General features: G+C 41.8%; 2 protein-coding genes across 5 annotated transcripts; both read right to left on the bottom strand.

The window, feature by feature from the left end:
* Positions 1-397: 397 nt before the first annotated feature.
* Positions 398-8,454, bottom strand: prtfdc1b (phosphoribosyl transferase domain containing 1b). The gene is made up of 9 exons (XM_079216257.1): positions 8,338-8,454; positions 7,976-8,082; positions 6,117-6,300; positions 5,721-5,786; positions 3,551-3,568; positions 1,935-2,017; positions 1,670-1,716; positions 1,450-1,526; positions 398-1,329 (listed from the first exon to the last, which is right to left on the bottom strand). Exons 1-9 carry the CDS (start codon positions 8,383-8,385, stop codon positions 1,234-1,236), a joined length of 726 nt encoding a protein of 241 aa, XP_079072383.1. The 5' UTR covers positions 8,386-8,454; the 3' UTR covers positions 398-1,233.
* A 4,396-nt stretch (positions 8,455-12,850) lies between these two features.
* pbx1a (pre-B-cell leukemia homeobox 1a) lies at positions 12,851-58,015 on the bottom strand. Of its 4 annotated transcripts, none has more exons than XM_079223851.1 (9): positions 57,815-58,015; positions 56,990-57,063; positions 22,201-22,484; positions 20,205-20,395; positions 19,779-19,914; positions 19,083-19,242; positions 18,099-18,211; positions 16,760-16,849; positions 12,851-13,588 (listed from the first exon to the last, which is right to left on the bottom strand). In XM_079223851.1, exons 1-9 carry the CDS (start codon positions 58,000-58,002, stop codon positions 13,496-13,498), a joined length of 1,329 nt encoding a protein of 442 aa, XP_079079977.1. In that variant the 5' UTR covers positions 58,003-58,015; the 3' UTR covers positions 12,851-13,495. The 4 variants fall into 4 exon arrangements, with proteins under 4 accessions (XP_079079977.1, XP_079079979.1, XP_079079978.1 ...); XM_079223853.1 differs by having other exon boundaries at positions 16,751-16,849; positions 22,201-22,445; XM_079223852.1 differs by having other exon boundaries at positions 22,201-22,445.
* Positions 58,016-60,948: the final 2,933 nt, after the last annotated feature.

The raw sequence follows: 60,948 nt of genomic DNA, 5'->3' as shown, positions 1-60,948 counted from the left end.
GTAATGTAATTATATTGGTGTGCCTCATCAAGTCAATCATTATTGCAAGCTAAATTGAGTTAGAAGGTCAAAAACTCAAATCACTGTACTAAGGGAAAAAAAACGTTTTGGTTTTATGGCACTTGTGTTCTCTGCTTAAAGACTGGGAGTCATATGTCAGGTGTGTACAAAGAGCACAGCAGCTCAACACTACGGAGTCTTTTTGTTCCTTTTTACTAGTTCTTTTGAAGTTTTCCTATTTTATCAAAGAATGGTAGCCCAATGGCTCAGGAAGCAGCTTTGGCCAGTCCTAGAACCAGAAAGATACAAACATGCACCGGTCAACAAAAGGTTTCGGAGTTTTAAGAAATCGAGGAGTCCTTTAAGGAGACACTTTTCTGCACTATTTTTGGGATTGTATAGAAATACATTATTTAAACACACCATCCAACATGATTGACAGTGACAATGACTCAGCCCTCACATCAGCCGAAGCAAAACCTCTGAGGCACACATGTTTTTTCTATCTCATGAGCTCAACCAAGACACCAAACATTTGAAAACTCATTTTGTAAGTCAACAAAACAGCATGAAAAGAATGCAGTGATGGATAACACACAATTGCTAAAAAATACTTTACTGATATGTTAAATTATAAAAGGAAATATAGAAATGACACAAGTATCCCACTTCACCTCACATACTGAATAAACAAAAAAAGGTAGTTAGCACACTTAGTTTACAAACTATGTTGTTTTCCCCGTAGCATTAAAGGCTGACTGCAAGAGAATTACCTACGGAAACACAAAAAGGCAAAGAAAATGTAAAATGCTATCACCAATTTTCTAATGAAACAACTCCCTTTCATTTTAAAAAGGTATGTTTCCTTTGTTACTTTGTCACACACTGAAAACACATTGATCACATAAAAAAAAGGTAACGATTATAAAGTTCTTTACGTCGCATACAAGAAGTTAAATATATGTGTGTTAGAGTCAAACTATCAAAGGCAAAGGAAGTACACATTTCCCAATAATAACTTCTGCAAACAGGAACAATGAAGTTGCGACAAAAATATATTTAAAAAAAAAAAATCACACTGAAGCTTGTACTTGCTTTTCTAAAATTACCAGTTAAATGTCAGTGTCTGTTGTTAAAACGGTTCGTGGAAGGAATGTTATAACAAAACGGGGCATGCTCGAGATCAAATGTCGCGATAGCAGCTGGAAGTGAGTTGCAACTCCGGGAAAATGTTCAGGCTTTCTTTTGGATGACATTCGCCTCCGTCTGCGGTCCTTCTTTTTCAATCTTGTACTTCATCTTCCCACTTTCGCTGATCACACAGATATGCTAAAAAAAAAGAAGTAGAAAGAGCAGTTAATACAAACATGTCTTTATTCGATGAGGCTAAGTTTTATGAGGAAAGGCATTATGACCTCTTCCTCTGAACAGTCGACTTTACAAACTTACATCTAGGTCTCTAAAATACTCATTGTAGTCCAAGGCATATCCAACCACAAACCGATCGGGTATCTCAAAGCCGACATCTGAAATCAAAGACAAAGTGGAGCATTAAATGCAAATATTTCCACGGTCCACTGACTCACTGACTAGCGAGCTGCCACAATTGTTTTAAGTGTGTATGAACCACTGACTCATAAACACATAAAAGGGTTGGTCAGGTACATACAGTCAGGAAGACACGCTGCGTTGTGTGGCACTCTCTTCACCAGCAATCTGGGGGAAATAAAAGCAGACAATATCACACAATATCTCTTTCTCCCTGTTGCGTAGGACAGGTTTTTAATTTTACAGCGGCAGTACCTGAAACCTGTTTCACTTAATCTGTCTTTGTCTCTCTCTTTACCTTTCTGTCTAGACTGGAAAGGCAGGGAAATAAGTGATTCACAAAGCAGGACAACTGGGCTTTAGAGTTCTTTAAAGACATAACTTACCCTGCGACTTTGATCATTTTGGGCCGGAAGGCTTCAACGTGCTTCAGGAGAGTCTCCATTGTCTTACCGGTGCCGACAATGGCCTGCAAAGAGGAAGAGGTAGAAAAACTCGATTGAGAAAGCAAGACGGTGCTAATATGTAAATGCAGATGGAAAACAGATTCATTACACGGGAAAAGAAGAAGTTGGTCACACTGTACTTGTATTCCCAAACTGTTTATGAGCATTTTCTAGAAATGACTTGACTTTAACTGGGGGGGAAAAAAAGGAAGAAAAAAAATCCAACATGTGTGGTTTAACACAAAACCGCCGCTGACCTCCTGCATCAGGAAGAGGTAAGAGTGGTGGTGTGCTTTGTCATGGAGATGTAGGTCAACAAGAAAGGGTTGTCCTGACACACTTACCATAAACATTTCTCACTTGTGACATAAGCAGGGTGAAAGCACTAGACTGTCATGTTACTCATGTAGAATCCTGTTTCTTAGCTTAAAGGACGAAGTATGAAAAGCTCATTTCAATTTTATATAAAAACGCTTTACAGATTTTCAGATGAGAAAAAGCATCTTAAAATAAACTTCAAAGGAACTTTATCTTGATTGTCATATGCAGTTCTTGCCCAATTAACTGCAGACAAGTGGAATACTTTAATCAAAAGTAAAGCGCTGACTAAAGAAATTTCTATAAAGTAGATGAACAAATCTTTAGTACCTAAACTACTTAAACCAGATTGTTTGATATGTATTTGTTTGGCCACATGGAGGCAGTGCAACAAGCTGTAAACACAACATTGACATACTGTCGCCTTTTTAAGTTGATCTGGCTGACGTGTTAGCAAGCTGTGAGCAACGTTAGCATGTATTTGAAGTCGCATCTTTGTCAACTAAATTGAAAGTTCCATATTCAGCCTCTTTAAGCTTCCTTGTCTGCCAAATGCTATGACCTGCTCGTTGCTAACTTTGACTGTTTGGTGCTGAGCAGGTAGCGTACAGGGGGCTTCGTTAGCGCGCAGATGAGAGTGGTGAAAAAAAAAAACACCAAAACCGTACATATTTGCATCGTAAAAACACCAAAACAAAGATGCCCAAATGCTCCATAGAGCTGAGGGGTGATAGTTCTCTGTGGGTTTGTCGATATGAGAAAGAAAAACAAAAAACTCCATTTCATCCATTGGTAACTGAGTGTCATGTCTAAAAGACCATAATGAATAAAGAATCAAAAAAAATACAAGACTCTTAAAAGGGATCCATTTGAATATACTATAATAAAGACACTTACTGCTATACATGTTTGAAACTATTGTTTCAAAATGTTTAATTATGCAATATCTGCACACCATAAGCAACCATGACTGTATGGCCACATGGATTTATTTCCTGTAAATGTCATTCCCTCCCTTGTGCACCTTTTCCCCAATACAGGTCGACAAGAGAACGTTTATGACCATGTTGGGAAGATATATTCACAAATATAGGTCAGCCAATTAAAAATGTTCCTCATGTCGAAAATAAAAGTTGAAACGGCTCCTCTTGACCTGGATAGCTGACCACGGCAAGAAATATAATAGGCCCACGTTTGGTGAATAGGAAAACAGAGAAGCAAAAACATGGTTAACTCACCTCCACAATCAGTACGTTCTTATGAGGTCACGTTGGCATGAGAAGAGAGGGGGAGAGAGGCAAAACAATTATTCTTGGTTAAGGACAAAAAGCAAACTGCTGCATCTGCTGATGAGCCACACACAAATTCAAAGACATCAGTCGCACAATAGGGAAATGAATGCAGCAGAAAGATGTCGGCCTCCTCCACTTTGGAAATCTCTGTCCCTGCAGTCCTCCTTTGAATGTCACACTGAAATAGCTGAGATTCTGCAAATGTTTGCCTAATCAACTGGAGACAACTGGGCACTATTTATAATAGGAGTCACAGTCCAACAGTTCAACGTAGCTCGGTCACGATGAATAAAAAAAACAAAAAAAACTTAACTGCCTACGTAACCGTATGCAGTTTACTCTACTTTTCAAACAAAGGATTCAGCCAAGCATGTAGTCATGCTTTGTCAAGGCCTCATTACTCATACAGATCTATTTACCGGTAGTGTGCAGTAAACCCTGGAGAAAGATAAAGGAATACGCTATATATTAAAAGGGGAAGCTACTGTCAGAGACACTGTCGGGAGGGATGGGCGGAACATGAAGTATGTAATATGTTCCTCGTCACACAATTAGTTCACTTCTTCCAGCAAAACGTCACAGCACTCTGTTACAAACAGGTGACTAAATTTAGCCATACATCACAGGGAGCTCAGGGATTTCACAAGCACACTTTAAATACTGTGAGCGGAGCAGCAGGCAATGATTCAAGCTTACTACCTCATATCCTCTTCATGTTTCAGGCATTTATGCTGCGCCTGGCTACGGGGCATATTAGTGTGTGAGTGTGGGCGTGTGCGTGCTCAGCTAAGAGGGGAGTGGCTGTGAGTGTTCAGATCAGCTGATTTATTTTACCTTGGAAGTATGTGTGGACGTATGGCTGCTGTAGTAGGGGTTGAGTAATTCATCCCTGCGCATGTACATGCAGATGCTGCATGCACAGATGTGTGCAGAGAAAAAGACAAGCAAGCGTGCGTGCACACTCTACAAACTAGCTCCAGGCGTGCACACTCACAGACAGGCTGTTGCATCATATTTTTATGTCTACATCGGATGAAGAAACACCTGGACAAAAGCTACACATCAGATAAAATTTGAAATCAGGCGCACCGGTTGTGCTAAAATAATGAAATTGATTAATTCAAGAGAGCGGCGTTTTAAATGCTGCTGTATCAGCTATGTGCAAATGAAAAAAATAATTGACCACTATTTTGAGACTTGATTCATCATTTCATGCCAAAAGATGAAAGGTTCTCCAGATCCAGCGACTTAAATCAAAGCACTTGCTTCTTTTCAATGTTTTATGTGACACTATAATGAGTGTCAATGTGTTTTGCGCTGTTAAATTCAAAATCAATGATTAGATGGCGTCCTTGCAGTCGCGGTATTCATGCAACCCATTTCAAAAAGGGCAAAAGCACTTCTTAACCCTTGCGTGTGTCTCCTTCACACAAAGCCAAGTCTACTTGCTATTATGTAGTAAGAACACTGACAGTGTTTCACAAAAAAAAAAAAAAATCAAAGATTAGTGAGAGGTCTCAAAAGTAACAATCATTTTGTGTGCCAGAATGTTTTGTTTTTTCCTTTCTTATTGCAACCCTTTCAATTAATCTCGTGACCACCCGCAGGTTTGGAATCAGGTTGGAAATATCACCTTTAGTAAATAGTGTACAGTACACTATCAGAGGAGTTAACAGTCAGCAAACACACACAAACACACACACACACACACATTGACTGCATGATAACAAGCAGATGAGGAGTGAGCCTGTGACAACTCGACCTCTGTCATCCTCCTGATCTGCTGCGATAGCAACTATATCCTCCCATTTTCGACTCAGATAAAAGTAGAGGAGGCCCTTAAGCAATTACATTACAAAAGTGCTATCTGATCCCTGCCGGGTTTGTCAGAAAACTGCCATCTTTGATCTCTTTATACAGAAGCACAGCAGTGTTTGCTCAGGATGGAGAGGGAGATGGCAGAGTAGAGGGAAGGCTGCCCTCTTGAGGCTGCTGTCTATCAATGCCACAGTTTGCTTCATTGAGAAAGAGCTCATGATGATGTTTCAGTGCACGGAATCAGTTCTTTATCAAGAGTCTAGCTGATTTTTAATAGATTAGAGAAGAAGAGTATTACCTTTCCAGCTAAAAATGACAAATCCTCTGCTCCGAGTATGTGAAGGTCCTCCGTGGACTGGTCATTCTGAGGAAATCAAAATACAGAAATCAAAATCGGAATTGCAGGAGAGGTCCGTTCGTATGTTGCGCTCAGGCTCCCCTAGGCCGGGCGTAACACCACATTGGCATTAAGTAGTGTGATTGCCACACTCGTGGACAGGAATCAGCAAACTTAAAATGAATGATGAATTAAAGGTCAAAGTGTATTTTAGCACAAAGCTCAATCCCATAATATCATCTGGACACTAATTTCAAAGTCTGAGCACATTGGCGGAAAAGTCCCACAAATACCCCATCGTCATAATGTTGTATGTAACACAACGGCCATTTCCCGACGGGAGCAGCGGAGGCTCACCAGGTAGCTCTTGAGTCGGATGAAGTGGACCCTCATGGGGATGGTGTGGTTGGAGTTGCGGCTGAGGGCCTTGATCCTGTCCACCAGGTCCACACAGAACTGGTAGCCTCCTTTTAGCACACACAGCACCACGATGTCGTGGTCCCCCAGGTCGCCCATGATGTTTCGAGCCAGACGTTCGGTCCTGTAAAACGACGCGAAGCGTGAACTTCTTCCGCAGCGCATTGAAAGATAAGTTGCGGTCCCGTCTCGCAGGTCTTCGGCTCACAATTGCGGGGGATTCATGTCCGGAGGCTGACTTACCAGCCAGGAGTGTCTGTCCAGCCTCCAGCATTGTGACGGCGACACTCCTGATTCTTGACTGCATGCCATCTCAAAACACTTTGAACACATTTCATTGGAATTTGGTGGAAAGTTAGACCAGAGGCAGAACAAGTGATACAGTTGTCGAGGCTGATCTTGATATCTTGAATGCAGGATGAGGCCTTTTTAAGTACAATAATAACTTTAGAGGAGAGTTATTGTGCTCATTTCCAGGTTTGTACTTGAACATGTTTTCAAGCTTTATTCTGAAAATAAAACTCTTCATCTTTCCTATACTGTGTCTGAATAAACCTTGAATATAACTTTATTCACCATCTGTCTTATATGGTCCATTTCAGTGCGTTTCAAGGGATTTGCGTTGCTCGGCAACAGCTTGAGTTCATGTTTGAGTCAGCTGATGTAATTCACATACATTACAACAAGGAAATAAACTGTTACACATTGAGAGTTTTATGTTTAAAACTGTGATATGGTATTTGTTATTGTATAGTTGGGACATCTATATACAGAAAGGCTTGTCTAAAGGCTCAGTTTCTGAATACGGGCTTTGTATGTTTCTCCCTGGATTGTTGTTTGATACTTTCACAGTATTGATATTGCACTTATATAATGAAAAAAGACATACAGATCATACTTTTGAGAATATGATACCTTTAACACAGCTGGGCAATATTTGACTTTCAATGGAATGAAATAATCATACGAATGTTTCATGTTATTGGTTTCTATACCAATGTAGGCCTGAAGAATAATTCTGATTTTAACGACAAAGATTTCATCGATTGACAGAAAAAATGTCACAACTATTCTATTAATCGACTAATTGGTTTTAGACATTTTTTATCAAGAACTTAAATTCTCAAACTTAAATGTGAAGATTGTAAGCTATTTTTGCCATACGTGACAGTAAATACATATAGTATATGAATACATTGGGGGTTTTGACTGTTGATCAGACAAACAAAACGTTAGAGGATGTTGATGTGGGAAATTACACATTTGATTTTTGAATTTTCTGGTGCTCTGCACACAAACGATGCATTAGCAGATTAATCGATAGAGGTTTCGCCCTAGTTCTGAATATTAATAGCATAAAAATGCTCTTGTTTTACGTGTGACCAGTTTTGTATCATGTTATTCATGACGGTATCATCATTTTTATTTAGCCATTGTGATATATTAGTGTGAATATTTGCATATAGATTTAAAAATTTTAAAGGCTTTGATAAAAAAAAGTATGCCATGGTTGTCTATTAAAGTTTGTATACATTTTCTAGCATTGTGTGTGTGTGTGTGTGTGTGTGTGTGTGTGTGTGTGTGTGTGTGTGTGTGTGTGTGTGTGTGTGTTCATTTCATAGATAAAACACCAAAACCTCGACAGCTAAACACCACACCACACCACGGCCTACGACATCCCCTTAAATCTCCCCAGAATCCCCTCGGATCTGTGGCTTTTCACGCGACCCCTGGAAACACCTGGGCAGCTCCAACAGTTCGATGCTCGGCGGCGGGATGTGATCGGGTCGGGGTCGTACCTGTCCATGATCACGCCGTGCGGAATGAAGACGCAGTCCAAGTCTCCGGAGTAGTGCGCTGGGTAGCTGAAGAGGTCGAGACTGTAGCCCGGCCAGCCATCGTTAATCTGGGAGGGAAAACACCACCATTGTGGATCAGAAGAACACATCAAACGAGTTGCATCAACAGATCAGTTGCCACTGATCTGTTGCCTGCTTGAGACGACGTGGCTGGAACAGGAACTACATGCATAAGGTGCGCAGAGTTTGAACTGAGTCAACCTTTTCCTGCGCCAATGGGCGCCATGAACAGCACTTGTCCCGCAATTCCCTGTACAATTCATGTGTGTGTGTGTGTGTGTTTCTCTTTCTCCTTTGATTACCAAAATGCCGCCGCTTCTTCCCTCGGATTGGACAGCAGCGTCTTGCATGTTGTTTTCCTGCCGACTCACAAACAAACAAACAAACAAGAAGAAAAGTCTCTCGAGTGAGGAAAGCGGCAGTGAAACTTTCTGAGGAGGATTTGGCACCTCGCGGAGAGAGGCGGAGCCTCGGGGAGGAGGAATGTTCCCTAACTATCAATCTGTTCGCGTCCCTCTGTGTCCTGTAATACTCCCCTGTCACCGCCAGGGGCAACATAACACGTATACTTCTCACTCTTTACCACATGGATGATTCTTTTTGTGCTCATTGTGGTCGGTAAATGCAGGCCGGCGAGAACGGGTTGGGATCCGTGTTTTAGTCAAAGTAATGCCACAACATAATAATACATAATTACAAGCAGTGGCCATGTACTCAGGATTTAAAAGTAAAGGTATAGTGCAACAATCAGCTACATGGACAGAAATGAACAGGGGTGGTAAGTAGATACAGTAAATACATACTCGAAGTACACTTCCTACTGCTTATACGTATTTCAATGTTCTGATACTTTACACTTCTACTTTACAACATGTCATTGGCAAATCCTTTTTTACTTTGTTACATTTCTTTTGGCAGCTTAAGTTACTAGTTACTTTGCAGATTAATTCTACAAAATATAATCAACACATAAATGATTATGTATTATTTTGGCTAAAGATACACCTTTATTGATCCTTTGGTGATTTGCAAGCTACTCCGCAATATAAAGTAAAGAAAAATGCAATTGTTTTTACCTACATAAAAACAATGTTGCTACTGGGAAAAATTGTTTTGCATTTTTAATAGTAATAATATATATTACTCTGAAATGAGGCATTCTGCATACTGAGCAGTTTTACTTTTTTATTCGTAATCCTAATACTTTTGTACTTTCAGTTGTACCAGAATATTTCTACACTGTGGCATTGTTTTTTTTTTTACTTAAATAAAAGATCAGAGTACTTCTTCCACCAGCGATTAACAGTCAAATTAGCCACTCTGCAGAATGAGCCCTTTCAGAGTTACTATATGTGTTATTGGAGTAATATTACTGAGTCATTCATGTACAAGCAGTATTTTAATGTCTCACTTTAGGTGGGGCTCATCATACCAATACTTACAAACAGTTGAGCAATTAAATCCATAGTAATCCATCATATTTTAGAAGCTGCCATGTTTTAGATGTAAAATCTTAATAGCTAAATAAATGTAGTTGAGTTAAAGTAGATTTGGAGTTATGCAAAGGTAATAGTTTCAGAGTTGTGCCAGTCAAACTGGTCACACAATTCCCAGCTGGCAATAATTACATGTGCAGAATACCTCATTCAACTTGTGGATGTTTTTTGAGAAAACGTTTTAACATCGCCATCTTGTGGAGAAGGACATAGCCTTCTGGCCTTTTTATACACTGCTTTTGTTCTCCTCTGTAATCTGCTGTAATCTGATTCAATATTCCCATATGTTTTGATGCATTCCCTCTCTTGAACATTCTCAAACATGGTCGCATCCTGTCTGCCGAAAACCCAGAGAAGAGCAAGACTTGATAGTCTTTAATTTAAGAAGCTCCAGATGCCACACCCAGTCTCCTATGCACAATATAATTGGTGTCTGTGTGACAGTGTGTAAATGAGTGAATTTAGGATGAACCACCCAGGAACTCATGTGGTCAGTTAGTCCAGCAGCAGCAGCGGGTCTGGGCTGTTGTGTCACTGCACATTAGAGCAGTCTGCTGGGCTCCGTTGAGAGGGGGAGACAAGGTGTCTGAGCCACCCACCCATGCTCCTCTACGGCAGCTGTAATTATAAACAGTGGTACAATGACAGCTGGGGAGGCAGATGTCAACGGCAACATTAGATTTCAATCAGCGTGCACTGTGTCACCACCCCCGAGGAACAAGGAGGTGTTAAAACTACGCCGCACCACAAAATCCCTCCAAAATTTTCCAGAGAACAGTTTTTTGTTCTCTGCATAACTTAGTTCACGATTTGAGTTTAAGATGCTGAAGCAGCCGGCTTGACGTTGTGATAATCAAGCTGATGAGCGTCTGAGCACGTATAGGGTCGAAAGCCGGAAGATGTTTTTGGATGAAGTCTTGTCACATTGCTTTTGATGCTTCTGTTGGTGAGAGCAGGCCGGCTCCTCCGCTGCCCTCCAGGCGCAGCGGAGGAGTCTGGCTTTGGCATTTCACACTCGCTCAGCAGTCAAGGCCTGTGACCAACTGCTCCCTCGTACCCTCGCCCCTGTTGTTGGGCCAATTATGAATATTCAGTTGCCGTGAAAGTAATTCTGTCAGACATGCAACTGTCCAGCCAGATAGTGTCAATGGTGTTGTTTGTAGGATTTGAATGGAGGATCTATCACGGATGTGACTGTTGTCCTCCCTCAGATTTGGGATACGACAAAAATGGTAAGATGACCTAAATATATACAAAATATGTGTATTTCCCGCTTTTGTATTCCTCTGTGCGATGGACCTCTATTGTTGTCACAAAAAAAAACTTGCACGTCAATGAGCCACATTGTTTCACTGGCTGACAAATACAATATTTAGGTTTGTGTCGGTGGTATTTGCTTTTTTCTTTTAACTACAGTGACCAGCTTCTTTTTCTTTTTTTAAATGCTTCATATTTGTGACCAGTTTTTATACATCTTCAGAAGAAACAAATAAGCTTGGGTCTGACTGCCAAAGACAGGACAAGAAAGTCCAAAAAGTATTGAGTGACAATGAACCCATTTTAGTTCATGTTTTGGTCCTGGATTTGTTGACAGTAACATAGAATGACACCAGCCTTATCCTTTAATTAAAATGAATAATGTTATCACTGCGGTCATACATTGGTGCATGTATTGCTTTAAAATAGATTGAAAATATTCCATTTCAAGATAGAAGGGGCTTTGAATAAGTTTGGTTGCTCCTTTAAGTCAAATAAGCAGAAATCCTGACAAACACTGTGTATTCTTTCTTCCTTTCTTTCTTTCTTTCTTTCTTTCTTTCTTTCTGTTAAAGTCACTGATGTCTCTCCACTGTTAAATACACTTAAATGTAATAGAGTGTGCAGGTGTTTGTCTTGTGCATGTACACTAGCACCCTAATGAAGAAGCAGGGAACACAGAGCCATATAAGGGTTGATGTCTACTGGCAGTCACTAACCTTGATTGACATCACAACAACAACAACATGACTGATCACAACAGTGACTGTGATTACCACGAGAAGCCTCATTGTGATGCTGAGCTAATCTGCTCTTGTAAACTCAACAATAAAAAGAAAAAATTCTGATGTTTAATCTCACTGTATTACATATCATTTTTAATGTGTTGAAAACCCTTTCCAACAAAGCAAGTCAAGCATAATGGTGCACATAAACACATGTTGAAAGTTCATGAGCCAATTCACCGGAGTGGGTAAGCCAAAAATAAAAGTAATAGCCTACATTAAGCATACCATAACAAATTAAAATAAAATACAAAGAAGCCACACAACATAAAAAGTGTCTATACAAGGTTAGAATGCTCAGAAAACACATTATTTGACATAATGACTTGTCCCTTCTTTAGTGCTTAATGGGTAACATTTACAATGTTCATAAATGTTTCATACTGAAAGAAAAAATCAGTATGAAAGTAGAGACAAGCATGAATTCAAATGTCTACATTTGTTTTGGGGTCAATTCTAGGGTTACTAAAGCAGCACCAGCTGAATAATATATTGACTTGAATGTTTTATATTTAAATAAACGTCCAGAAGAGGACACCATTCATAAAATATGAGGAACATAACGATATCTTTACACCAAAGTGTCCTCGTTAGAGCCGAGCAGCAGTTCAGGTGCATCCAGATGCTTGTTTCATGGCGATGATCAGCGGCTCCATGTTGAAGCATTTCTGGATCTGTGCTGTAGTTTCAGGAGCAAGGATCCACCATAAAACTCTATTAACATAATGACTTCCCTGTTTAAGTGGATTGTGGTTCATGTATTGAAAAACAAACTCGGTTACAGGCGCTCTTGACAAACTTTCTCTTCCGTAGAAAGTGATATTTCTTCTCGTATTTCTTTCACTGCAACAGCGTTATTCACTTGATTGTAGCACCAGAGCTGAATGACAGAATATGGTGATTTCAAGGAGAAGAAAAATACATAATGCAGTTTATATTTGATGAAAGAATACAGGACTTCTTTCTTCGTTTTTTGTTTTTGTTTTGGTTAAATCAGCATTTTGGCATCGTCAAAACATTTTCTTCTGTAGTGGTGGAGGTGGAAAATAATACAAAATATAATAAAGCATTTCAGTAAAATAAAATAGAAGTGTTCTCCTTGTCCAGCATAAAGCAAAAATCCAGTTTTTTTCTCACTGCATCTGTGAATCCTGCAATTCTGTGACTGTAACTCTAGCAACATTCTGCAGAACCAAAACTAACAGAGTTGTTATATCCTCCATCTTAATGAATGATGTCAAGCTTGTCCGATTTGATGACAAGTATTTATTTATTGTTTTACAGATAACATACTTCACAGGGTTACCTTAGAGGTAAAATCTCCTGACAGAACTCTGTTTTTAAACGTCGGAGACAGAGGGGAAGATGAACATACTTTTATCAAGCACACATTGTAAACAACTGAGCAATATTTAGGTCTAAATGGCGTACCATAGAACAGGTGAGAGACAACAAAATGTAAGTAAGAAGATGTGCATCTTGCTTGCAAAGACAAAAGTTTCATTTTTACAAAACAAATAATGGTCACTGACATATTTTTTCTACTTTTTTTTTAGTGGCTGAGAGGTAGAATGAAGTATTTTCACTTAAAACAATGATTTGATTCATTTACTTTATCATATCATTCCATCATGATGAGTGAAAACATTACGAGTGAATAAGTAAGCCCAGCCCTCTGAATATAATGTGAAATCTGTACAAACGTCTCCGTTGATTGTGGTAATGTTTTGATTTTTATTGTCAAACGTTTTGTTTGTATTCCAAATGTCCAACGTTATAAGCAGAGGAAATATTACTTTTTTTTCTGGTTAGGAATTCACAGTTCCTCTCCAAACTGTGGAGCAGTGAATTCCTTAGTTTAATACTGTAAATAGCAAGGTCAGTCCATGGTTTTTGTAGATGCGGTGTAGAGATGGATATATTCAGTTGGAAGTATCCGAATGAACGCTTCCGGGTCCTTCTGTGGGCGATGTCACTGACGAAGGAGTCGGAGCATCTTGCCAGCCACCATTTGTCTGTTTAGATAAGACAGGAAATAATCAGCTTCATGGTAACACTGGATGATACAATATTAGCATAAAAGGATGAAACTAAAACAAACAATGAATTGATCCCACAAGGAAGTATTGCTGTGTAGACAACACCGGATATATCGTATTCCTCTGTGCCAGCTCTGTGGTTACTGTTGTAAACTATTAACAAACACATCAGTGATGTTGGGCTGGATACTATGATTCCTCATCACCGTTAACATGGGCACAGTATTTTGACATTTTGGGAAATGCAGTTTCTGGCCAAGTTTGTCCAAAGATCCACATACCACCTGATTTTTGAAAGTTTTTGTAGGTTAACATGTTATATATATTTTTTTTTATCCATACAAAAAAACTAATGCTGACGACAATAATCCAGGAAGTCCCAAAGCCTTGAAATAGTCTGGCACATTAATCTCTGTACTCACAACTTGATGTATTTACACTGACGTTTTTGTGCAGATTAATAAAGCAAGACATAATGTATTAATTAGCCAGCGTTAAAAGGTGCTGGCAGGCAGATTTTATTACTTTTGGACAGAGCTCGGTTTCTGGTCTTTGGACTAAACTAAATGAACCCTCTCCTGGCTGGAAGTTTATGTGTAACGGACAGACCCACAGTACAGTGTGATGGAGCAACACATTATTTGTTTTATAGAATATCCGCAGTGATATTAAAATGAATGAAACAAGAAATATTGCATCACTATGATCACTTGATCATGTGTTGCATTTAATGAAAATATTCAGTATGGAGAAAAACTACTTCAAATTCATATGGAAGGGTTTGAGTCTGTATATTTAGTCTGCTATTACTGGTACTTTACAGTCACTGTTTTTAAGAGACTCTTCATTCGAAAAATCATCCCACCACTTCACTCATCTATCCCTCCAAACAGCTGACATAATGTGAGATAAACAGAAGAGATGAAACAAATACGCAGCCCTTTCATACATCTCAGAATATACCCCTGAGATGGTTGATAAAAGAATAAATTATCGCTGAAAAAAAAAGTAGCTTGTTAAAATGGAGGCCTTCTCAAATCGTGATAAAAGGTTGACTAAAGACCATTAAGGACATTAATTGCAATTTCCACGCTATTAGTGAGAGCGGTGGACGTGGTTTGGCAGCCTCTTATTTCCAAACCCTGTTATTTCGTGTAAAGACTGTCTGTCATCTTGTTCAGAAGCAAGAGGGTGAAAAAAAGAGAAAGAATGAGAAAAAAAACATTTCCAGTCTCTGAGTGAGGCAACACCCACCAGCAATTTGAGGGGTGTAATTGCTGTTCAAGGATAAAGAAGGAGAGGTGCACCACGAGAGTTCAGTCAGTAGATCTTAGATAGAAAAAAAAAATCATCTGGGCTAAATAAACGCACTTAATTCACCGGCGTTACGAAAACTGCATTCTTTTTTTTTTGGTTAAAGTCCATTTAAAAAAGTTAAAAAAAATATTAGAGACTCATATCATCATCACCAATATAATTGCTTTTATTCTTTTGTGAGTCTTCTAAAATAGTTGTTTTTATTTGGGCAGGATGACAGCCAAAAATACATTTTCCAATAAACTGTCACAATTAGTTTTAACGATAAACACTTTCTTTTTCCGAATTCATGATCGCATGATATTTTTTATTTCTCACGGTGCCTCACTTCTGATTTGTTTGTCCTGATTATTATAGTACGACCTCTTAATAACCTTGACTCGTCGATTGGTTGAACTGGTTCAATGCCCCTGGTTGTTGCAGATATCCTTAGTTTAATCATGAAATATGTTATCAAAACAACATTTCTACCACAGTTTTACCACATTCTCATGTATACATTACATCAGAATCACATCTGTTTCTCTGAAAAATAAACATCCGTCGTTCTTTGAGGAACACAGATGTTTGTTAAATAACTAAAATATTTTTTACCCACTCTCAATTTGCGACTGAATTTCCTAATACAGGAATCTGCAAATGAAATATATGTTTGTAAAACAAAAGCACAATGTAAACAAATGTGAATGCATTATTAACATACCAAATGTTGAAAATAAATCTGTCAATATATCAAAATAACTGATAATAAAAAAATATAATTGGGTTTAGAATATTTTGTTGTACAGCTTGAAATAAGAAAATGTATAATTTCTGCCTACAATATTTGCAGCATGAAGCAAACTGAATATTTTGTATCCAGAGGGTTAGAAGAGTAGTGGTATGTTTTATTAGAACAACATCCTGGCTTTTTTTAAAGTTTCACCGGATATTTATTTTTTAGAAAATTGGATGGTAAGCTCTGTAAAAAGCAGTTGTTTATTGCCTCGCCCAAATTGCTACAAACACTAGTTTGGAGGTTAGTTTTGGCTTTGCACTTATAGACAAAGTGTTTGATTTCATCAGTCAAACGCAGCAGCACAGTGTATTGAACACCTATTTCCAGTCGAGCCTGTTGTATGTTGTAACTGGCTTCATGCATCCATGTTCTTATTTTAGCACAAGGGGTGTTGCAGCCTCGGCTGTCAGTGCTGCTGTTCCTGTGGATGAATGATCTGACCAATGTGCTTGGACTGTTAGCCCAAAGCCCCGCTCTTTCTGTCCCTGTGACTGTCGTATTGATTCTGTTCAACCCCGCGCAGCCTGTCGCTATGGATCTACATGCTAACACACTGCCTCCAGTGTTGCCTGTCCGGCCCCGCCCAGCAAGGAGACCTAGAATACTGGCCCGGCCTATGACAGGCTAGTTAAAGAGTTATTTTAAGAATTAGCAACCTGTAACTTTTTTGTTACGCCAGTCGAGGGAAGTATGACTTGTCCTCTGGTGCCAACGTGAGAGAAGCACTGGGAGGGAGGATGACACCTGTGTCCTTGTTCCTGTCGACTGCAGGTGTCTCGCTAACGCTAATGGGCTCTGACAGACCAGGAGCATGTCCAGCTACTCGGCCTGGTAGCTGCCTCATTGCCTGCCACCTAGGGCAGGACTGGAGCAGGGGGGCAACTGGCTGGACAACAGCCCAACACCGGTAAACTCTGCTAAGTGGCACCTTAGCGTACGCACAGAATTACACAATACACACATTCTGCAACTGGGGGATCATTGCTGACTAAGACAGCAAAGACAACGTTGAGAACGCAACAGAGAGGAAGGAGATTGTTTACAGGTCTTACATTGATGCCCTGTGGACTGTACATCTGGCTGGCTGCGAGGCTGTCACTGTATCCTCCGGTCTGGCTGATAACATGGCGAAGAGTATCCACCTGGAACAACAGGGACACAGACAAAAGGCCTGGTCAGACAAAAGCTCTGGATAACAAAGACAGCCATGCACAAAGAAAGGTCAGTCTGATAGTAAAAGGGTACCAGAAACAGGAAAAGGTTACAAACACAGAATCAGAATGATTTGACTGCCATTACAAGCTTGATAACAGACCTTGCAAACAGACAAAATACAAGAAAAATGGCAAGAAGTAACTAATTATGAATGCATTTGTACTTGTGGGAAAACAATAAGTCAAAATCAGACATTAAATATACTGTGCAACTCATTCTTTAACATGTTGCTGAACACTACTGACAATGTTATTCAGTGCATATGCAAAGAAAAGAGAATTTTTTTAATGAACACGTTTACCCATCGTGGCTGCCAATACAAATATGGTGCAACTGAGGTCACATCTTACATTATTTTGTAACAAACGTTTTATTGGAATGGCTCCATTTGTATGTTCATCACAGATTCAGTGGGAGCTGCTTTGTTGCTTTTGGCAGAGCAGCCCATCAGGTTATGCATGACAACACACCTGCCATATGGATTTCACAACAAATAAGACTTTTCTACTCAGCAGGCCAATTTACTCAAAGTTGTACTTTGTCTTTTTCTTTTTTGTTGCTTTCTTTTAATCATACAGCCCTGAGAGCGAGGCCATTCTGACATCCTCGGAAAAAAGAATCCCCTGAAAGTTACATGAGTTTCAATAATTAAAGGCCAACCCTGAAGACTCTTTACCTCTTTTAAGGGTTGTCCTTTTGCATATTCATGAACGACCTAAAGCATTTGGAGAGCTGATCTGAATAGAAAAGGGGGGATGGAGGGGTAGATAAATTATGCCAAAAGCACTGAAACCAAATGAGAATATCACCACGGGTGGTGGTTCCTTAATCTATGGTGAGAGTTGTAACACTTAGAAACACTGTGCTGGTCATCACTGTCCACCGGGGCAAGGTCAGGGAGCTACAGTGCACCAGTGGCTATGTGAACTCTTGTCAGGAGCGCTGATGAGTGTTGCACCGTTTCCAAAACTGTCTGCAGTCGTCTACTCAACTGTGGGTTGACAATGGCTTCCACATTAATGTAAAGCCTCAGGCTAAGTGTAACCTTTGTTTCACTGTGTAGGTCAAGTCATTGGGGGGCATCTGCACTTCCAGACTGGACAGTGGTTGAACAATTTCACAGGCGATCTCAAGAGTTTGTCAGCTTTTGGTCACTAAGCTTGGCGAGGCGCCTACCTGGGATTGTATGTTGGCCCCAACCTGCCCCCCTTGGTACGAGTCCCCATTGAGGGACTGCACATTCATGAACAAGTCTCCGGAGTTTGACATGTTAAAAGAGCCAGCAGAACCTGAGAATACATAGAAGGCAGAGAAGAAGGAAGGGAGCAAGAGAGTAGGACAAAGGAAAGACAAGAGAGAGAGGAAAAGAAAAAGGAGTTAAAATGATCATGCATAAGCAAAAGAGCATTGAGTGGGTTAGTTGAGGGCAGCAGGCATCATGAAAAAGGCTTTCCCTACAAACACGCACGCTACAGACGCAGTATGTGCACATTAAAATATCACTGAACCATAATTCGGAAGGAAAAATCAACCGGCAAGAACCATGAGACAGATAATCATCATAAAACTGTTTAAGTCCAGTTAAAACAGGCCTTATGGATTGTATTGTTGTTAAATGTCCGTGCTGCGAGTGTTTCATTAAGGAAGTAACAATTGATCTGCAGGAAGACCCAAGAAATCGTCTTCGTCCTTTAATGGACCCCAGCTCCCCAGATGTAAAGGGACCATCGCGTAACTTGATTTCAACACCCGGTCCTAATCCAATACTGTTCCGAAGTCTCTATATGACAAAAGACTCCGCTTGCCCTCTGAGCAGCTTAATGGCATGCACAGGGTCAACCGGACAAGAGGCAGGAAAAATTAACGTCCACAAGACCAAGAGGTCAATAACAGAGACGGGGGGAGGGTGGGAGAGAGAGAGAATGAATGAGAGAGACGGATGACAAAGGGTGCGAAGAAATTAATCAAAAAGAACCAGAGACTGAATTTTTGAGTTGGAAATCAGGTGGGACGAATGAGAACATCACGGTGCTCTATCTCGTGCATTTGTACCCGATCTGGTATGAAAAGAAAATGTACTAATTCTTCTTTATCTGTAATCTGTAAAGCTTCTTTTGCCATAAATCAGCGGTCTATATAGCCGGCTTGTGATCAGCTCACCTGCTGAATTGGGAGTTGACGGGGAGTTCGCCTGGCTGCCTTGAGCAGACACACTGGTTGCGCTGACTGCGGTCCTCGCTGCGTACATGTTGGCCTCTTCTTGGAACTTGCCGATATTTTTCTTGTATCGGATTCTCTTGTTCCCAAACCAGTTTGATACCTGTCAAAATAGCAATGACAAAAGAAACAGTTGTTGAATTGCAACACATTTAAGCTGACAAACAAAGTCAAAGGAATACATTTGGTAGCATTTAATTTGCAGTGTTCAATATTAATACTTAATACCTAAGCCTGGATTACATAAATGGTTTCCACATGGACTTGCACTACACATGACTTATTATCAGTAAAAAAAACTAAACATTAATAATGTATTGGATCAGATCTACTATGATATTCCTCTAGTCCTGTTTTCCACCAACCTGTGTAATCACAAAAGTACAGTAAACATAAGCTGCTGCTTGGACAGAACCCAAACTGAACAGACAAGAACAAGGCTCTATGAAACATTTAAAAAGTACACATCAAAATACCATTCATAAAAGTACTGTATGAATGCTGAATGCTGATTTGCGTTTTAAATCTTAAACCCTGCAAGGCCCTAGTTGAGGGCTCAAAGTGCCACCGATTGTGATTATTTTTGAGCAAACAATTGAGAGCACAAACTAAGTAGACTGTTTAGTTTATTCTGGTTACCTGCGACACTGTGATGCTGCATTTCTTGGCCAGCTCTTCTTTGGCCTCCTCACTGGGATAGGGGTTACTGAGGTGAGAGTAAAAGTACTCGTTTAGGATCTCTGTCGCCTGTTTGTTGAAGTTCCTCCTCTTTCGTCTGGAAAGACAACAGAAAGGGGACAGATAGAATCGAGATTTATTAGAAGAAAAACAAATAGATCCGTTCTTCATTTGCACCTTCATTTAAACCAGGATAGTTTAGTGTATATGAACACTGTATATGAACACGTTAAAAAATAAAGAAGGAAATTTAACAAAGAATCCGAGTAAACACACGATAGAATTCGTCTGACCAATTGCAACAAAAATAAATAAACCTTTCTCAAAATAAAGAACACTTTGGAGCGCAATCTTTTGAAAACTAAAGGTTAGTTATGTGACACAGACCTGGCATCGAGGAAGCGCGAGCGCAGGATCATGACGGCCTCGCAGGTGCTCTGCTTCAGCTGCATCTGGATGGAGCTGAACTTGCGGTGGATGATGCTGACCATGCGCTCAATCTCTTTGGGCGAGATGGGTCGTGTGCGAGACTGCTCCCTCAGCAGGTTCATCACATGGGTGGTGAACTCATTGCACGCCTGGATGCACAGACAGACAGGATTCATAAAAAGAAGAACTATCATGGAGGCTCAACGGCTTCAGACAGAACAAAAGGTTGAAATTGGATTCTGGAGAGGCTGCACCTTCACTGGGAGGCCTTGGCCTCGTGGAAGCAGTTCTGACAGTATAACAGCGTTAGAGGTAATAAGAGGAGTCTAAATTAAAGCAGCACACCACAGTGCGCCGTTTCACGCCAAACAAATTTAGCAGTGGAGTCATACAGTGGAGGCAGCGAGACTCGCGGTGCTCTGAATATTAAAAAGACTTCTCTTCAATGGAAGAGAAAATGTGACAAGTGAGGAGAAATCTAAAATGACAGCCTGCTTTCAGTCCCGTTAACGTTCAAGAGGTTTAAACTGTCTCCCTCTCTTTTTACTCCATCTTTCCGTCTACCTTGTTCTGTCTCTGTCTGAATCAGTCACTGGATACGACTGCATTCAGAGTCAAGGTGTCTGTTGCTTGTCAACACCAGGGTTACGTCAGTCAAAGTGATGCACCGAGCAGCCGTTCTGCTTGCACACACACGCCAGACACTACTCACTCATACGCGCGCGCGGTGTACGTAGCGCGGTGACACAAAAATGCTCAGGTGTGTATTGACTGTGACAGTTAGCGATGACTAGCCTTCCTCGGAGAAGACGACAAACCCAGGACGCTTTGACTTCCGAGGGAATGACAAGACGTTACAGTCTTTGGAAAAGAGCTGGTGTGTGACTGATATAATGGCTGCTTGGCTGCTGAATATAATATCTCTGAAAGATTGGCTTGTCACGAGTTGGCCTGTGAGAGCTGATTTCAAGAGCATTATACTTAGGTAAGAATTCTCAGGATAATAACTCCTCCGTCATTTATACCAACGTATTCCTACTCAGGTTCACAGATGAAGCTTTCCCCAGCATGCATTGGACAAAGGACAAGAAAAAAAACTTGGACACAATGCCAAAACACAATATTCTTAACTTGGGGAATTTAGAGTCTTCAATTGAACTCAGCTGCGTGTTTTTTTAATACCGTATAAGGAAACACAGGAATTTCAGGGGGATACAGGGGATACATGCAAAGTGTCAATCCCTCGTTATTTTTCTTGCATTTGTTCATTTTATTTTGTTGTTATCCTGGAAGAGAACGTGTTCTGTTTGCTTCCTCCTCTCTTCAGGGAGAGGTCAGAGGTCAGGTTAACTGGAAGTGGTGTGCACCTGTGTCATGTATCACCACTACATCTTTTGTCTCCATGAAGAAGACAGTAAACATATTTGCAATTGAATTATGTCAAGTCACATATTTGTGCATGTCAACAATGTAACATATTATAAAGATTAAAATCACTGACATTTTTTTTAAAGTTTTGCCTCTGTCCATATCCACCACCAGTCGGGACGATGTCCAACTTTTTCAGTAGTTGCACATTTAAACAGAAAAGAGAAATTTAAGATTACAACACATCCTACAGTCGTCACCTGCGTAGTGGGAGGATTTTGGAAGAGGAGAAAACATTGATATAAACTTTCTTTCATGAAACAATGAATTAGAAATCACTGAGGTACAACAGAGCATCCCCCAAATATTGACTGTGAAGGGAAGATAACATTTAAAAAAGTGTTGGCTCCTACATTGGGGTTGTATTAAGGCTTAGCGGGTGAATGACGTCTAAAAATCTACATTCATGGTATGATACATGCATTGTTGTATTTACTGATAAAATACTTACACGACAATATGAATATGTGTTGCAAGAAGCTAAATAACAGAGAATAATAACTAAGAAAATCCTCTTCCTCCCCACCTGCTCGTATTTCTCCAGCTCTGTGTGGTAAATTTGTCGGATCTGAGACAGCTTGGCCCGGTAGTCAGAGTGTTCTGCTGAGTTGTCGGCACCGATGCCGCCAGTGGCTGCTGCGGCGGCTGCAGCAGCTGCAGCCCCGCCGCCTTTCTCCGGCCCGGCCACGCCCTCCGCCAGCAGCATGTTGTCCAGTCGCATCAGCTGAGGATCTGGGGGCTCCTCCTCTTGGGCGCCACGGATACTGAGCACTGTGGAGGACAGGAGAAGACGAGATGAAGACATTGCTGCTAAACAGTCCTATTTACACGGCTGCTCAAAATGAGTAGCAAGGTATAATAATTCTCCTCTGACTGCGAACGAGTCTTAACTCCAGCGTACCAAATGAACTGCCTGAAATATGGCCATCGATTTTAATAGTTCAAGTCCGTGCCAAAAAACCCTGCAGGCGCACGGAGGCTGGCAGCTCGGCAGGACCATAAAACTATAATTTCATCGATTCTGACCATCATTTCATGTAAAAAAATAAATAATTAACACAGCCTTCGACAAGAGTTCATCTTTCATTGCTCTCCTTATGCTCCAGCTATGTTAGGTTTCTGGCTGTTGGCTTTAATATCTTCTCGGATGCTATCTAATCAGAAAAAGCAAAGTAATAACACACGTTTGATCACACAAAGACACAGATCAGGCATTATTACGGAATAAAGAACAAAATACAGCTTACGGAATTTGAGCAAAATCTTATTGCTCCAACACTAGATGAAGATACTCACGTTAAAAATGTAATTACTTCTTTCGGAAACAGTATCATTCAAAGTAAAGTTTAAACATTCATCATTTCATATGTGATCATTACGAACAATTATTTTAACACTGGGAATTTTTTCTTTCTTTCTCTCATCTCAACATGAAATGTGATGTGCAGTTATTTTGCATTGCTTATCCCCATATCACATAAATAGCTACTAAATTACCCCACTAGTGTCACACCTGGAACACTAGTGCCATATTCAGAGTGCTGTAATTTAACAGGACTAAGGATGCTTTCACGACTGTTCTGTTTACACACTCTTGAACCTGCACGTATTCACACACCTACAGGCACTCAGCTCTCAACTGACACTCAGCTCCTGTGGTGTGAAGAGTGAAGTGTAAACACAACAACGACGGGCCCGCTGAGACAGACGTGCACAAACAACATACACACGATGTACACATAAACGGATGCGGCCTTGCACACATCCACACGTCCAGATATTCTGAGAAATACATGTGACAAAGGCGGAAATCTGCACCAAAACTATTTGAATGGTGCTATTTCAACTGCACCCTGGAGTTTAAATGAATAGGTGTATCAGCATGCATTTATATTTAAAGATCAGCTGCACTGCCCTGCCTCTTTCTGCCACCAGAAGGCTCCCTTGGTAAAGCAGCAGTGTCCTGCTTTTCTCGGAGGTGCTGGAAACCCGCCGACCAGGTGCAGCCCTCCATTCCAGCCACTGTCTTCAAGGACAAAGACAAAAGCGCACGCAGCCACGCCATCTTTCACAAACACATCTTAATCTATGCATCTATCAAAATGTTTCAGGAAGACGATCTAGTCCCGTCCCGTCCCCCCGCACCCGTATGTCTCACGATGGCCGTCAGTCGGTGAGGGCGAATGACAGGTTGTGTGACAGAGCAGTGAGGCCACATTGTAGTCCACAGCCAGAGCGACGGCTCTTTTGTAATGAGGATGTAAGGTTGAGTCGCCTTGTGACCTTTCTGGTGAGCAGGGGGTCCAGATGGATTCCTAGGGCCGCACGAGGAGCTCGTCTACCCCGGTCCTCCTCGTTTCAACCCCCCACCGCCTCTTTCCTTCCCTCTCTTTTCCTCCTCCGGCAATAACATCATCCATTCCCATCAGCTCCAACACGTGAGCAAGCTCAGCTCAAGAGGCAAATGTCAATGGCTATCAGACGGCTGGAAAAGGTCAGGAGTTCAGATAGGGAGCAGACGCATGTGCGTGCGGGCGCTTGTGCACATGTGCGGGTAGATGAGTATGTGGATATTTTTCATGTGAATCACACCAGCGGGAAATTATAACACTCGACGATTTCATTCTGACAAAATAGTGGCACATCCCAACCAGAGGGGGAATCTAATGAGCCAAAGAGTGATTTATTCATTCCCTCCAAGTCCCAGAGTGCACAACTAAAAGCATGAAATGGATTAAATAAATACAATTAATAAGGAAAATCAAACAATTCACTGTGCTGTGGCATAATTACCCTAACCACAGCCATCAGCTTTGTTTATTTCTGTTCAGTAATAGCAACGGAATCGATTAGACCTCGATGCCAGTCAGAGAGCTCGTTGTGAACTCTGCATCCGTAGACCATACATTAACATAATCACCTGACAGAGAGAAGGGCTCTCTATAACAATACATCACATGCTCCCAACACTTTATTATAACACCAAAAACCTTTTATACCTTCAAGTCAATTACTGGAGCAACAAAGGCTCGGAGGACACACTGCTCTGAGATTCCCTTATTCCATGGACAGCCACAGATTCCTATCTATAAAAGGAAGATGGCCATCATCTCATCTTGATCATTACCGACAGACTTAATTGAACAATGAGAGGACACAATTCCCCCTCTCTGTCGCTTCCTACCTCCCTCCCTCTTTCCTCCTCTCCTTTGTGCATGCTCTTGTATAATTCCTTCCCTGAGATGTGGGGCACTAAACCCAAAAAGGCAGGGCATAAAAAATAAATGTGCATCATAAACAATCCCTGAGCCCTTTCCTGAATAATGAATGGAATTCTAAGAATAAGCCTTTGTTTTGGTTATTGACTAAATTAATTTCTGCTGTTTTACTTCCTTAAGGGCTGGCTCATACCCATCGCCACACTGCCTGCTGTTTGCAGACAACAGGAGTGTAAATAAACATGGCGATTAAGCCACCCACTCATACAGGGGGAATCAAGGTGCACACACAAGCAAACACACAACACAAATATACACTCTGTGCATAACTGTAAGCTCACACACACACACAGAGGAAAAATACACAGCTATGCACATTGGCAGACTACCCTAAGCACCCAGCCTGGCGCCCTGCGAGTGCTTTTAAATGAAAACATGCTTAATTAATTATGTTGAAGTATTCTGTCACAATTAGGAAGATTTACGGTCAAACAAGGCAGCAGCGATGTCCCTGACAGCCATGATGAAAGTGTACCCTTCTTGCCTCTGACTGGCAGCGAGCAGCCAAACGCTGGACTGGATCCATTTCCCATCAATACAGTAATGCAATACACTCCGCAGTTTAGTGTATACGCGTGTTTGTGTGCGTATGCGTTGTGTGTGTCCTTCCTTGCCTCGCGCTTGTCCACATCACATGACCCCAGAGAGGGGCAGACGGTGGCTGTGCTCTGTATTGATTGTGTGGGCACACGTCATCTAGGGTTTCAGCAGTTAATAAATCAGGCCTGCTCCTGACACAACCGTGTGTGTGTGTGTGTGTGTGTGTGTGTGTGTGTGTGTGGGCCTGTCACAGGCCAGTCAGCAGGAGTGAAAGCGACAGCCACATGATAATGTAACATCACCACCATTCATCCCTGCCACACAGCATTCTGAGACAAAACAACAACAACCTAGGAACCTGAAGAAGAAGAAAAAAAAGCAGCGTGATTTACAGCAGACATGACAAGTATCACTAATACAAATCCTCCTCCTCCCCACCCCCTTCGCTCCTTGAAGGAGTTCAGCACCTTGCACTCATCTGCATTTGATGCAAGCCCAATGAAGCCGTCTTCATCGGAAGCAGCATGTGTTTCACACTGACCCACACACCGGAGGTAAACTGCAGTGCTAAGCAATGCTATTATCATTACTGAGAACACTAAATGAACATTGTGTTACATTACGTCTAATTTACTGTATATGTGGCCATTTCTATTAGATTGAATCTGGGCTTTAATAAAGAAAGGGCAATCATTATGGAATTACTGACCATACCTCATACGATAGTCTCTGCCATGAAAACAATTGCTGTAATCTAAATATTGTGCTATTAACATATTCTTAAAATGTTCTTTTGTGTAACTGTAGCTAAAAGCTAGATTTGTGGTGTATCCATGAACTCCGTAAAGCCCAAAATGTTAGCTAATGGGAAAGTGCCTTAGCATTATACTCGTTTGTTTTTTTGTTCCATACCTTCTCTTGCCTTGTCAGGACCCAGCACCTAAATTACCCATGATGCAACTCAACACAGATCCGTGTGTATTTTGCCAGCAGCGGCTGATGTAGCCTCAAGCAGAGATGAGGAGCATGCCAAAGAGCGCTAATATTTTTTATTTTATTTTCAATCTTGTAGTTTTCAGCCCCAACCCACTCAAACAAGTGACATCAATTGTGACATTACTTGAGTCTTGAGCAATTTATCAGACTCATCACATGCTCCCTCTGGAGCCACAAGGGCCTTACACAACTTTATTCACACAGACGATAATACTCCCCCGAGATCTGTAAACAGACAATGTGTCAAGTCAGTGTCCACCCTTAAAATGTTGTCCCAACCAAACACAAACAGCCGAACGAGGGCTTTGCCTAAATTAAATAGTCAAAGTAAGATTTTTTGTGCAATGGACATATTTCACTGGTTACAAAAATGGATTGAGATTTAAACCCAGCCCTACCAATACATTTAGTATTTTGTCATATTTCCAAAAAGTGCCTCACATAGTAGAGGTAAATTACAGCGCCAAGCAAAGCTATTATCATTACTGACATTACATCTCTATTTACTGTATATGTGGTCGTTCCTACTAAATTGAACCTGAGCTGTAATAAAGAAAGGACAATCTTTATGAGGTTACTAATCATAGCTTAAGTCCATACAATGAAAACTATTGCTATAATCAAAATAGTGTTTTGTTTGTGCAGTCTTAACATGTTCTGTACTGTAAGCTGTAAGCTAGATTTGTGGTCTATACATGAACTCATTGGAAACTTTCTCAGGCCCAAAATGTTCTCTCCATCACCAGATAATGTGAAGCTGTGCAACCTCAGTACACAAGGGCATAGTCATAAAGCACCTCTAAAACAGCTCTATGTTTTATCAGCCATCTCGAGTATCATGTGCAGAAAGGGGGCCGAGCTGGGGTGTTGTAGCCGACACTGGGTGGGGGATGGGGGATGCCAAGGACAAGAAAAACACCAAGGAAATACTGGAGGGACAGGCCGAGACGAGGAGATGTGGATGGCACAGGCAAGGAGGTGAGAGAGTGATGGAGGGAAAATGAAAGGCGAAAAATAGAAATGGAATGGGAAAGCGAGGTGTCAATTAAAAAAATGAACCCCAGTGCATTTGGGAGGTGACAGCTGGTGGGAGACGAGCTGACAGGCGTCACATTAGGCGGATTTGGTGGCCGCTCCCCTCATCCCCTCCTTTTTTTCTTTTTTCTCCTCTCCCTCTGTCTCTCTCCCTCTCTGGCTTTCTCCACTGGCGATCGGAAGTGAGGCAAAGAACTCAGCTTGGTGTTTTTCAGAACAAGTTCCCCCTGCAGCTACTCCTAATAACGGTAATTATCTTCATCATCTGAGGCTTAAGCAGGCCAGTTTGAGGCCTGAGGGGCTGGCCTGATAATGAGGCAGCCAGCGCCAGAGGACAAGACCATTCAGAGCACCGCCCAGCCACCAACGCAGAGCACCCCCATTTAAAAGCCTTCATTAAAATAATTCATTATGCAAAATAGGCAATACATTAGCCTCCTGGCTGTCAGTCTTTCTTAAGGTGTCTTAAAAAAAATTCATTATATATATATTCTTAGTTGAATCAAACTCATGCTCAGTCAATGCAGCTCCAGGGTTGCACTGGAAACCACGGCGGCTGCAAAGCTCAGGAGAAGTCACGAGCTTGTGGAGCAGCGAGCTCTCAGTCAGCCCTTGAGCAGAGAGACAAAGACATCTATGGAGAGACGGAAAGAGGCGCATGCATGGAAACACACAAAGTACACAAATCACTGGTCGCACCAACTTCTTTTGAAAAGCTGGGCTGAACCCAAAACAAAGTGAACCCAAAACGACACGTGTTTATGTTCAGGTGGCAAAGACCTCTATCGACCGCAGTGATTGTGAAGGAATCGAAGGAAGGAGGATGTCAAGGTGACATTGTTATGGTTGTTAGGTCGAGGTCAATGGATGATTTGTTTAGTTTTTTTGTTTCTATCCGTGATCAACATAATGTTTTTGAGCTTGGCCTTTTACACTTTTTAAAAATTGATGCCGTGAGAATGAAGCTCAACAAACCTTATTAAAGTCATAACTTTATCCAAAAACCGTGACGTTTCTGTGACTTTAACAAAGCCCTTATTTTATTTGATATCTCGACATTGACTTGTAACAGTTCTGGAGGGCACAAACAATGTAATCCTGCTAATAGATCAGACACTGCGTCTATGTTTTCTTTCAAGAGAACAAGCAACACATTTGTTGGTTTTTCAGAGGACTGCAAATACATGGTACTGCTTATCGGATAATCAAACAGTTCTGGAAACTACGACAATCGGACATTCACCCACACTTCTTGCAACCATTGGCCTTTTCCCATTTATTTCTGACACTTTAAAGTGTTACATATGTATTAATGAGATAGCTTGAGATATTTTAGTCACAAAGAAGTTGTCCTCTCAATGAGAAAACCTTGAACCCATTATGTGATCTCACAAACAGCTGATTTCCAGCAAGCACACAAGTGGTATTTAAGTCATAATGGACCTTTCTTTGTATTTATTTCTCCCCACAAAAGTTGTCTGTCTTATACAGAATGCAGCACTATCAGCTCTTTGTCCACCATAAAAGAAAGGCAGACAAAATAAATCATTAAACCGTTACTGTAACTTATCCATTTGGCATTCTCTTTTCCAAATATTCCAGACACATAGCTATTCATTTGTGAAATAAAATCGCTCGAGGATCCTCCTTACCACAGGAATATGCACTCACATTAATGGTTTGTAATAGCAGTGGTAAAGGACACCCAATAGAAGTGAACAGAGCATCGTATTTGTAAATAATTAGAACATATTCCAACAATGAATCGTCTGTTTGCTTTTTCCTGCTCCAAACTGTCGTTATTACATCGGCCCTTAAAAATCTACTATCGGTCAACCTCTAGTTAATATTAATATCATTTTTCTTTATGCTTTGAAAGTGTCACAAACTACTGTAGACAATCTTAATCTATTTCCTGAATATATCAAATCGTCATCAAATGTATCAGCCAATAAATGCCTCTGATCAATCGACAGCCAGCATGGTGATGCGGTCCCGGGCAACAGTTGGCGAGGAGGTGACGTGTGAAGCGTTCGGAGCCAGGAGGAGATGGTCCATGACAGTAAACGTCCTGCCCTAGCTGTTGCCCTACAAGCGCTCCCTACGCACCAGGACAAGACATCAAACAAGAGGTCCAGCAACACAATCCTCCTCAAGTCCCCGTAGTGTGTGTTCCCGTGCATGGCACATTTCATAAGGCTCCGCTCTTTGACTGGTGATGAGTTTATGCGAAGGTAATTAACAGTAATTAATCCTTAATTACAGCAATTAGCAGAGTCGCAGTAAATTAAGCCACATCTGGAGGCCCGGAGCAGGGCTAGACAAGTAGGGGTGGGCTTTTTGACAAGGGGGAGACACGCAGAGGGAGATCGTTTAGGTATACCTGCGATGTCCGGGTTTCCATCCCTGCTCCGGGCCGTCTGCTGGGACCTGTGACCTCAGAGGGGGCTGATGGGGCAGGGTCTGATGAACACGGAGGGGCTGAGAGAAGAGGTTCATTTCTGAACAAAATTGTTTCATCTCCGGGAGAAGGGCTCCCTTAAGCTATCACGCGAGGACACCCACCATATGGCCGCTCATAGACAATAGCGCCGGTGGTTCTGCTTCGCTGTGCTCGGCTTCACTCGACAACATGCATTTTACACGACGTCGCTCGATGGTGTGTAGTTTGCCTCTCTGGAAGAGCAAAATGACACCCACTATATGTACCGGATATAATGCAGAGAAGAGAAACACAGAGGAACGCTGCTGGTTCGTTATTATTACCCCGTACTGCAGGGGTGGGACATTTCAGGCCGCTGCTGGCATGCGATTGCTTCACTAAAGAGAATTATTTTGGGAAAACGCTGTCGCGCTCTCTCGATTATCTCTTTCGCAGCTGTTGGTTATTTGCGTTTAGTTTATTAGTTAACTATTAACTATTAGTTTAGTTGATTGAAGGTTGGTAGGGTTAATTATTTCAACTCTGGTGTGGATGCTGGCGTAACGACGGCAGACTTCTTGCACAGAGCTCTCATATATGATGACAATGACCTGATTACGGGAGAAAGAACGTTATTAAACGGATGGAATGGAATTACAGATCCGATGGAGATTTACATTTCCATGCGGCGTTTTAATTAGACTTAATGTTAACCGTAATATCGATATGCCACGTGATTAACAAGGAAATACAAATGGCACATTATTTCAAAAACCCTGCTGTGCAGAGTTCATTCAGAGTCACGTGGTGCAGTCTGTACTACACTCTACTATTAAAAAAGATTCTGAGTGGTTACTTAGATTATAGCATGATGCATTTTATCTCCAGCGGGAGCCATGTCTTCCATGATGACAATGCTCCTCTCCATAAAGCACAAGTGGTCACTGAGTGCTTTGAATGGCACGATAATGCTGTTAGCCATATGCCAATATGTCTTCTGTAAATAGATATGATCCGATTGTCTTTTCTATATATAGGCGCGATCCAAACTGAGCCCCTACGTATATACAGTATCTGTGCATCTCAGGTCAAGTAAGTGTTATATCAGGAAGTACATATCTTTCCAGATGATTAATATGAATTGACGGGTAAGGTCAGCTGTGATATTCCTGTACTGCAATGCTTTTGGCTTTACCTCCTATGTTTTGGAGAACAACTCTAAGGTCTTCGGGTTAGATCACTGGTACACGCTTCAGCTTCCCTCATGGCTGTCATACAGCAGAAGCCCTAAAGCTTTCCACAATTTCAGATCACAATCCAACAGAACCACAAAGGACACTTTTGTTTTCCCATGAAAAACCATGGAAAAGCTAAAAATATGAGCATACATACAGTATGCCTGGGGTCTTGGGGAATTACTGAGAGATTTAAAATGCAGCTGGAATTATTTTTTTTCCCTTTATTGATCTCACAATATTCTGTTTGATTATTCAATTCACTGTCAAGTCCAACAATTATTTCCATTATCGATCAGAAAATGGCAAACAATGCTGATTATACTTTCAGTGTGATGCATTTAAATTGCTTATTTTATCCGACGGAAAAGTCCAAAACATAAAGGTTTATGATTGAATATGAGACTTCAAACCTTATTTGACACTGCATGTGAGCTTCCTTCTTTGAAATCAAACGTATTTCAAACGTATATTAAATCCTCATATTTATGAGGCTGGAACCAACAATTGTTTGGTGCTGTTTCTTGAAAAAAACATATTGCAGTAGATGCAGATTAATTTTCTTTTAATTAACTCATCGATTAATTGACTAATAATTTTAGTTCTAGTTTGGTTTAAAAAGCCAAAGACCTGATCGTAGAGAAAAGCAACAAATCCTCACATTTCAGCAAATGTTGGATTGATTATTAAGTAAAATTATTAATCAAGTAACTTGTTTGCACATGGTTGAAATACTACAATTTGTTCATTCGCGATTCACCAGTCATCTACTGAACATCAAAAACACAAGTCAAAAGTGCCCTGACTTCAGCACAAAGTGTATCAGCGTAGAGTCTGGCAGGTGGACCGATGGCATCCAAATGTTAGATCGGCTTTGAGGGCCATTAATATTGTAACACTTGAGAGATTTGCTACAGCAGGAAATATAGTCTCTCCCTGCATTTATCAGGGAGCTTCCCATCATCTTTGTTTTGCCGTGTGTGCAGTTTTTTTGGACGCTGTCACAGCTACGGAAATCCCTGTGAGGTTTACTGTTTGGCCGAGGCCCGGTGCTCAAAAGACTGGTGATGCTCATTCTGCCCCGAGCTGTCAGGACAGAAAAACAACGTTAGGGATCACTGTCCGTTAGCGAGACCAGCTCCAATTCATACACACACACACACACACACACACACACACACACACACACACACACACACACACACACACACACACACACACGTTGATTGGTTTCTTCTCAACGTGCTCGATGTGCTACTAAATGACGGTTTGCGATGGATAAAAACTTTTTTTTAAATTTTTTTTAAACAAAATGGACAACAAGACAAATGAAAGCAAAAGCAGTTTGCTAGTGAGGCAGTCCTAATGCAGATATGGTGCAAATAATATTTGACTAATGCTGGCTATGGGAAGCTGCAGCATCTGAACTCATGATGACAAAAGCAGAAAATGTGAGTTCACGGTGATGCTGTACGCATGCGTGTGTGTGTATGTCGCTATTAGTGTGTGTGTTGATGAAGGGGTCAACTTGGGACAAAGGTTTAGAGCTGTAACAATGACTATGACAATGCAATGCCTGTAGGCAGAGAGACAGAGAGAGAGAGAGAGAGAGAGAGAGAGAGAGAGAGAGTGTGTGTTTACAGCAGAGGTAGTGGTCCAGGCAGTCTAAGTGGCCTGGCTGGCAGGCCTACCACACCACTAGTGGATAAAGCCTAGTCATTAATCACAGGCCTGTGGGATCGTCCCACTGTAGCAAAATACTGGGTCAGGGGGAGCTCCTGCTGTCAATCATGTGTGTGTGTGTGTCTTAGTGGAGTGGGACTGTAAGCGGGGGAGTGTGTTTTTGATGAGAATGTGTCATTTCGCCTCCAGCTAAAAAAAGCATATAGCACTGAGGAATTAATGCATTAATGCAAACACAAGCGTGCAAGTGCTAGACGTCATTTACATGAAAAGCATATCGAGCTCTCCGTTGGGAACGAGAGTACCATGTTCTGCCCTAAAAGCTGAAGTTTGATTTAAAAAAATAGCGACAACACCGCTCTCTGTGGCGCTGCGTGCTACTATACTATGCAGACAGCCCTGTGGCATCATCAGCACACGCCAGGAACACTAATACCCCATTCAAATAACAGCAACGTGGGAGGAACCAATGTTTGACCCATTTCTTTCCTGCTTCTTTTACAGGAGGTTCATAAATCGCCATTGACTGTTCACCAACACGGGAGTCTGCAGCTGTAGTTCCATAGACTATACTTCACAAAAGCACACGGGGACCCATTCAGACTGATGTGGGTTTGAAGTGTGTGTAATAAGGGAACTTCTATACGTCAAAGCACACGACACACGTGGTCATCACATCAGTTCTTTGAGACGTTTAAACACAAAAATCAATGCTGCTGAAACAGCCCAGACTCAGGGCCAACAACACTGATCTCTGGCTGTCTTTCCATGTGCCTTTTAATGACATACTGTAAATTAGAAATCCATAAATCCTTCTGCAAATGGTAGGCATTTTGTTTCGGTGAACCCATGCTCGTCTCCACCAATCAGAAGCCATGAAGCACGTGCATTGATGCTGTGGTCAGCTCTGTCAATATAGTGAAGTGCATAATGCAAAGGCAAGGATGCACTTGTCCTCCTGTGTTGTAAGATCAATAAATACTCTGTGTTCATAAAAATAAGTCAATGAAATGTAAAACCTCACGTAAAATCAAACCGCATCAAATGAAATCCCTTTAAATGTACTATAGTCTATGTGTGTTTAAACAGCTGCTTTACTCTAACATTAGTCACAATAACCCATATGTTTCTGCATCATTGCACAATATTTTAAATGCACACGAAAAATGTTGAATATTTTCACATAGTTTGTTCTGCAGGCTGAAAATTCACGAATAAACTGAGGAGAAGAAGAGGAAGAGGAAGAGGAAGGACGGTTACAGATAGAGTCGCAGTCTCAGACAGCCGTAACCATGGAAACAGCGCCAAACGATCTATCAGGACTCCACTCAGTTCACCACTTCACCAAACCGCTGCCAAGAGAAACACAGAGAGCGCTGCACAGTTGTGTCAAAAACCACGATGACGTCCCTGAAATATTCTTTTGTTAAGGTGACGTTATTCTGGTTTTAGAATAACCTCACGCACATCACTTCTTTACATGCTTTCACATCTTTTAAAGCAAAAGTTATATTTTCAGTTATCACTTTTGTCTGCATGTCTTTTTGGAACAATTCAAAAATCTGCACATCTACTTCAGCACATTAGGACAAAACTGCAACTCCGAAACAAACACGAATAGACTTATATATCTTCACTTCAACGTCATCATGTCTTTTAAAAAAAATAAAAAATAATAGAATGAAATGTTTTCACATTCGATCTTGGGGGATTTCTTCTGTAACACTGAGCAGATGCTTTCCTTCTCCAACTGTACGCCGCTGAGATTTAGAAATACATATTACCAAAGTAAGTTTCTTGTTTGTCAGTTTACACTGATTTACGTACATCAAGCACATTATGTGTCGTGTGGGGAGAAAAATTTACCTAACACTATTATTATTTGTGGAAACAAGAGTGTTATGGGTAATCGTGAGGCTCCGTAACTATTTTTGCACAATTAAGTTACCCTAACAAATAATGCCATCAATCTAAAGCAAGGTAACATGTTTGCGACTTCAGTAATTTAACTTAATATGATATTGAAGTTCTCTACTTTCCGTAACTGGATGGAGCTGCAGCTCCGCAGCCTCTCCTCCCTCCCGGCCCCCAGGGTGAGACAGCAGTCGTATTCTGTCGGTCAGCCTCTATACACACCTGCATCCCCAGCTGGACTTCTAATCCCCCCCCCACAATCCCCCTACTCTGCTCTACTCCCAGCTGCCTGTGCTATTTATAGGCCTTGTTTCATTTCCACACCTGCAGGGAGGCAGAGTTGTCACAGTGGGCCCACAGAGCCTCTCTGGAATACTGCATGGGAATGAAAATGCACCTTGCCGATGCAGAAACTTATTCTTGTCACTCTCCCCCCGTGGACTCGCATGACACTATTTTGTTGTGTGGCTGCGCGGTGCGGTATGTGGTGCAAAGATAACGCGTATAAAAAAAGAATCCGTGTAAATACGATTTTCCCTGTGAGGAGGAGTGTGAGGTATATTGAAACGGATTGCACTTCATGAATAACCACACGTGTGCAGTCACGTGCACACACACACACACACACGCACACACACACACGCACACATACACACACACGCACACACCAGCTGGATATGTTTTGAGAACATTTTCTCACAACATGCTGCATGGATGCAACTACTTCACAAACTTGATTAACGAGAGCCGGGGAGGTAATGCTAAGTAAGTGCAACAACACATAGAAGTTCCTATTTTCTTCTTACATTTTGAGTTTTTTTTTTCCTGTCATGCTTTTCTCTCTGGATGTAGTGGGCTGAGGATCCAGTCAGCGGATTACATTATCAGTCTGACCTAGTTGCCAGCTATCTCCTGAGACCTGAGGAGCCAGGCTTTCTGCACAGCCTTCCGCTGCTACAACACGCACACTGTGTAACTTTAATTTATCAGGGGGAAGAGGAGGGAGCAATGTGACAGGTTGACAGTTCTCTTTGCCTGCCACTCTGAGCACTCCCTCTCCCCACAGTGTGCCGGTTAAGGGTCCGCGCCATGTAACAGTGCATTACAGAGAGTGACTTCTATACGGCGCGCTGGAAACTCATCAGCGACGTTGGAACCCTCTCATTAACGTGGATATTTAATGTGGGGGAATTATGTGATTCAGGATGTGACTTTCAATCATTGTTCCTCGATTCAATTCCAAGAAAAGGAAACACAGTTTTTCATATTCAGCCAGCTCCAGGGGCGGACGAAGCATTCAGATCCTTCACTTAAATAAAAGTAGCAGTACAATAGAGTAAAAAGGTTAAGCACAGAAGCGACAAAATGTAGCAAATGTAAAAGTCCTCACGAGGCAGAATGGCTGTACGTTGTAACTGTACGTTCATATTAGCTCATTTTAACTGGGTAGTTTAATACGCCGATTGCACGTTTTGTGTGTAATATTTCAAGCTCACAGCTGATAAAGAAATTCAGTACAAAGTAAAATATTTCCCTTTGAAATGTTGTGGAGTAGAAGTATAAAACAGCATAACATGGAAGTATGCAAGTAAAGTACCTCAAGTTCAGTACTTGATTAAATATATTTAAATATATAAATATATATGTATATTGCCACCACTGTTCATCTGAAAAAGGCAACACCAAGTCTTTTTAGCAGAATAAAGTGTTTAATAATATACCACATTTACTAGGATTTTTCCATATTCTCTTGAGAATAAGGCCTCCATTCTGGGCAACTAGTGTTACATTTATTTCATAAAATCAATCATGTAGCAATTAGTCAAGGAAAGGCATAATTTAGGCGTTCAAAAGAAACAATTTAGAGATGTTATTCTAAAAGCACAAAGGAATTAAAATCACAAAGCAGTTTGCAGTGGCAGAATTTACATCATGGCACAGGCAGTCGTGTGAAAGGCAGTACGATGGTAATGCACTGTGAGAACAAAAGACCAAACTAATCAGCTTATATCATATCTGCAACTAGATAAAAAATACTAATAAGGAAAATGGAGTTTGCGACAAAGGGACCGCTGACGTCCGGACGAGGAAAGGAAAGGTGAGTACAGAACTGATTCTTTACAACTCAACGGCATAAAACCTTGAAAGGGAAACATGTTCAGCAGAGGAAACATTACAGTAAGTACACGGCGATAGACGGTCATACAAAATAGACTAATTTTACACCTGTTAACGTTCCCAATCTGAATGATCCTGATACTGTAACTAACAGACAAATGTGACAGTTTATCGTTTCACATAATATTCATGCTGAGCAGAACCATACATGGACATGTGAGATATAGGTGAAACACTCCAGTCTGTTTGGGTCATGACTGTTTCCCCCAGTTGGAGCAAGAAACAGCCAATATGTTTTTTTCAGTGAAAATTTAGGAGGATGGAGGTGGGGAGCGATGTGCTGCTGCCAGATTAGGCTACAGCCTGTGCCAAGGTTATAAACAGGCTGTTATCAGGCCTCCAAACAGAATAATCCTCCCTGTATCAGCGCCCAAACATATGGGGCCACACAAAGCAGCAGCAGCCCCTGACAGACACCCCCTTTTAATTACACAGAGGAGGGGGGCAGGACCTTTTCCTTTTCTGCTTCGGTTTCTCTCTGTCTGCCTGTCGAGGAAATACGTTTGATTTAAAAGGAGGAAGCTCACATGTAACGTCAAATAAGTAGCGGCCTCGTATGACATTAACATTTCTGATACAGTGTGATTAGAGCTGGAACGATTGGACAATTAATTCATTAGTTGATTGACTGAAAAACAATGAGCCATTATTATGATAATCAATTAATTGCTGAAGTAATGTTTCATGAGAAATACACCAATTTCCTGCTTGTGAATTGAGAGGTTTTGCGGCTCTTCTGTTTCAAGTGATCCTAAACTGCTTATCTTTAGCTTTTGGATTGTTTTCCAAACTAAATACAACATTTGAAGATGTCAACTTGGGTTTTAGGAAATTGTGACGGACAAATGATAGGCCAATGGATGAAAATAACTAGCAGACTAATCAATATTGAAAATAACTGCTGGAGCCCTACGTTTGGGTTGTGGACGGTTAGTTAGACCAAACAAGCAATTTGGACATGTCACCTTGGGCTTTGGGAAATTAATTAAACTATAAATTAAAAGAGGAAGGAAGCGAAAGGAAGTTGTTTGTTCCAGCCCTAGTTTTAAACCTGGGATGTCGTCCTGCACTCATGTGTATGTGGTATTCTTTAATATGGTTTAGGGACACTGATGGGAAAGTGTCACAGCAGGTTTATCTTTTATTTTGTTGCAGCCCCATTATGAATAATATAATTTATATATATATAAAAAGTATGCAGACATTCACTCAAAATATATTTTCTTTTACAAATGATTTGGTCCAACAAAACCACGACAATCTGCTCCACTCAGGTCTCAACTGTTGGGGGAGTCTCCTCCCATCTGAAAGAAATAAATTCCTCCATCTTTTATATACTGCCTACAGATTTTAAAGTCTTGTTCAATAAAGTTTAAATGTCACAGAGGTGTAATAACGGGGATCATATAAACGCTGGGCTTGGAAAAGCTATGCAAAAATGACAGCGTCCCTTTCTGCTTATGCAATAAAGTTTTATTTGGCTGAATCTGCCAATAAAAGTGGGCTTTGAAGGTTGTCAATGGGGAGTAATTGGTCCGTTTTCTCCAGCCGCGATCATATTTCTACAAAGCTTTTTTTCATACGCCGTGAATGAGTTTTGACAGCGACACGAGGAGAATCTTCTTGTTAGCGATGTGACATCCTCCCCAACCTTCAACGATAACAGAAGGACGTCTGAAGAACGACAGAGAAAAACACCTGGAAAAAAACAGAACAGTGCAGGTAGATGACACCACAAGATGAATAATGCGGGTCTGGTCGTCTGAGCTGCGAGCCCCTGCGACGGAGAGACAAAAAACGCCCGATCCTTTTGGCAGCAGCAGAGGCCATTTCATACACCCACAGACAGAGCGAGTGTAGACCTTAATGACGTCCAATCTTCTATGTCACGCGGGGCTGGAGGCTCACCAGGGCAAAAATCGACCGACAGCTCAAAGTGCTGTTAACCGGTTTTGAGGACTCCTCGCTGATGCACAAAGCACACCTTTATTTCTAACACCGGCTGCAAAAAGCCAGCCATCACTGTCTTTCCCTATAATTAGAGTTCAGGCATTCATGCTGCATATAGGGAAACAGATAAAGAGTCCCACACAGTGGTGTGAAGCTCCGAACACAGCTTTTCCAAAAAAGATGTGTGGTTTGAAGACAATTTAGCTTTTGATGAAAAACGTGCAGATATAATGCGTTTCATCGACATACATGTCAACCCACTGTAATGATTTGTAAACCAAACAAACACAGACCAAAGCCAACAGTAACCTCGAAGAAAATAAAAGGAGGCGTCTCCATTTTGGCATAGACGTTCACTTTGAGGCTTTTTGTCTGCACGCTTCTCAGACTGTCTGAAGTCAATTTCTCTTTTGATTAAGACTTGAGTTTTGAACTATAAATATAAGCGCTTCGCTGCAGCTTGAAACACAACATTTATGACTACAACTGTGATCTTTTTAATTAATCAAAGTCAAACCTAACCTTGATGAAACAAAGTGGTAATGACTTGCAATCACCATAAGATTGCAACATTTCTTGTCTTTATTTTTTATTTTTTCAAATGCCCCTGCAACTAAATTGCTTGAGGAAAAGGGAAATAGGGTTAAATAACAGCATGCCATCAGGTCGAGCCTCGTTCTTTGACTGTATTTCCCAGCTGAAGAGGCATTTGGTAAGGAAATATCTGAGTGCAGCTGTGAGCCAAAGTGTCAGTGTCTATCCATCCCGGTAAGAAAGGCCCAAAATAATAATCAAACACTCTTGGCTCTTTGGAGCAATGCTGCCGGCGCCAAAGAAAAACAGACAGACGAACACAATGAGTGTCTCCACGTCCCTGCTCTGACAGGAGTCACTGGCAGAGTCGGGGTAAACGGACGGCGTGGTGCGGCGCGGCAGCCCCTAATGATCTCCCCTCTGTTTCAGCGGACTGAGAAAAGCCATTACCTCCCGCCACATTACCCTGCCATCCCTCACATGGTGGATGGCTCCTCTCTCCCATGAGCACCTTGCTCCAGTTATGGCTGGCAGTGCTCACCTCCTTACTGCCTCCTCCTCAACCCTGTCCACCCTCCTCCCTCGGAAACCCCCAGCTCTATACATCACATTTAACACTTTGACACTAACAGTCTATAATGTTTCTATTCTACAAAATCACTCTGCCAACTCCAGGATAGCGGAGCAGAGTCTGAGGAAAATAAATACCACTCTCAGCTGCTGGCATTAAATTCTAAAGGGGAAAAAAGAAAAGTACAAAAAAAAGAGCCTCTTCTACACTCTGCCTCTTCGCCTGGGCACCTGAGAGGTCCTTTGGCTGCAGTGGAGGAGGAGGATTTCAATCGATACGCATTACAGCTTCAACTGACAGCAACAGCTCGCACTTTACATGTAGGATTGTCCGTGCCGTATAAAGAGGCCATATAACCAGCGTTTCAGAGACGTCAACACTTCTAGCGAGCACTTTATAGCCGTATGAAGGAAACATTTCACTGTATTAAATTATTAAAATCAAAAAGTGGCATGAATAAATAAAACCAGCCTGAATAAGTGATGTGACAAGACAGACTTGAGGCATGACCTTTAAAAGTGTCTAAATGTGTCGGCAGACAAAAAGAAATGAACATACTTTAGGGATGTGCCTCCCAAAAAAAAAAAAAGAAGGTTAATTATAGAAAAAGAATTAAAAATAAGGCTATAAATGTAACATGTCAGGAAAGATTAGTCTACTCAAAAACACAGACGCGCCCCCACTTTCATTGCATCACAATTTGTTTCTTTTGTCTCTCCCCTTAATATAAGTGTTTACTTGGGCAAAATCCAATCATTTCATTCTCTCTGAGCGTATTTCATGTATATAAACAAACATTTGCTCGACCTCACTGGAGTATTAGCTTTAATGTATCGTCAGCAAGCCTGGCTTTGAGAGGGCATTAATTTCAATTCGCCGATTTAAACACTCCCGTTTGTCGCAATCCTTCATCGCAGTACGCCACCAAGTCAACACACACAATGGGCCTATTTTTCAATCTAATGGCGGAGCTTTCTCGCCATTAGTGGAATAAAACTGCTTTTGCCTTTGAACAAGCCACTCAAAATGTAACCCTGCATTTCAAAATGAATTTAAATAATTAATTTCAAGTTAAAACAGGCATGAACCCCAAGAAACGGGCTCGGGGGGTGGGAGCTGGAAATATATGTTTTTGCCCCGAGGCCAGAAGATCGCTCATCTTAGAAAGCTGGAAAATCTAGTCTTTGAGGATAGAGTGTAATCTCCAGTGAATCTAATGAAACAAAGTAAAAGATAACGCCACATTTCATCATATCGGAGACGGAGTGCTTCCTCTGGCTTGCCCTTGAGGTGGCAGGAATCCATAATCTGAGGAACTCATTCTTTTCATGTAGGTGAGGTATCACAAGCCCTTGTTTGACCTGACGCTCAAGACAACTGATTTATGAGCAGATCTGGTACTTGAAGCCAAAAGTCTACACCCCTCCCTCAAATGTTTATTTTTTAAGGGCTTTCTGGGGGGGGGGGAGAGGGGGAAATGGTATAAGACAAACCACTCTCACGAAGCAATTTAGATGGACCATGGTCTCCTCTTTTCCTCTAAATGACTCCTCGTTGAATAGATACAACAATAGTGACCTAATACATATATTAACCATCAAATATTGGTGATGGATGAGATATTTTGTGTAACCAAATGTTATTGCAATGTCACATATTTACAGCACTGCGTCCTTGTGTTTATAAAAATTCGACATTTAGAAAAGCCATCTCTCCTTTCTGACTTGTCCTTGGCCCATTCCTTTGCAGTGAGCTTGTCTTTATTATTTAATTAAGCCACTACGGCCGTTACATTAATAATTGAGTGTGAGAGGAGACCCAGGGCAGCCGCAGGCTCTGGCGCATTGGGCTTCCTGGTGAGGAGTGTATTAAAAATGTGTGTGTTTATGTCCCCAGGGCGTCTGTCCTGGCTGCATAAAATTGAATTGGTTATATCTAATATATCATCCCCTAAGGGTGGCTGGCTGGCTGGCTGGCTGGGTGGGGGGGAGCAGGGGAGAGCTGAGATGGTTGCATCCTGCCAGCAGGGAATGAGTCCGTTCTTAGAAATTCAGAGAGACGCATGAGGCCGTGACGTTAATGTCCCTCAGAATCAAATCGATGGCTGTCTGCATCCTCGATGTGCATGGCCTAAAGCTAGGAGCACAAGACAAGCCCAGAACCAGATTAAACCCACTCGTTACCGCAGTCTTTGTTCACTTCTGGTGTCTGGTGATGCATTCAGTGCATCAGTGAGAATGGGTGGAGAATTTCCTATGAAAACGGATTACAAGCAGATACCAAATACAGAAAGGAAGAAAAAATTTAAAAAAGCTTATGGCATTCATGTAGATAGTAAGAGGATGAATGTTGGTGACAATGTGAGTGTCTGAATGTGGAAGCAGGAAAAACATCACTCATGATCCCTCCTTTCACAGACCGAGGGGCTGACTGCAAATGCACTCTCCCTCTCTGCCTTTCTCCACCTCTCTTCTTATCTGCTTCAACCACCATCCCCCACTCCCACCTCCACATCCAGCCAGCTCCGTGGCTTTATCCAACTCTGCACCTTTAAGGCCTCCAGACTCCAGAGGAATGAGCATTTTAACACCACCATTAAGGTCAGGGCCTAAATTATTGATCTGCCACCTCTATCAGCATAACGGTCACGTAGCCAGTATCACAATCTAACCCTGCCGCCCTCGGCCAGATCGCTGCAGCTCCCTCAATTAAGGAGGGATTCTCATTACAAAGAGAGACAGCGAGAGCGAGAGTGAAAGAGAGCAAGGTAGTGGCAGAGAAAAGAGAGTAAGAGAGAGAGAGAGAGAGAGAGAGAGAGAGAGAGAGAGAGAGAGAGAGGTCCATATCAGGCGGCGGGTGGTGGTGGAGGTGGGGGGACGGCAGGCATTCTTTACACCCGTCCTCCTCCCTCCCATCCACCTCCCCCCCCTTGAAGTCTCCCATCCTCCCCCCAGACAAGACCCAAAGATGACAGGTCTTATCCTCACCAAAATGCGGGTGATAAGGCAGCTGTAAAAGAATAATAAAAGAATAATGCATGGAGGATGAAAGAGGAAGGCAGACAGGGAGTGAGGCAGAGAGAGAGAGAGAGAGAGAGAGAGAGAGAGAGAGAGAGAGAGAGAGAGAGAGAGAGAGAGAGGCAGGCCAGGGAGGGGGCAGCAACATAAATAAAGATGCAGCACAGTTGTGCTGGATCTCCTAATGAATTCGGAAGGTCCTGGATCAATAACATCAGCGCGCTGACGACACATCACAAATGCCAAAGGAGCTCACTGCCTTGAGCCCGGCCTGGAGAAAAACCGACATTTACTGCATCCTTCTGCTCGACGAAAATGACCGAAAATGAGCATCAAAAATCTTCATAAGAGAAAACAGAGAAGAGTGCGTTTGCGTGTGATGCTGCTGCGAGGAGCATCAGGAAGCAGGAAGCAGCCTTGATGCTTGGTAATGCGGATGATTTCCACCTAGGAGATGCCGTGATAGTGGCTGTGCTATCAGTGCTATTAGCGATGCTGATGACAGATGGTTTCTTTGTCTCTATTCAGATATATCTCCACAGCTGTCAAGAGAAAAACTCACCGAGTACATCATTACCCGGTACAAATAGCCTGAGATGAAACAACCCCTGACATGGCGGTCAAACGGTTTGCTGTACTGAAGATCTATTGAGTGGAAAAACTACAGAATGCGTTGGAAATTGTTTTGGCAAAGTGTAACCGAGATATGGATCAAAGCAGACATTGACTTGGGTCTCTGAATACGTGCCCTTTCTCCCCATTCGCTCATACACAATCATGGCCTAATGGCATCCATTAACATAATTGCCAACATAACTAGTGTTCCATGTCTGAGAGCCATTCCCCAACTACACAAAAAAAGAAAAAGAAAGATGAGAGGAGATGAAATTGAGCCAAAGAGGGACCATCCCCAAAACCACATCGTGGGTGTTCAAGCTGGATCCCCACCGCCCAACCCCCCCAGCCGCCCACCATCCTCACCCGCTTTTCAAAGATACTGCGCTTTGTGAAGACCCCCTGGGAAGGCTCTGGCATCTCAAGGAATGTGATGCCAGAGTGTTTGTGTGTGTGTGTGTGTGTGTGTGTGTGTGTGTGTGTGTGTGTGTGTGTGTGTGTCTGAGTGTTTGTATGCAGCACAGATAGTGGGGTGGAAGAGCAGAGCTTCCTTCACATGTTGGTCGCTGCCTCAGCGCTCAAAGATTGGGCCCCGACACACGCTTCACACCAAACACAACCTGCCAGGCGAAATGAAATTCCCATTATTTTTAATTAATCCCTAATTAAAATATATTACTCCACAGATTCCACAAATCTCTCTTAATATGCAAATGTGGCCAATTCAAGGATATTTACATATCATTAATTAAGGCAGGCACATTCTCTTAGTCTAATGAGCTGTGGCCTGGGTCTGCCAAGGAAAACTAAACGCTGGGCTCAGGAGTGAGTAAGCACAGCCACGGGGGGATGTCGGCTCTCTGTTGAGTCAGGACTATCAACCGTTAACGCCGGGGTGAAGTAGACAACAACAACTCTGCTCGGCTCACAGGAGAAATCTACCCTGAAACACTTTAGCATCGTTAAAAAAACGCTACCGGCGATGTAGCCTGCATCTTTGCGCAGATTTGGCCGGCTGGTGTGTTTTTCTCCTTCCTGAGGATCACCGACCAGTAGAGGATGTGACATCATGCAGAGGTGTTTTTCTGCAGAGCTACGGTGGAGTCTGATATGTTATCACTGTCACTACCGCTATCACTCTGCAATACCACCTACATTACATGAGTTCATGCCCTCCCCTCTGGAGACTGTCAAAAGGACTTTATGTGGACAGAAGGAAGTCATGAACTCAAACAAATGTAGACGAGGTAAGCTGAGGTTGCGCTCTTAATAACCACGGCCTCCTTTTATTTCCCCTGAAGTGCGTTTAAGTCTGATAGTATGACATATATTATGTATGAGTTTGTTGCAACTATTAATTGGAAGTGAAATATTTACACCTATTTGTCCTATCTTATCAAATTGAAATATGAATTGGTATATTTGGAAGCTTTGAGATCTCCACTCGAATTGAAAATAAAGTCCGTTGGGCACCGGCTATTGAAGAGATTACAAAATGACTGATAGTGGTGGAAAGTAATTATTCAGGTACTGTTCTGAGGTATTTCTACATCACACACACATATTTAATTATTATACTAATTCGTATCTATCAGCGGTTCCCAACCCGGGGGTGGGTACGCCTCCAGTGGGTCACAGGATAACTCTTAAGGTGATGAATAGGATTGGAAAACTACATACATTTATATAATTGATGTATTATATAATGTATACTATATATTATATAATTCATATAATTTATTTATTTCTTGTTAAATATTGGATAGTTCTACCTTTATTGGTTGCTAACAATTATTGAATTCAAACAAAGTGAGTAGTTGAGAGGGACAATCCCTCTTTAGTGGAACTGCATGTGCAACATGTGCCAAAGTGTTGCAGAGAGATTCACGCTCCATTTTAAGGGTTACAAGCTTACAAGGGAAACATGCTTCGGACATATTCATTCATCAGTAATAATAATCCAATAATTAATATATTGAAGTATAACACGACATGTAACAGGGGCCTTTCTGCATAGTGAGTATATTTACTTTCCATTCATTCAATGCATGTGCTGACTTTTTTTTTTGTTTAATAAAAAAAAAAAAAAGCAATGCGTTTACTTGTAATTGAGTACTTTTACATAGCAATATTGGATGGTGAATCCCTCCTTTAACTGTATTTTCCGTGTGCATCCCTGTATGAGTAACCTTTTATTAACTGCAGCTCCTGCTTCTTAATTATTTAAGTAAATTCGTGGAGTGCATCCAACCATTTTTGCAGAGTTGTTCGTGGAAACTGTTCATGGGTATCAGGTTGTATTAGGTGATCTGAAGGAGAGTAAGGAAATGAGGTGGGGTGAGAGACACCTTGTCCGTCTCCTTGTTCTCCCCTTCTCCAGCTGCTCTAATTTGACACCATGAGCATTGGAGGGGGGTAGGGTTAACTAGGTGGGGGAGTGCAAAGAGCACAGCAGAATTCATTAAGAATATAGCAACCCCTCTCTCCCTTCAACCTCCCTCCAACGCTAATGACATCAGAGGTTAGCAGGAGCAAGAGGAGGGGAGACAGAGGGGGAGATGCATGAAATTAGAAATATTTAAAATAAATATATTTTCATGGGAGGCAAGTGAAAAGTGCCGAGGTGCATTGAAAGAAAATCACCGACTGAGTGTATTTCTGCATCCTTTTAACATTCACACGAATTGAAAGAGGTTTCAAAAACTACCATTTTGCCTCTGACAGTCCTAATGCACTATGATAACATACCAACAACCGACTGCAGACCTTCGAAAAACCCATTTATGCCACACTTTGTAGAGTGGATGGAGCGCAATCAGAACTTTTTCAAAATTGTGATTACCACGTACTGGCACAGTAATCTGTGGCTGAGGAATTGGCTGGCTAATGGCAGTTTCACATCAGCCATCTATAGGGACCTTGCAGACAGGTAAAGTGGTAGTTGCAAGATATTGAAATGGCCAGTGCCACCTGGGATGAAAGGCCTTTAAAAAAAGTATTAAGAACTTATTTTTCTTTTTCTTCTCCAGGAACAGCAGCACGGTGTGTAAGATGAGCAGCTTTATCTTTGCAGTCACTTAAAACATCAAACACTTCGCTTTCCCTCACAGACACTCTGAAGATGCTGCTGGATTTTAGACCTGGAGGGGAAAATCATTGAGGTGCAAGATAAAAAATAAAAATAAAGTTTCTAAGCCGAGCTGAAATCCTTGCTGAAACAGTGTGCTTTCAAATGCTCATTTCCATTTATCTACCAGTGACATTTTTCATGACGTACTCTCTGGCAAACTATCTGACTCATAAATCCAATTCAAGCCTATTACGGAAGAACTTTTAAAGTTATCCTTCATTAATGTTAATGGGGTTTTTTAGTGGAGGCCAGTGGTGGTTAGGACTACATGGCTGCTTTCCCAAGCTTGTTTAACAGGCTTCAGACAGAGATGGATGCATCCTGCAGTCCGATAGGCTCTCTGAGCCATCTATCACCCAGAGGACCCACCCACAGAGCTGGCGTTCCATAACAAAGGGCAGGCAAGAAAGCTCCTGATTGACAGCTTTATGTGTGTGGCGGCTAGTCAGACAGCAGAGAGGAGACATGGTATCTGTTTCTGGCCTCGGTGTTGGCTCTCTTTCCGAAAATGAGTTGTGAAGAACAGAACAAAATAATGAGTGAGCAGGGGAATCGATCAATATGCCGACACAGGAGATAAATGGGAGAATCAAGCATGCACAAAAAAAAGATAAAAAAACACCCCTAATGCTGCTGAGTAGGTACAAAACTAATCAGGCAAATGAAGCTGCCCGAGCAACGTAAACTGTGAATGGAGAGCAGTGTTAAGGCATAAACAGTTATTATCATAAAGATTATTACCCTTACACCTCAAGACTCACTAATTAGCGCAATAAACCGCCTAAATCCTAAAATATATGGCCGCAATAAAACCCGCCTCAACATGCAAATACAGATACTGCATGCACAGAGACACAAATAAAGGGATAACACACTGTTCTGTAGTCGCCACGTTCCAGCTCAGAAGAAGATTTAAAATCTATAATAATGTAACACATGTACGAGCATAAACTGCTTTGCTGCTGCCACAGCTGTAATCATTTCACGAGAGGCCACAGTTCCTCTCGGGGCTGTATATATTCTTGAAATGCAGACAAAAAGGAAGAAAGTGGGGGAGGATGTTTCAGAAGAGACACACTAAATTTGGACAGTAAGTAGTATCACCCCGTTGGCGCGGTACACCGCACATTCGCAACGCCCCATTTAACCGCACACGGCGCTTCCCTCTACTGCCTTCATTTGCATACTTCAGCGGGGCCCTGACGGATGAAGACGGATGAGGCAAAATCAGCCTCACTGAAACAACTGTTTTATCAAGGTTAAACTATCCAAGAAGCTCTTAACCCTCGCGCCTTTATCACACTACAGCTCTCCCAATATCAATCTATCAATATGATCTTATCGGCAGGGAGAGGGCTTAAGGCGCTCTTCATAAACTCAAGTAATAGGAACATAAAGGAATTTTATGTGTTTAGGGGAGGAGACAACTAAACACGGTGCTGAAGGACATGTCCAATAAAACCGGATACAAGGTGGTGCCAGCAAGCCAAATAAAATGTAATAGAAGAAGAAGAAGAGCTGCTCGCCCCCGGAGGCGTGAGAGGCATGTGTGGAGTCACGGGGTCGTCGGTTCAGATCTTGTGAACCAATGGTGAAAGCATGGATAAGAAGCACTAAAAGCCTCCTTTAACTGCGAGGCTCAGAGTGAACTTGAACAAGGTACTGACACAAACATCGCTCCAGAGAGAAGTGCCTTTTATGTAAACGCTAACAACTATACAGGCAGCTCACATTTTTAGTCTGAATAAATAAAGATTCCAAAGCAAAAATGTAACAAGATACAAAATATATACAACAACTAAATATTATCAGATATTATTATAATTATGAACATCTTAAAGTATATATATATATATATATATATATATGATATATATGATATGATATATATATATATATATATATATATATATATATATAATTTTAATGCCCCTACTTTTTCTAAGGAGAAATAGACATGTTTAATTTCTTGTGAAATGAGAGTGCTTGTTTTGTTAGCCTCACACAATTGCTTTCCTATAGTGAGTACACACACACACACACACACACACACACACACACACACACACACATACACACACACACACACACACACACACACACACACACACACACACACACACACAAATAAATACAAAGTGTCCGATTTACACAAACAACACTGGATTCACAGAACAGTGTAACATCAGAGACCAAAAGGAAATAAACAAACAATGTGAAAAATTGGACCAAGCTTTGGGGAAGATTTCTGCATTTTAATTCATCTTTAAATCAGGTATTTCTATGTATTTGGTAAATACGTGAAACATCTGACACACGAAGAGCATGATCCCGTTCTGGAGGACAACCCCAAAAAATGGCCTTTAAAACTCAGAGAGCTCTCTGACACAATGGCACCAAAACCTCTGTATTATAAACTTCACAGAGGTGGTCTGCTTGGATGCCTTTCAGTGTCAATATGTAGCATTTGAGTGCTGTGCAATGTAAGCAATTATAAATCGATACTCATGATATTAATACGCAAATTACAATTGTTTTTGTATACGACACTAAATGCAAATCCAGACATTTTATGACACAATGCTGCTGGTGTAATGACAAACTATTAACCAAAAATAGTTGATAACACACATCTGTACACACAAACCTTCATATACACACATACACACACACACTCATCACAAGAGCAAACTACCTCCTGACTTTTGATCTTTGAAGGGTAAAAACTCTGTTAAAAGTGGCTTGGTAATAAATGAACAGAAGTATATAATTTGCTGATTATGCTCAAGTAGAAAAAAGAAAATGACAGCAATTAACATAATTTCAGTTGGAGTTAACTGTCCAGAACTAACACCGCCAAAGGCAAGCTGGCAGACAGAAGGCACAAAGGAAAGCCACAGCTTTCAGTCTCCGCGTTGAGATACTGCTATCTACAGTACAGGGAACCAGCAAGGCGGCAGCACTGTATTATCAATCCTGATCGCTGTAACTGGGGAAATAGTTAACATATTTCACCTTGTTCGACATCAGAACTGAGACCATAAATGTCAAGATCTGGTTTGTTATCACGCTGGAAAATATTATAGTCTAGTAATGAGGCCTTTAATATATACATAAAGTAGATTTTCCACGATAACAAGTCAAAGCAGCTGGTGGTTGAGAAAATCAACACCATTTCTGAAGCAATTCCAGTTTAATGAGAATTTTCATGATGCAAGTAGTAATGATGTAAACTGATTCAAGGAAACAAGCAAAATGATCTCACCCTAATGGCAGTTTTGACTTGCTAATTGATTATTTTTATTTTTTAACAGTACATCACTGCAGACACAGCAAGCAAGAAGTGTTTTGATCCACATTGTGGTGATTTTCTTGATTCATAAATGCTGAGGGTTACCTTTCTAGCCTGAAAGAGCCGACATTATACGTCAGATTCAAGGGCCCCTATCTGCGTCTCTGAAATGGTCTCTCCGGGGCCAGGCAGCGAGGCCAAGTGCTGACCTCTGCTATAACACTCGTGCTCTGGACCCACTGTGCTAAATGCTACATGCGGTGTCCCATCTGCCCAGGGAAGGGATCCAAAACTGCAGCACCCCCGTGTCTCTGTGGGCCCCACGGAATTATCAGCCACCATCCCAGGGGACCGCCTGCCTGCCTATTTCTGCCCCTCCAACACGCACACACTCTGACACACACACAGAAATAGTAGATACCACACGCCACAATGAAGATTGCCAGTATGAGGCTGTTTGATTTTGCAGCCACAAAAACAACTCTTTATGTGGCTAAATTTATCATCGCTCTCCGCCACAGTATTTGCGTCTTTCTCTCCAATTCCGATATCTCTTCTCTCTTTTTCTCTTTTTTCGAGTGTGTGTGTGTGTGTGTGTGTGTCTGCATTGTTCTTTGTCTGCGCCTTTCCTTCCACTCAAGGTGCCGAGGTTACCAAGGCTCATCTGTGGCCCCTTTGTCTCTCACGGCAACAGCAAGGTTTATTAACATAAATTAGAATAGCTCACCGAGAGAGTACCTTGTCGCTATGCGTTACCCACGGCAACCTCTCCTCCACTCTCAATCCACCTGAGTGTGTGCGTTTGCGTATGTGTGAAAATAAAAGAGAAAGGGAGAGAGAGAGAGAGAGAGAGAGAGAGAGAGAGAGAGCACTCCCCTGCATCTAAATGTGAAACTACTCTGAAACGAGGGAGACACATCCACACCCATCGCTCCCCTGTCCTGATTAAAATAAATGGTGCTATCTGCACTGCATGACTCACTACACCATGGCATTACTATCAGTAATTGAAACATCCAATCACTACTGAGCCATCAGCCTCACTGCTCTTCCCCATCTGACTTTGTGGCACCTGATTGAACACCCCACTGTATGGGAAGTAATACAGGATATGCCTGCGAGTTTATATGAAGAAATGCTGAAAAGAGGAGCAGAAATACTGCATCGACGGGGGTGCAATTCATGCGTTTGTTTGTTTTTGCATGATATATAGCGCGTGTCTGAATGGGAACGCGCAGTGTGCAGGACGTATATAAATGTGTACGCGTGTATGTGTGTGTGCCCCACTCGACATCCAAAGCAGATATCCAGGGAGAGTCGGGTAGCCTCATTGATTGGTGTTGATTCCATCTGGGCAGCGAGCAGCGACTGACAGTGGGTCTAAGCCGCTGCGAAAGGCAACCATTAATCTTGGTCCTGTTTAAGCAGCATGTATTAATTTATGTCATTTTTACTAAGTCAGCCAGGGAAGAGCGCTTGCCATTTTACGTTTGACTGTTCATCGAAGTCGGGTGGGGGTCCTTTTATACAACCCCAGCATGCTGCCAACACACCACTTATATCGTAGTGGCACGGTGCCAGAGGAATGAGATCCCCACACCTCAAATTAAAGGTTATCAACTGCCAGGGCAACCACCCCGATCAAAGAGCCAGAGAAAATCTGAATGTATGGGTTACACTTTTGATGTAAGAAACGCTAATGATTCTTCAGTCAAACAGGAGGGTGAAAGAAATGCGACATGGTGTGCATGTACCCAACCACTTTTAAGACTAAGAAATAGGGGAACCTAAACGGTGTAATTCAGGGGAAGTTGGAGTACACAGTTGGAGCCCCATGAACATATCAGTAATACGATCTGCAGGTGTTTCAACGCCAACAATATGAGGATATATACGCATCCACCGGTCCTTCTGCGTGAGGCAATTCCACCAGACTGTGGAAAATCCAATCATATCCAAACAGCACCAATAAGAAAAACAATGGCTGAGGCAATTGCAACTGCAATAATGTCACCAGAGCTGTTTTGTAGACACTAAAAGCTGCTCCAGAGACAAACATCTGATAAAAAAAAGAAACTCCACTCTGCCATGGAGCAAATTTCCTCTCTAAAGCAATTTCATATTCGATAAGTGGAAGGCATTCTTAGTGTAATGGATCTGAATATGATCTCTGTCAGAAAACTAAGAACACAGCCTTGTATGAAAGCCCTGTTTATGTAATGGCCAGTCCTGCTGCATCTGATAACTAGATGGAGATATGCAGGAAACAGACTAGAGATGGAGATGCAATGCATTCATATTCTGTGGAATAGGTGAACTGATAAACCTCTTGTTTCCTCGTCCTTAATGCTGTTTCCATGAAGGTGAAAAATGCACGTGGACGGAAAACTAGTTCATCTGATTAATTAAAAAGGACATGGGCACACATTTACTTGCATCCATGTAGACAGACACCACACAGGAATTCAAACTTGGATTTTTAATTTGTTTAAAAGGCTGAGAGAGGCGGAAAATAGCTGTTTCAACTTCGCCACAAAAAGGGACAACAACAAACAACCTAGCTATGCTCTCACACACACACACACACACACACACACACACACACATACACACACACACACACACACACACACACACACACACACACACACACACACACACACACACACACGCACGCTCCTTTGCCATACGTCGACATGCAGAATATGACCATTCTACAGCCAGATCTGTTATCATGGCTAATTACAACTCCCACCTCAGATATACAGGGCTGTAATTAGCCTCTTAAAACATGATTAACATGTCTCAATTAAGCCAGTCAACATTTGCATAATATATTAGCTGTCCTAATTGCGAGTGAGTTTATATCAGAGGACAGGGAACAGCAAAAAAATACACGCTGTAGCTTGTGAAGTGCACTGATAATGCAGTGAATATAAATATGAATATAGAGTAAATGTCAGTCGGCAAAAAGGAATCCAGTCTATTTTTGTTTGACATATCTCACTTTAAAAGCAAGGATAAACTCACAAACAGCACATCCCGGCTCAGAATACTTACACAAATATATATCTATATCTACATCTACATCTATATCTATATCTATATATATATATATAGAGAGAGAGAAAGAGCGAGAAAGAGAGAGAGAGAGAGAAAGAGAGAGAGAGAGAGAGAGAGAGAGCGAGAGAGATATATAACGTGTTTATTATTATTCATCAAGAGAAACATCTCTGGTAAGTGGATGAATAGTTTCCTATAAACTCGCAAATCAAAGCCCGGCAACCTTCTTCTCAGGAAAACTTTGCACTCGTTTTGAAGTTATTTATTTAGAGTCATTTAAGAGAGAACAGACAGAGTCCTGTTCAGCCTTATTTCCGTGGAAACTAAAACATGGGGGGATAAACTGCTGCTTCGGCACTTCCAAGCCGGGGACAGATATACAGTCTCCCTGCTAGCACGGGGAAACCAAGGACATAGCCATTAGTTTCAGGACAGCGCCACATTGGAAACTAATGCCTCCATCTGTCACTGGAGATGAGAGGAGAGTAACAAAGAGCGGCAACACTAACCCCTGAACTCATCATGGACAGCCATGTCAATTAAATACTGAAAAACAGCAGCACTGGGAGCCATAGTGACCAGTCTGTCCACTGCTTCATGGGAGCTCAACTCGTACCTCCATCAACGTTTAGTGTTAATGTTATAGGAAATACCATAAATAGTCATTTGACGTTTTATCACCACGCACCTTTACATTTATTTCAAGCCATACCTACTAGAGCTTAAGCGATCAGTTTATTAATGGAACTGAATCTGCAACTTAATTGATTCATCATTTCAGTCCTGTTTTTTAAGCAAATTGCCAAACCTTTGTTGTTCCCAGTTGCTTTTTTAACATCTTTGGGTTTTTGAGTGCAGGTTGGACAAAAGAAAAAAATCTCTCTCTTTTTCAAGATTATGGACTAAAAGATTACTAATGTAATTAAGGATGTAATCAGCAGACCAATCAATAACTAAACTAATTGTTAGTTTAAACCCAACACAGCACTTTGAGGACAGTTATCAGAAGAAAAACTTTGCTTTGTGCTGATGATGAAAACTTGAAAGGGACAGGACCAACACCGCTGTGAATAACAAAAATGTGTGTACATGTCTAAATTAGCAGGGCGAGCTTTTGGGAAGGGGGGGCTGCAGTTAGCGGGAGCGACTGATTCAGCAGGTCTACGGCTCTGATAAGTTCAACCGGTGTAATGCATTATCCGTCTGATCACATTAGTCATGCAGGAGCTCACCATCTGACCCGGGCCTGCATCGGGGTAATGTGAGGCTGCTGACACAGAGTGGACTGACGAAACAGTCCCAGGCAGTCCCGCAGATAGAGAGAGAGAGAGAGATCGAGAGAGATAGAGATAGAGAGATAGAAAGAGAGAGAGAGAGAGAGAGAGAGAGAGAGAGAGAGAGGGAGGGAGCGAGAGGGTAGGCCTGAAATCTGACACCCAGAAACACTGACTTGGTGTCTGGCTTCTTTTACTTAGTCAACCATACGTGCCAGCTTCCCTCGCCGTAATGGTTCCACACAAACAAAGACACTCTCCAACTCTCTTCACAGGATGTGAAGCAAGCACAGGAAAACACATTCAAAGTGCTTCTCAGGAACTGTAGAAACAATTATAATATATGTATATATATATATGAATTGTTTTTGTGTGTGTCGAGGGGGCCGGTAGTCAGGGCAAACATGAAATATAACACTGGCGGCTAAAGGGAACGTCTGTAAGTGGTAACACAAACCTCCGCCGTTGGTTTTCCATAAGCCAGCATGCGAACCTGAGCTTGTTTAAGCTTGCTAAATACTCTCCTGCCGTGACACGGGCCCGACCTCGGCACAAATATACAGGGAGTGGGGTGGGGTCATCAGTTAAGGCCGGCTCTGTCTGCTATTGGCATGCACTCCCGCCTTGTTTGTCAGCTGCTCGCCAATGGACACCTCATTGCTGCAATGTCCCATATTGCTGCTGTCAACACTCCCACACCGCCGTACCGTGAAGAGGTACATGTAACGCAGGCGAATAACTACATGCAACAAATGATATATGATTGAAAAATAAATGTCTCCACTCTTTAGTAAAAGGTCGAGGGGAAGGGCTGCCTCAAACCTGAACCGCTGCATTCGCCTCCTGCTCACACTTGTTCCCAAAGACACTCTGCAACAATGTAAAAAGGCACAGAGCGGCTGACTCTTTATAAAGGATATAAAAAAAGGCCTGACAAATTACAGGCTGTAGCCCGCTCGCATACACTGCACTCAGCACATTTGGCTGTAAATGCCATGGTGAAGGTTTGAGTCATTTTCTCTGTCACTGCAGTGAAAGGATTTTCGGTTTCGTCTGCACAAACCTCCTATGGGCGAAGATGAGCCGCAGCTCAGCTCTTCAAACGCAGACAGGGAGGACACAGGGAGGCAGCCATTAAGGCTCCATTCTCTAACAAATTGTTCGGGTTATTCTTAACTTTTAAACGCTTTTTCGTCTTCGCCAAAACAACGTAGTTATTTTAGGGCTCGCCGATTCGTGGTTTGGAGCATGTTTTTCAAAAGCACTTGGGAGTTTTAAAAAACACAACAACAACAGAAACGCTGGTTCAAAAGAAAGGGGGAAAAAGAGAGGATATAAACTATGTTGAATTATGTTCACATCCAAACTTGGTCCTAATTTGCAGGCTGAGGGGAGCCTCTCTCTCGTCACAAGCTCTGTGAAGTCCCGGGTTGCCAAGAACGGTGGGAAGAGAAGAGAGGCAGGGGGAAAAGCCAGGAAAAGGTCCAAGTCACTTTGTTCTTCTTTTTGGAAACGAACTCTGGTTGAACCCAGGGAGACGCCAGACAGTTTACAAAGAGCCAGGCATTACTCTCTCACTTCTCCAAGCCTTGCAATTTAGAAACAGGGCCCCGACCTACTGTAGCTTCCTCCTCACTGAGAGCACTTTAACCTTTAAATCTGATGAAAATCCCAAAGTGTCTGCTGGTTCCTTCTACTTTTTTCTCGGGGGGTGGGTGGGGGTTAGAAAGAAAAACCTGTGCCAAACTCTGACTCATTAGAATGAAATGTCCACGAATAAGAGCTCATGCAACATTAAGGAAAATGGTATTGGCTCCATACCGACCCTGTGTGTATTTTTAACTGTCGTGGCTGTGAATGCAACGGACCAGACGAAGCGACAAGGCTATCTCAACAACCTCAAAGACAGCTTCAGCGTTGTGTTCACAGATAAGGTTGTATTGGACATTTTTGGTTGTATTTCCTCCTTTGAAAAGCCTCCTCTCAGACAGCGCTCGGCCCCGTCCCTCAGAGAGTATTCACAGGCTTTCATCATGTGAGCTGCTCCTCTTTTAATCTGCTCTTAAGTGAGTAATAATTCAACACATTCCTTTTCATGACTTTGACCCTCGTTGCAAACATAAACAGAAAAATCCCCTCGACCTGCCTCTGCATTTAAAAACAGCTCACTTAGCAAACACCATCAGACGCCGGCCAAGGAAAACAGACGTGGCGGGGGGAGAAAGCCCGGCCCCCAGAAAGGGCCAAATGTCGGCATGAAAACACTCCAGTCCAATGACAGCCCCTCATCTGGGGCCAATGCTGTTCACATGCATGGCGTGTGACGTTTGACAGGGAGAACGTAGCACAAATCAGAAGAAAAATATTGTTCATGCCCAATAAATTGACAGGGGCTTAAGAGAGGAATGTCACAATGATCCTCATCTGTTTTCTTTTCTTTTAGCAAAATAATGAAAAGCGGTGATGCTACGACACTGGGGATACACTATTAGTCCACAGAGCTCACTGTGTTCTCAATAGCATCTGGAAGTGCAAGCAAAACAACAATCCAGCAAACAAAAGAAACAATAAAGAAGACAAAAACTTACCTGTTTTCTCTTTTATTTCACACAAGACGTTGAAGAGAGCAGGTTTCATTCTGTGGCAGTTCAGTGCATGTTTCCTAAGAAGAGGACAAGGGACATCCCTTTCTAGATCAATATTCAAACAAGTGGAAATAGAAACAAAGCAACAAAGAGAGTGAGGCATTCTTAAATCACCAAAATATCACCGTGACGATTGTTTCTCAGATGTTCCTGCTTTCTCTAGCAGGCTAATTTATATAAACCAAAGTCAATAAAAATATGAATCACATTTCAACTAAACGCCTTAGCCTTTGAATTGAATTATTATTATGATCACATAAATACACAATTAGAGTTAAGAACAATAATAATATAATATGCAACAAAACTCAGCCACACTACACCTGTAACATGCCTCAAACGTATTTTGCATTGTGATTTTGATAAATACTGATCAAAACTACAGCAAAGGATCTTCAACATGGCATCATAGCACAGGGTTAACGAGGTAAACTCCTTTGCGACAAGATAAAAGTGTCTGGGAAACTGCTTCGGCTAACAAATCATATACAATATAATCTACAATAATCGTGCAATAATTAATTGTAAGTTGTGATCTAAATTAGAATAACTTTCAAATTATCCAATATGGATCGTAACAAGTTTTTTTGATGCTCTTTTTTTTCGCTTCCTCGCAGTCACGGCACTTCATTTGGGCGTAATTGCTTTCATTTGGAGGCACAAACACACCACAACGTGATCTCCCCCCTCCATCCCCAACACCGCTGGCTAATATCGCCGCTCTCGTATTAACACCACAAGTGTTTAGTTTCTTTTCTACGGCCTCACCTCGCCTGCGCTTCGTCCAAGCTTTGGTCTGTGATGGTCATTATTTGCTGTAATATGTCTCCGATGTCCTGCTTCCTTCCGTCTCCGTCCGTCCCCGCCGTGCCATCCTGCATATGCTGCGCCAGGCCGGGGTGTCCGGCCATGCCTACCCCGTGGGAGTGCATCAACCGAGGCTGCTCGTCCATCATTGACCACGGTGCCCGCTGCCTTGCCTCCAACTTTTAAATTTTTATATCAAGAGGAGGAGGAGGAGGGGAGAGAAGAAGAAGAAGAAGAAAAATATCCTCGGAAATTCCTCTGCGTCTCTGTCAGCTCCGACACTCCTCCTTTTTCCTTGGTAAGCTTTTCTGGATTTGGGAGGAGGGAGACTGACAATATCTCTCTCTCTCTCTCTCTCTCTCTCTCTCTCTCTCTCTCTCTCTCTCTCTCTCTCTCTCTCTCTCTCTCTCTCTCTCTCTCTCTCTCTCGGTGTCTCTCCCAGCTGGTTTAGGTGAAATCTGATCTGAATCGCTGCTTTTGGCTTTAGCCACTCCTGCACCGCTACTGTCGGGAAGGAAGAAGAAGAAGAAGAAGAATAAGAAGAAAAAATAAAACCAGGCTTGAACATTCAAGGCTCCTAATCTGATTAAAAGTGGGGTGGAAACCTCCCGATACCAGCCTACTCGAGAGCTTGACGCACGGAGGACTCAACCTGCCTGTGAAGGTTTGGGACACAAAGTAAACCACCAACTGTTATTGTTCCGCTTATGTCTGGTAACTGACTCATAATCAGAGTATGGATGGAAAGCCTCCGCCCCCTCGAGCCGCGATTGGAGAAGAAGGAGCGCGCAAGTCCCACCTCGGTCCTCTCCGAACACGTCAATCATCCTGCTCGGGAAGGTGGGACACTGTAATAAACATAAAGAGATGTGACCGGACTGGGTGGCTATGCGGTGATGGATAGAGAGTGAATATGTAGCCTAATAAATAATTGTGAGTGGCAGTGAAGCTCTGACCCAACAGGACAGCATGAGGGTGCTTGTGGAAGACACTCTGTCACCCTGACTATATATTTTCCAGCTGAATATTTACATCCTTGTAATCAGTCAAAGGAATAATAAATCAAGATGAATTTATTAGTTTGTGGGAAGCACTTTTACAAGCCTTTTGTTGTATCACGGCACCACAACCGTTGTTATAGCAAATGTACTGATGCCCCACTCTGACCTGTATTTAAACATCCTGACACAACAATGCTTTATTAATTGATTAAAGGGGACCTCTGCCAAATTGCCCCCATCAGAGTCTGTTTCCACATATTGGGGGAGGACTAATGCATATGTGATAAATAGTTGCATGAAGTATTTTGGGGCTCCAGAGGGAGCTGTGCAAAATCGGACAAATTGCCTCGAGTGATGCCACTTGAGTCATCGTTGGTTGGGTCTTAGACCTCTGTTGCCCGCTCCTCATCTCTCGAGGCTACACTTTCCGCTGCATGACACACCCGAATCTCCAGCTAAACTGTTTGCGGGTGAGTTGCATTGTGGGTTATAAAGGCGTCAGGTTTTGAAAAGGTAGAAGAATGTAAAAAGAATAAAAACAGTAATACAATATAAGAAATAAAAAAAGACCATAGCCTATATCTCTGGTTCTGCTGCATCAATTTTGAGTGCAATGCTTTTTTGTTTTGTTTTTTAAAGCAAATATGCCAATAATTCACCAGTTCCAGCGAATCAAGCATTTATTGTAATTATATGCCTTGAACAAACATATGTATGTTGTCAACTAGGGTTTTGGGAAATATTCATATTGTATAGACAAAATTATGAATTAGTTAATTAGAAAAAACAGCCGTCAGATTAATCAAAGATGAAAATAATTCTTAGCTGCAGCTCTAAACCAAACATATGTATGTGAATTGCAATTTGCATCAAACATGTGAAATTATCTCCCATTAACACCCCAAAAATGGATAAATCATACTCCGGACATGCTGCAGTTCTGTGGCTCCGAGTCTAGTCTCTGCTATATCCAAATGCTTTCTTACCTTCTTTTACTGGCCGGACAGAAATCGATCAGTCAGTTTTCTCATTACGTGCTGAATAGGGAGGTAGGGCAGTAATTGTCACAAGGGGCAGGGTGAGGTTGAGGGTAGTGGCGGTGATAATGTCTGACACTAAGGAGCTGCAAGACTGCACAGTACAGCCCTGAAATGGAAGTCTGCAGTCCACTAGCCATTCTGCTTGATTTTATACCCTATTTAACAGGGCCATAATGACGGAGGAGTATCTTTGTGTCGTAGACCTTACAAAGGAGACGGTGGTTCAGTTGAAAACATGCATACTCTGAAAATACACATCAAATACCATGTTATACTTTTATACCATGTTATACTTTTATTTTTGACCCAATGGCTTGTCTGAAAAACAGCACATATAAAACCACACTCTGATGTCAGGTTGGCTCTTCAAATCCATAACACCACACATCAGTCTTCTGAGGTGCAATTTAGAAATTGAGGGCTGCATTGATTAGTGTGAAATACAGTATGATCTATTTCTCTATATTAAAATGCATTCCACTGTGAGCCAACAGAAAGAAATGACCCTATTGCTTATGGATGCTTTTGGGAAAGTAAACTCTGAATAGAATAAATAAGACCTTGTTTGTGGCTCTGATTGCTGTATTTCAGAAAAAAACATAATTCGCAGCCTTAATGAAAGAGAAAAACATCATCTGACGTAGCATATTTTCCCTCCATTAAAAGCAAATGTGTTGTTGCAGCATTAATAATCCTGCAAATTAAAAAGAAAAAGTGGGATTTGATTAGAATTGCAAATTACTTTTTATGTAAAAATATTCGTATAAATAGTAGATGTTTTTTCCCAGAAGTTGCAGAGTTGTTTTTCAAAGACTAAAAATGTTAATGCCATGCATGTCGAATCCCCAGAAGAAATGTGAACTAGTTGAGTTTGTTGAGTTGTTTTGTGTTTACCATCATCCAGTGAGGCTGCTCTGATGAATATGGAAGAAGACTGTACCAGAGTGTACCAGAGATGATACTACATTTGTGATAGGAAAATGGCTGTTTTTGCCTTCTCAACTAAAATAATAAAGGACTTGTGTCATGCGTTAGGATGGTTTACCTAATTCAA

The sequence above is a fragment of the Taurulus bubalis genome (genome assembly GCF_910589615.1).
Source record: "Taurulus bubalis genome assembly, chromosome: 1".
Classification (NCBI taxonomy): domain Eukaryota; kingdom Metazoa; phylum Chordata; class Actinopteri; order Perciformes; family Cottidae; genus Taurulus; species Taurulus bubalis.
Note: the sequence above shows the minus strand (reverse complement) of the source record. Positions and strands in the feature narration are given on the sequence as shown.

Bases quoted from the DNA above. Each gene is read 5' to 3' on its own strand.
- pbx1a (XM_079223851.1), bottom strand. From the start codon at position 58,002: ATGATGGACGAGCAGCCTCGGTTGATGCACTCCCACGGGGTAGGCATG. The intron at 20,396-22,200 runs GTGGGGAGGAAG...CTGTGCATCCAG, and splicing joins AGCTGGAGAAATACGAGCAG to GCGTGCAATGAGTTCACCAC. The intron at 18,212-19,082 runs GTGAGCTGATCA...ATGTATTCTCAG, and splicing joins GTCAACTCCCAATTCAGCAG to GTTCTGCTGGCTCTTTTAAC.
- prtfdc1b (XM_079216257.1), bottom strand. From the start codon at position 8,385: ATGCAAGACGCTGCTGTCCAATCCGAGGGAAGAAGCGGCGGCATTTTG. The intron at 5,787-6,116 runs GTGAGCCTCCGC...TGATTTCCTCAG, and splicing joins TCCGACTCAAGAGCTACCTG to AATGACCAGTCCACGGAGGA. The intron at 1,717-1,934 runs GTAAGTTATGTC...TATTTCCCCCAG, and splicing joins AAAATGATCAAAGTCGCAGG to ATTGCTGGTGAAGAGAGTGC.